The sequence below is a fragment of the Dermacentor albipictus genome, chromosome 2 (genome assembly GCF_038994185.2).
Source record: "Dermacentor albipictus isolate Rhodes 1998 colony chromosome 2, USDA_Dalb.pri_finalv2, whole genome shotgun sequence".
Taxonomy (NCBI): Eukaryota; Metazoa; Arthropoda; class Arachnida; order Ixodida; family Ixodidae; genus Dermacentor; species Dermacentor albipictus.
In genome coordinates, this window is record NC_091822.1 from 104,258,387 (window position 1) to 104,330,475 (window position 72,089).

The window sequence follows — 72,089 nt, forward strand, 5'->3', positions numbered from 1 at the left end:
CCATTCTGTTTAGATAGCTGCACAAAAGAGAATAAACATGGCATTGAGCGGCATGACGGGAAGGCCAGTGTGCGTGAGTGCTTCAGGTCTTGGGGCAAGCGTTGAGCGCGTGCGGAGCGCGAGGACACTAAGATCTTCTTTGACGCCACTGTCCTGAGGGCCTGGTGTTGCTCCGGCACTGGCCTCACTTCGTATGGGACTTCGCATTCTCCGGCAGCGACGCTGGAATCGCTTGAGAGCCACAACCAGAGCGGAGCTGCAGCAGAAAAGTCCTACGTAGGCATCTTTGAAAGAAAAGCGCAACTCTCTCTTCCCTAGTAGGTGCAAGTGATGGAAGCGCAGTGGATTCACCAGATGGCGTTATTGCATAGGCGAGGCAGTTTTACGTGACCTTGTATGCCGAACCGGTTGCCAGTCCAGCTGTCTTTCCATTCGTTTCACCAGCTAAGCCAACGGAAGTCTGTGACACAGCCATAGTCGAAAACGAGCTACTTTCGGCTTTGAAGTCTATGACGCGTAATCACACTCCAGGATCCGATGGCCTGACAGTTGAATATTATGTGCAGATTTGGACACTTTAGGGAAGCCGTTGACACCTTTGGTGAACAGTGAAGGGACTCTTTCAGTGCCTCAAAGAGAGGGGTTAATCACTCTCCTTGTAAGGAGGAGTCGAGAAGCACCGATGTAAGAGCATGGCAGTCAATCACGCTTCTGAACTGCGATTATCAGCTCATAGCAAAGTGTATGTGCATGCGACTCACTCCGGTAGTGTACACTGCTCTGGATCCATAGAAGGCATGTTGTGTCCAGGGACGCTCCACTAAGCTTCATGGTTAAGCCAAGAAACTTCCAGACATTCTGTGCTCCATCGATCAGGAGGCTTGCGATGCCGTTAGCCATAGGTACCTATTCCGGGTTTTGGAAGAGGCAGGTTTTAGTGTGGGTTGTCGGCAAATGGTCCAAGCTTTGTATTCTTGGCCGACTTCTGCTCTTCTCAAACAGGCTCGCGTTTCAGAGGCGTTCATTGAGGGCCGAGGTGTACGGCAGGGGGATCCTGCTCACTTCTGAACCGCTTCAGCAGAGATTGTCCTAGGACAGTCAAATTGGCAGGTTCCTGCTCCCACCAGGTGCCCCTCCATTTGCACTCTGCCTATGCGGATAATATGTCTGTTTTCATCACGGATGAAACATCAGCTTGCAGCGACTTGGATGTCAGGGAAAGTTATGTTACGTTCACACTGAGGAATCCGGCGTCTACAGCGAACACTGCTTGCGGACCGCGCTGCCGGAAAGACATACAGCGCCATCTGCCCCATAAAGTGCTAACCTCCAATCAAGCGCAGGATATCCCGGATGTTCGCGCGACTCGAAATTGCGCAGTTGTCTCCGTTCGCGTCGAGTTTGTGTGTTTATGTTGCGCGTCTCCACTATTGCTTGGAAAGACAATGATGAACCCCGAGCAAGAAGAGGCAGTACTGCTCGGCCTGTTGGCAAGCACCTTTCTGGCGATGCATGACGCGCAGAAGCATTCGCCGAAGAGACGGCGGCAGCGGCGTTGGTGGGTTCGCCCACCAATCTCGCGACCGATCTTGTGCCACAAGTCGTCCTTCAGCACGTTGTCTTTGTGCTTCAAGTGGCGCTTATCGCAGAGGACTGGGTGGTTGCGCACCAGTTCGATGAGCATTTCGGATGTGGATGTCGCGGCGGACTTTGATGACTGTGACGACTGCGACATGACGCGAGACTCGGCCGCCATCTTTGGAAGCTCTGTTTCGCGCTCCCCGATTGGTCAGCGCCGCGCGGCGGCGAGGCAATCCGGCGGCAGCTGCCGCAAAAATCGGCATGGGAGTGATCGGCACGAAAGCGGCTATTCCGGCGGATCTCGCTGCCGCCGAACTGAGTTCCGCCGAACTGGGCGCCGCTCCAGACGCCGAATGTCTCAGTGTGAACGGGGCATTAGTGTGGGGCGAGTGGTGCAAGATTGAATAGGTCGAAAAGTGCAAGCACATACTTTAACTGCCCTCCGTCCAGTCCGCAGCCCGTTCATGGTCTCCCCGTGAAAACGCGGTTGCGTATCCTAGGTTTCCGATTCCATCCAGATGGCCGGTCTCCTGAAGACTGGCAGCAAGCTAAGGTAAAATTTGAAACCAGGATTTAGGAACTCAGCGTGTTTCATGTCCATTGACAGTTCGAGCGACAATCCATCGCTCACTTACGTTTTGCTTCCTTACGTACGCGGCGTGTGTGTATCCTGTTCCAACTCGAACCAAGCTTACCGTGTAGAGGGTCCTGCTGCGTTTTCTCTAGAAAGCGACAACAGTTTGTGTAGCTCTGCAGGTGCTTAAGTTCGAGAAGGAAAAGGGAGGACTCAGAATTCCCCACCTCGGCCTCGCCGCTACTGCACTGCAGGTCAGGCGGACCCAGATCGCTCTTAACTTGCATATGGTCCGGACTCCAAGTTTTGATGCCTTTTTTTCTCTAGTACCCGACTCCGTTTGTTTTCGCAAAGAACATTTTCCCACTCTGTGTGTCGCTCAGTTTTGTCGTCCACCATTTGCGCGGTGGCTGCCAACTATATGGTATGACAAGATCGCCAGACAAGTGACATAGATGAGGTACTGGTTGAGCTAGATATAACGGAAGCGGGATTTCTTTTTTTAGTACTTAATCTCGATATGAAAACATACAGCGGCCCAGATAACATTCCAAATGCTTTTCTCGGAAGGTACGCTGAACTGGTTCCAAAATACTTACGGCTAAGTTTTACAATATTGTTCCAAATTTCTGAAGTTCCTCAAGAATGGAAAATTGCGAAAATTATTCCTATACATAGATCAGGTGATGCTACAAATCCTTCAAACTTCCATCCTAGCTCTCTCACTTGTACAGCGGAAGAACTTTTAGAGCATTTAATATTAAAACACCTCGTTACTTTTGTTAAAAATCATTATTTAATTAACCCCAACAAACAGGGGTTTAGGAGTGGCTTGTCTACAACTCAATTATTAGGGACTCTTCATGACCTAGCATTAACAGTCGATAAGCACGGCCAGATACACATGATTTTTCTAGACCTATGACAAGCCCTTGATTGGGTATCGCATCTAAAACTAATCCATAAGCTGCAAGGGATTCTGTGATACGGTATTCTTACAAAATGGTTAAAAGCAGATTTGTCCCGACGTCAACAATTCGTTCATTTCAAAGGGCAATCCTCAGACTAAGGTGAAGTCTTACCCGGTGCGCCTCAAGGCACAGTTCTAGCTTGCATTCTTTTCCTTTTTTTTATCAACGACGTAGCATATGGCATTGATGCAACGGTACACATGTTCGCAGATGACTGCATTATTTATAAAGAAATACAGACCAAGGATGATCGGGTAGTTTTGAATGACGCAATTAAAACGATAGCGAAACTGTGCCAGGGCTGGCAGATGACGCTAAATAAAGAAAAAATGGTCTGCATCACAGTCACGAGAAAGAAAGCACCACTAACATTTCCGTACCAACTTCAGCAAGGAGAACTACATAGGGTTGAAGACTACAAGCATTTAGGTATCGTTATTTCTTCCGATCTAAAATGGAACAAACACGTGTCATACATAGCAACAATATCGCTCTCAGAGCTTTTTTCCCTCAAATGGTCCCTCAGATACGCTTCACCAAATACTATACTCGCCTACACGTCACCCATTCGCTCTGTTATAGAATACGGTGGTATATGCTGGTTGCCACACACTAAATGTGCCATAGCGATGTTTGAGAGCGTACAAAGAAAAGCAGCCAGATTCAATTATATTAAATACCCTCATCATGATTACCCAGCTGAACTTCTGCGCTTAGCCGAACTCCCAACTATAAGCGATCCTGCTAGATCTCTAAGACTAAAATTCCTGTTCATTCTCAAGAGCAATGCCCTAAAAATGCACAAAAACAAGTTTTTAGTACATTCTAAGGCTAGAATATCAAGAACAAAGCACAATAAACAATTATCTGAGTATAGATTTCACAATGACACATTCAGGTGTACATACTTCCCCCAAGCTATCAGAGAATGGAATCTGTTATCACAAGAGGTTGTCGATTGTGCGACCCTTCTATTCATTTTTCTCCAAGCTGTCTCACCATATCTATGTTGCTACGTGATCAACTGTGGCTTTTACATTTTCTTCTATTGTCACCATGAATGTGCATTTTCGATATCGCTGCACGTGTGTATTAATAAGCTTGTTTTTCAACCAAACCCAAGTCCCCTTATACACGATTATCGTTGAACCCTGCGTGAATGATGTATTTTTCCCTTCTATGAATGTAACCTTTCCTGCCAAAATCTTCGTTAAAGCTAGCAGTATGTACCAAATAAATAAAAAATAAAAATTGCAGCAAGCAAACGTTTCTTGTTTCATCTCACTTTTGAGGGCGTCTTCTAAGGCACCCTGATCTCCCTTAGAAAAGATTGTCCCTTTGAGATATAATAAATTGTCCCTTTCCCGATTTTCTTTATTTTTTTCTTAAGTAGTTACCCAAAGCAATTATCTTTTCCATTGTCATCACCCATGAGATTCTGTCAGCCTCTCTGGACTCCCGCTTGGCGTTCTTTGTTGCCATATTGCTCACCTCACCGGTCGCATGCTACTTCCTGGAAAGCTTCCTAGTTCTTTTCCTCCTCTTTTATTCAGTGTTTTTCGTGCTCAAATATCTGAACACTTTCCCTGCCCATTTAACTTTGCCATATTCCGCATTCATTCTTCATTATCAACTATAATTTGAGCTTCCCTCACTTCAAAACTTGTCTTGCCCATATCACCCTGCACAGCTTCATTTATAGTTGTCCCGTGAGCGCATGATGCGAAGCCTCATGCTGTCCTTTGGTTGCCATTGGGCCCTGATTTTATCCCTGACGTCAAGCAAACAATTGTATTTCAAAATGTAAGTCTCGAACCATTACACCGCACTCGCTGGAGCAACTCGTACCAATTGTACCCCCGTATCACTCTGTGATTCATTGGGACCGCATTTCTCTTTCCCTTTGCTGTTATCGATTTTTCCTGTGTTTCCGTTTTGTGTTACACTCGTTTAGCCATTTACGAAGGCTTTTCTATTCTTCTGCACGAGGCACTTCATGGTCCTGTATTGACAAAGTTTGTACTCTGTTTTCACTGATTTCCATAACACCCTATTTTTTAACGCCAAATATTCTTGCCTTCCAGTAAAGAGATAATAGCGAGAAGTTTCATATCAGTTTGCTTGTTAGCTAGAAACACAATGCAGTCTGCATAAAAGAGACCATGCGCTTCCCAAATGTCCCGTCGACCGTCTCGGTCACGGAGATTGGGCTACGCGACGCTGCCCAGACGGTTTGATGTTTGGCATCCGCGTGCGCCTGCTAAGAATGCCCGTGAAAACGGCTGTAGCTTTAATCCACTTAGCCGCCAACGACCGATGGATGCTTTTGTGTGCGATCGCCATCGGGTCCCAATTACGGTGTTTGGATTTCAAGCGAACCGGCACACAGCTGCAAAGGAGACAGCTTTCTCAGTACTGGCAGGGTATCCCTCTGTCCGGCAGATATGCAGTCAATAAGCCGTGGTTTCATGGAAAGGTTCTCGCAGCTTGCATGGCGGCCGCTTGCAGGTGAAAAGAGTAGGACACCAGAGGCCGATGCTCGCAGCCCAACGTAGGGGAGAGGGAGGTGGCACGTGTCTTTGAGAAATCCTATCCCCTGGCGTGTTCTAAAGAGTGCCGCTGTTTCCACCCATGATGTGTGCGGCACGAAGCTGGTTGTGCTATTGGTTACAATAATGTGAACTCGCATGTGTGATTGGCTGGTTTGCGACCCCTTTTGTGCAAGTGAGGGCTTAAAAAAGTCATGTTCGGTTGTGTGGAGAAGGCGGAGCTTCGGGCTTGGACTCGGACAGACGCCTCGGCGTTTGAATGAAGCGTCACTTTATTGGACAGCGGCTCTTCCTTCGTGCTGCCACCGTGCACTCGAATCATCGAGGGGCGCCGACTTCGGACCTTCAACACCTTCTCTCTTTGACTAGCGTTGAAGCTACCAGAGGGCAAAGGGAAAGGAAATTAACTAATATCTTTACTACAAGGCACGTAGAGGAGAAGAAATGTCAAATATCAATTACCTGCCGTTATTAAGACGAATCTCGGTGCTGAGATTATTCAGCAAGGAAACAATGCGGTATGGTACTGCGCTCAGGTAGCAAGAAAAGCAGCAAATATTTGTTCATGCAGCCATCCTTGAAAATGTCGAAGTGAGAGAGAGAGAGGGAGACGTATCAAATTTAAAAAAAAGATAAATCTACCCGTAATAAAGGGCAAACCTAGGGGTTCTTCTGGCGAGGTTCCCAGGTTAGGCAAATTGTTTCACTCCTTGCTGCGAGAAATCAGCCTTGCTCGTCTACAGAGCTCAGTCACCTCTCTAAATGACCGGATCCTTCCAAGAACATCGTGAAGTTATATGCGACAGTTTGCTGCTCCATCTAATAAGAAGCAGAATGTCAAAGTGAGAATGTCACTTCTCGGTATATGCCATTGAGTTGGACGCTGTCTTCTGTACCCGCCGAGGACGCTTTCTGATTGAGGTAAGGATGACTCTACAGGGGCGCGGGTCGATAAATCCCAGAGTGCGATATTCTAAGTATCAGAAGCCACTTAATCCGATAATACTCTATTGAAGGCAGTGGAATTGACTGATATTTATGTGCCAGCAGCCCTTCTTTGCCGTGCTTGCAAATTACACGAACATGTAGCAGACAACCCTGCCTGCATACTTCAGCTTCATTAACATCACCAAATTTGTATTTAATTTTTGGGGTACCTTGACGTGCCTGGTTAGACTTACTCTATCAACAAGTTGATGTGAACGCCCCACGGAGCACATTTTGCTTATATTCCCTCATTAAAGAAGGTAAATTTCAGTGAAGGAATAAATGATTTCGTATTGTCTGATTCCACCTCTAACGTTCCCTGTCGTCTGCGCGCGAACCGAGTCAGCATTGTGCTCACTTTATACTTGCGGTGTGAACCTTCGCTTTAAAAGGCTTGTAGATTGCATGCATAGCAGATTTAGGTTTGTTACCAATACTCTTACCACTTTACTTCTTTTGCAAACGTAGGAATTTTATATTTTTATGTTTCTTTCCTGGCGACCAGTAATAGAGAGCGGATATAACAGATCTTCTTTTCGATGAAATACCGTGAGGTTGACGAGTACTGCAACTTTTGCACTGCCCTGGGTTTAGCGCGAAAGCACTGCATCGCGTACAGGCAGGATTTTTTTTAAAGTCTAGTGCATAAATGTGGCGTTGCTTTCCCTTGAGTAATGTGAAGTAGAATTGGGGCCTCTCCAACGCTTTTCTTAAAGTCTTGCCTTACTTGGTGTTAACATCTGCAACAGCCATTATTTCGTGCCATGTTACACCTCCAATAGGTTGCGTCTGTTCGTGGTGAAGTGTCATCAGCTCTAAAAATGTTTTAAAGGCACACTGCGGTCTATGATTAAAGCGTAGCAAACTCTGTTCGTGGTCTCTGCTGCTATGTTCTCCACGTTATTACGCAGTAAAACGTCAAACACTAACTAAGTACACTCATTGTAACAAATGCACTGTTCTAAGTACCTAGGGTCTTCTGATTCTTTAACAGTATTGTACGAGCGTCGACTGGACGGCAGGTCAACGCGTTTTAGCCGCGCGAAGCGACGAGATAGACCGGAGTAGCGCATGCGCATCAAGTTCACTGTTTCGTCTTCTAGGCTCTTTGCAGTAGCAAGTCACAGCTCCTACTGCGATTAACTCAGTCAAAGACCCCCGCCTCCTGTGCCCTTTATGCGCGTGCGCTACTCTTGAGTATCTCGTTGCACTGCATTGCTGACCGGCCAGACAGTCGACGCTCGCGCGGTACTGTTAAGGCATTGGTAGTCTGTACATCATTTTATTGTAAAACGAATAGCTTTCCAGAAGCGTCTAGCCATTCGATTACGTTGACAATATTTGTCGATAGCTCGTCTCAATGTTTTCTTAAATGAGAGCTCTCTTTGCCAACTGTCAAGCCCTTGTGTCATGTCGATCGGTTTTCTGCCTAGCAAAGTGTATCGGAACCGAAAACTGTCGAATTGAAGAAAGTGTCGATGTCATAGATGTCATAAAGCGCGCCCGCTACCAGAGGCAGTATATTTGTAAACTAGGCCCATCATAAAGACTACATACTAATAAGCTTGGCTGTTATCGAAGATGATGTAATGTGATGTTTGCCTATCGGAGATATATCGTTAGCAATGGTGCCTATATTCAGAGACAATCTTCACCTCAGTTCACAATCTGTGCCGTCATATTGGTAATAATGTACTCTGTAAAGCGAGGGGGCAATTTTTAAAGCAGTGCAATCCTGATCGCGGTATTGCTATCGAATACGTTTGCTCAGGTGTTTCATACAGAACTAGGCTTCAGCGGGTTTAGTGGCGAACTCTCAACGATAACATGCAGCCGGGAGTCTCCCACAACTCCACCACGGATACGAGAACCACAGAAAAAAATTGACAGGGGAATATGATGCACCAAATAATACAAAAGTGCTGATGCCGTAACTCCTCCAACGTAGAGACAAACATACATCGTTTCCTTTTTGATAATTCTCTATGGGCCCCTCTGTTCCCAATGATTCCTTGAATATTCGGTAGTTGACCTAGTTTGCTCGAATTTTAACGCTGCATCTCAAACGCGTACGATATGACCATGAGTGCTTGCTTCTTTTTTTGTTATTGTTGTTTTTACTTGAACATAATGTGAAGGAAATATTTAAGTTAAAGTTAAATCATTCAAGCTAAAAGGTAATGTCCGACAAGTGCATTGCCTTTACCGTAGTTTCTACGGAAAATTCATTTGGTCAATATACAAACCTAGTATACTTTAATATGTGATAATCTTATGGGGAAATCTGAACAGTATTCGCAAACGTTATGTAGCGTCAAAAACCACACCATCGTTTTTACATCCTGTTAATGGTTTCTCATTCAGATAATTTACTGTGAATAATTGAAATTATCATTCTACTTTGACTATATATGATTGCACAAGCCTAGTGCTGGTTCACCGCATATGTCACTATGTGCTTTATAAAAAAATTTCAGAAAACGACACAAATGTTTTTTTGTTGTTGTTGCAAACTGATGGAGTTCATGTTTGCGAACAAGGTGTTCCAGGGCAGCATCGAGGAGCTTTTATTGTTTCACTACAGCAGTTTTGTTGAAGTATCGGAGTAGTTAGAGCAAGTTATGTGGAACAATGCACACGGTGCAGATCAAAATTGTGCATGCAAGATGCTGTATTTAAAACTTTACTGTTTTCATTACCTAGGGTTGAGGATTGAGCGAGTTGGTATTGCATTATAAAACTTTTACAGGGCAACATAGAAAGGAAGAAACAAGCCGAGCCAGCCAGATAAAGGAACAGAGCGTTCCGCTCCTTTATCCGGCCGGCTCGGCTTGTTTCTTTCTTGCTATGTTGCGCTGTACAAGCTTTAGAATTTCGTAACCTAATTGTGTGTTTTTTTATTTTGTACTACATCAAATATAATCGCTGGTGCCGTCGTCTAAAATGACTTTTATCGCGTAAAGAGATCAGCCTAATAAATGTTGTTTGAAAATATAGACCAAAAAGCGCTAAGAATATTCGCAAGACGAAAACATTTTGCTCTCCGATCATATCATTTCGTTTTCAGACCTCAGCGAATTAGAGTGGCTCAACTTCCCTTGCATAAAGAGAAAAAACAGCGAATATGTCAATCATGAAGATGAAGTTGGCACTACTGTACTTGCTTCTGCTTCCCACCTTCTGCATTGCAAGCAGCTCATCATCAAGTGAGCTTATGTTCCTGAACTAAGCGAAACTCGCACATATATAGTTACCGTTCGTGTATCTGCTTCTGTGATATCACAATACCTAAAGGAGTCGCTAAATGTTCTCGCTGCTTTTGACTAAAAACTTTGATCCTGAGCGCGGATATCGTGAAAACAGGGTTGGTAGCAGAAATGCACAGCTACAGTAGTTGTCCTCATGCAGGCGTGTTCAGCTTTTGAGACTCAGACACATAACACCAGTGCATAGGAAACGCAAATGAATTTTTATGCAGTATTACCAGAGCAACTAAATTAAGAAGATTCGAAATAAATGCTGATATTTTATGCATCTAACAATGACGGTCGTCTGAGAAACGATGGCTGCGGTAAACATCCGGGCGTGCTGCATGAAATATCTCAGTGGAAGCTGCGCGCACGGCATTCTTGAGAAGCTGGTAAAATATATCTTGTGCATTTTTGTTGTCGCTGTTAGGATACGCCGCTAGTGGAACTGCTTAGATGAGGCCAAGCGGGGTTGCAATAATCATGAAAAGAAACAACCTTCACTTGGACAACTTGCTGCTAGTACCTTACAACAACGAGATAAGGCGACATCTTCTACAGCTTGGAAGTACAACATTAGCGTTGTCGTTGAAGACTCCTTCGAGAATTAGAACCTAAACTATTTCCGGGCATCATATTATCTTGAGCTAACTAAAATATATCCTCATGACACCTACCACATTACCGAAGCTCATGGGCAAAAAGGTAGTTTAACTGATTAGCAACTTTTTTTATTTGATGACATATGCGTGTTGTGAAAAAACAAATTGAGCGAACACACCATGTAGCTGTGGGGGCATGGCTACTCTTCAAGGAACGAGCCTTGTACATTGCTATTACGCAAATGCTTAATCTTCACCGACATTGGGGTGAAAGTTACAAAATATTAATGGTGCTCTCTGTCCAATACGCATGCCCCTTGAAACTCCTTTTCTTGAGCCCTATGGAACAGCCACTGCAACAGCGGACACCATTTAAGCGCACAGAGTTCCTGTTTACTCTATGGAGTTATTGAAGAATTACTCTAAAGCGAAGGTTTGTTTGCCTAAGTAATTGCCACTTGTTGCGGCACATGTGCAAACATTAAGCGAAGATGAGTATCGATATCATCATGCTTGATGCAGCTAGAGAGGGCGAAGGAAAAAAGGTCACTGCAGTTAAAGAGACGCACGTCTACATTGAACGAAAGGAAACTCCGGCAGCGCCGATATCGCCATGATTATCCACACACTAACGATTAGCGTTGAATCAATATAGCGACAAACTGTACCGCTAAGAGCGCAATGTGTACGCAGAGAGGCTACTCGTTCGCGCTTGGTACAACACGCTCGGCCACATTTATTGCCACCGCCGTAAGCACCACGCATGGCACTGTTTCAATTCCGGGGAACATCGCAGCAATTTCATGAATAATTTCCGTTATTGTAGGGTGGCGCACACCAAGCGACACAAACCTAGCAACCGAAGTTGGCGTCGAAGAGGTTCATATAAGAGGTGTAGACACTTATTGGCACCTACCTTGGGGCTCAAAGCAGATTTAAAGTCATTTGTAGCCGCGTGAGAATCGCATGAGAGCAGGCCACGGTTGTAAAATGCAGGCCACGTCTGCACCAGAACAGAGCATGATACGACCCTGGGACTGATCGGCGGCGTCTACAAAGGCAAACAATCAGAGTCATCACTGCCCGGTTACAATTATTCGTGGCCATGGCAGCTAGTTATCTTCTGCCGGCGCCGCAGATTAGTAACACCGGATGACTGAGCCCAAGCATTCGAGCGTCATTACAAGGACACGGCCAACTCAAGGCGAGCGCGATGGGGCGTTACACGTGCCTACAAAAGTCTTGTGGATATACAGCTTCAGAGCGTTTCTATGCTGACATGCCAGCCTTGTTGTTTCTCGCAGCCGGACAGTCACTTCTTCGACAACTTGACTGGCACGCTACTACGCTGCCACCATTCGCAACTGGAGGAGACGAAGCCTTTGGTAACGGAACAGCAAGTACCACCTGGTAGGCAAAACACGTACGATGACGTGGGGCCAGCAGTTAGCGACTACTACGCCACCTGGAGCTCTCGCTGTCCTTTAGACGCTGTATCAGGAATCCCCTACGCAGGTGAGAGACAGCCCTTTAAAAACGCAAGACACTTTGTCGAGACTATAGTGTAAAACGGCGGAAGCCTGACACCATGGCCAATGGCGATTCGTTGCGTCGGAAACACCACGGAGGCACACAACTTCTACAGGGGTATGTGAATGTTTGTTTGTTTATTAAATGCCTGCAACGTCGTTCTCGACGAAGTGTCTGTTAAAGTAGTTTGCGGCCGCCTAGAACAGTTGCAGCACCGTTTGCGGATCAGGAGGAGACGCTTCTTCCATGGCGGTGTCTGGGTGTACTTGGCCATCCGCATCATCCACTTCGCTCGATTGGCTCGTATTTGCTCGACTTGCCGCGGCAAGATGGTCACGGCGCTTCCGAGCTTCATTTACCTTCGTACCCGGAGATGCAGTGAGTCGCTTCAAACGCATTGGCTCTCTTGCGTTGGACCGTCGCGTCCTTGGACTCTGTGGTGTTGGACGCACCCTGGTGCATGTGACGCATACGCTCAGCCTCCCTTGAGCGTCGCTTGTGTTCAGCGGCTGCTGCACGCCGCGTGTTGGGAGACACTGATTCGGCGAAAAGAGGCATCTTTCCCACATGATACCGTAAACTGCCGCCACCGCCGCCAGACCACACCCAAGAGACGGTCGCCACGCGCGCCTCGCGACAGTGGCGTCAGGCCACACAGCACCCAATCGGGAGGCCACCTCAAACGCCTGAAGGCAGTGACGCCTGAAGACAGGGCCGCCACGCGTGCCGATGTGATGAATCATCCCGCGCGGCACCGAAACACCCCGACACCTGCGCTTGACGACAGTGACGTCACGTACGCGAGCCAATCAGGAGGCACACAGCTGTGCCCAGCTACAGTGACGTCATGGCACAGAGAATACCAAGGAGGAGGCCGGAAAGCTATGACAGTTTCTGCTAACGGCAGATGACATTTAGAATGAGCCATTAAAGGCTTCCACCTTAATACGAGCTGATGGGTTCGCACACAGCTTTGGGACCCGTAATCAGGCACCGGCCCCAGTCACCAGGCTACCTTCTGTCAATAAGCCTACTGTCCAACTCAAAGACGCATGCAAGGCTATTCTGAAGGTTATAGCTGGCGGACCAACAGCCCCCTTGGCTACAGCGCGTCAGTGGCTTAAGAAAATGAGGAGCTACGCGTTCATGAGAACAGCACATCCTAAATCGCTCGGCTTTATGGGCCGCATCAACTAAGTGCTCTTGCGAACCATCGGCACCGTGACTTGACGGTTACAAAAAATGCTGGCTTCCGCGGCTACTTCTCCTCGGGGACTTCCACATATTCATTCAAGAGCTCTATCTACAATAATATTGTACCCGTGATAACTTGGAGGCTAACAAAGAAGATCGACAACATGTTAAGAACCGAGCCGAATTGCGGAACCAAAAGAGCTAGGCGTAACGGGAAGAGACAGGAAGAGATTGGTGTGGATCAGAGAGCCCAAACGGGTATAGCCGATGTTCTGGTTCAAGTTATCAGGGAAAAAATACAGCTGGGCAGGCAAACATAATGCGTAGGGTTGATAACCGGCGTACCCTTACCGTTACCGAAGAGGTGCCAAGGGAAGGGAAGGGCAGTCGAGGACGGAAGAAAACTAGGGGGGGGGGGGTTGATGAAATTAGGAAATATACAAAGATCTAGCTCTATGGAAGGTATTATATGATATATATATATTAATAATATTAATAATATTAATATTAATTATATATTAATAAAAAATGCTACGTCTACTGCAAAGAAACTGATAACGTCTGTGAAATAGATTCCCCTAGCGCATTTGCATCTGGTATCCACGTATCTTCTTCAGATCCGCAACACGTTGCTGGTTTTCCTCCGGCACATGCCTCCGATAATGCTTCAGCTTCCAATGTGTCACACCCTCATAGTGCTCCGACTTAGGAATCACCGGCCGTTCAGACGAAGCACATCGGCGACTATTCATTCCTTCTTGCGAACATCAGAAGTATATTAAAGAAGCGTGATACCTTGTCATGTTTAATGGACACGTGCGTAGCCGATATCGTTGTTTTAACCGAGACTTGGTTGTCAAGTAAAGTCATGAATAGTGAACTCTTTTCTTGTGAGAAGAAATACACAGTGTACAGACACGACCGAAGGGACCGATCAGGGGGCGGTGTTTTGATTGCCCTTTCTGAAGACATAAATTCGTACGTTGTCCCGATCCAATCAGAGCTTGAATTCCTGTGCACATGCATTACCTTAAACCATCAAGATGTCATTGTTTGTGCATGTTATCGGCCTCCGCTTTCTGTCACCACGTTCTGTGATGAACTCCATGATAGTCTGCACAAAGTTGTGTCTAGATACCCGAAAGCGCCAATATTTCTTATGGGTGACTTCAATTTTCCAGGTATCCAGTGGACCGATTCTAACCCCATTGTAACTACTAATTCATCCGAGTGTAAAGCATTCATTGACCTCTGCTCGACATTTAATCTTTCCCAGCTTGTACAAGAACCAACTCGCGTTACCCCTTCGTGTGCAAATGTACTCGACCTTGTACTAACCAACTATCCCGATTCGGTCTCTTCCCTAACGCTACTGCCAGGTCTAAGTGATCACCTTACAATCCATTTTACTAAGCCATCGCGCTCGCACCGCACATCGAAACATTCGAAAATAATCCGCGATTACGGGAGAGCAGATTTTCAAGCCATTAATACTGCTTTGGAAAAATTCGTTGACGAGTTCTCGCCACAGTTCTGGGAACGCACAGTGCAAGAGAACTGGCGGTTATTTCAAATGCAAGTCAAAGCACTTGTCGATAAATATATTCCGCTACGAAGAATATCTAGCAAGAGGCGTTCGCCGTGGTTCAACTTATCGCTAAAACGCTTACTAAACAGGAAAAAGCGCATGTTCCGCCGCTGCAAGAAAGCTATGACTGACAGATCAAGGTTGGCTTATCAATCTACCGCTGCGGAATATAAACGTGCTCTCATCGGTGCTAAACACAATTATTTTCATTCAACCCTTCCCTCTTTACTTACTTCAAATCCACGCAAATTTTGGAATGTTATCGGCATGCGCGAATCCGAAGAAGTTCGCTTGAGGAACGATCGAGGATTCTTTGTATCAAATAAACAGTGCTGTATCTTACTCAATGACACATTTTCATCATCTTTTTCACATGTTGCACCAATAACCGTTCCTATTATTTCTGCACCTGACTTCTTTCAAATGGACCCAATCCTTATCGACTGGGTAGGCATTTCTAAACTCATTCAAGTTGCTAAACTCTCATCGTCAGCTGGCACCGATGGTATTAACTACAAGTTTCTGAAAAATACCCAGACTTATTCTTCCATTATACTGTCGTATGTTTTTGCTCAGTCATTGCAGAGCGCCACGTTGCCGGACGACTGGAAGGTGGTAAAGGTGGTTCCGGTGCATAAATCGGGTGATGTTCATAGCCCGCACAACTACAGGCCTATCTCATTAACATCAATTCCATGCAAACTTCTTGAACATATAATATATTCTAACCTAATGTCGCATCTAGAATCAAACTGTTTCTTCACACCTAATCAGCATGGTTTTCGCAAACACCACTCCTGTGAAATTCAACTGGTCGCATTTACTAATGACTTGTTTTCCATTTTGGACTGTTCATCACTTGTGGATTGCATTTTTTTAGATTTCGCGAAAGCATTTGATACGGTATCTCATCAACTACTACTTCTCAAGCTTAGTAAACTAAACCTAGATACTAATCTGATGAAGTGGATCGAGTGTTTTTTGCAGGACCGTACCCAGTACGTTTCAATTAATGACTGTGACTCACCTGCATGCCCCGTAACATCCGGAGTTCCCCAAGGCTCCGTACTAGGTCCTCTGCTTTTTCTCATTTATATTAACGACCTTCCTAATTCCATTGACTCACAAATTAGACTCTATGCTGATGATTGCGTAATATATAGACAAATATCTAAACCTTCTGATGCAGCCATTCTTCAATCTGATCTGGATAAAATCTCCACTTGGTGTCACACCTGGTCTATGAAACTAAATATTGGTAAGTGCAAAGCAATGAGAATAACGCGCACGCCTAACCAGTCTTCATGCACATACTTCCTTAATAACTCTTCTTTAACTACAGTCTCTGATTATAAGTATCTTGGCGTATACATTACTGCCAACCTATCATGGAAAAAGCACGTTGAACATATCACTAATAATGCTAACCGCACATTTGGTTTCCTTCGCCGTAATTTTTCCCTGGCTCCTGTGTCCCTAAAACTACTTCTATATAATACTCTCGTGCGCCCGAAACTAGAATATGCTGCTTCCGTTTGGGATCCTCACACTAAATCACTCGTACAAGCCCTCGAATCCATCCAAAATCGTTCTGCTCGTTTTATACTCTCTAACTATTCTCGTTCAGCCAGTGTAACACTAATGAAGAAAACATTAGATCTTCCTGACCTTTCCTTACGCCGTCGTATTTCTCGATTATGCCTCTTTCACAAAATATATTTCACCTCTGACACTCTTAAGCAATCACTCTTTACTACTCCTCCTTACTTTTCATCCCGCATGGACCACCGGTTCAAAGTTGGCGTGCCAAGCTGCAGGACTAATCTTTATTTTGATTCGTTTGTTCCGAAGACAAGCGCGGACTGGAACCACCTTCCTGCCTCCGTCGTATCCATCGCAGTACCCGAAGTCTTCAAGTCTGCTGTATACGATCACCTTCATTAAGCTTCCTACTAAAAATGTATTCGTGTATAGCCATTTGCATTTTTGTATACCCACTCCTCTCTGTAACGCCGAACGGCCCTGAGAGTAAATAAATGAAATGAAATGAAATGAAATGAAATAGAGATTGTAGGCGAAGGCCTTCGTCCGGCAGTGAACATGTAAATAGGCTTATTATGATTATGAAAACATACCCAGTCTCTTATTCCAGAGGGCCCCTGTCGGCGTATGTATGTGCATGTGTGAAAACATTTAATGTAATGAGGTCTGGAGGCTCGACTTCTTAAGCCAAGGCGGACCGCTCCCACGTTGGCACTTTCAGGCCAAGCCTTTCAGCGACATCATGGGCCCTCTGGGCGGCCCTTAGTTGGTCGTGAAACAATGGGCTTTGAATCCTTTTCTTGCACTGTGTCCATTCGTCAACGAAGTTGGGGAGTCGCGGGTCACCCCGCCAGCATATTTCTGATTACAACGATGCCGTTACAATCGTTGCAGTCCCATTTTAATCTAACTCTCTGGATATATTTTATTAATGTGGTACGGTGCGGGATATGTACCACTTTGCATTAAGCGCAGGGAGACTGCCTTAGCCCTGGTCAATTTTGTATATGGTAATGGGAACTGCCTGCGTGCTAAATAGTAATCCTTGGTAATGGAATTGTATGCTATTAAATGATCTCTAGATTCCCTGACTTGATGGTGAACGGCTCAGTTTTGACTGTCACGGTAAGCAAATCCTCGTGCCAAATCATGAGCAACCTCATTGAGGTTTACATGAGTGTCGTCAACTTTCGCTATATGTGCAGGGAACCATAGGATTTAAGTTCTCATAATCCCAATGTTTTCAAAAAGCTCAGCTGCAACTCTACCTACATAGCCTTTATCAAAACACTTTATATCGGATTTGCAATCACTGTAAATGAAGAACCACTTATTACTCCTCATGGCTAGAGCAATTGCCGCTTGTTCCGCCACCATGGGCTCCGTGGTAAAAATAGCGATAGCGTCTTGCAACTTCCCTTGATAATTTGATACAATGGCCGTATGTATGTGCTCCTTTACCATTCACCCAGGCAGCATCATCTATAGCCGCCAGTTGTGCTGCTCTATTTCCTGCAAGAGTGATTTAGCTCTTGCATTTGTCCTTTTGACACTATATTCTGAATGCATGTTTCTGTGGAGATGGTTGGTTCTGATCTTGTCCTTCAGTCCTTAATTTTACTTCAGCCTCTATTGGGCTTCTTGATGTATTCACTTCTGCACCTATTGCGTGTAATATGTTCATGTGAGCTCGTGATTTTGTCAACCTTTCGTGTTGCGCTTGCTGCTGGGTCTCCACAATTTCTTCCATTGTGTTATGCACACCTAGACTCATGAGTTAGTCGGTTGCAGCGTTACCGGGTATCCCTAGCGCTGCTTCAACAAGCTTCCTGAGCATAACATTAGGTTGGTAAGTTCTGCCGAAAAAGTTCATTGAAGAACAGCCCTTAGGTACACTGTGCGACATGCGCAGTGGCTCTAATTGGTCGAAGGGGTTAAGTTTAACCCTTGCACAACCTTTGTGTAAACCCCATTGACTACCCAGTGACCCAGGCTTGTGGGAAAAATGCTTGGAAGCACAGATACGTAAACACAGTCAGCCCCAGGAAATGAGTGACGTAATCTAAAAATGCTCATCACATAAAAGAACACATTAAGCTGTTTTCGAAGCAATTCCGAATGGGGCTCACGTCGTATATCTTCAGACAAGCTAGACTGAATATATATTAACACAGGCGTCACACGAGGACTTTGTGCAGGCGCTCTCAGTTGGCGCAGTGTCTCCACACGAAAGCTTGAAACAGGGTACCGGTTGTATACATGAATCGTACATGATGCATCTCTAATTTGGCCGTCTGGCGTGTAAGTTCTGCATTACTTCAAGCAAAAGCCTTCTCTCGATGAATGTCTCCGTCGATTGAAATTTCTTTTGAAGCAAGTTTACTGGTCTTTCACACCTAATTTATTTAACGTGCCCTTTAGTGAACTGTATGTGAAAACAGCAGATTGCGACGCTTAACGAAAAATACTTTCCGGAACTCGTATTTCCTACTATTCAAAAACTATCCCAAATTATTTTCTATTCAAAGTGCTCCGTTGTAAGCATGGCCCTTGAAAGACATCTGATGCATTGGTCCCCGATACTCCCGTTGTTCATTATATGCCAAACGTGACAACCGCGATGAATCAAGCCATGATGTACACTTTATCAAAAGCACGCCATTTGACATGAAAAAAGCGCAGTACACTCAAGGTTTGTCAGTCACCTTCTCACAATAATTAAAATAAAAATCCTGAGCCAAAACCGCTCTGTGAAGGTGAATGATCAGCGAAGCTGTGTAGCACACGACCCTGAGGTGACACAGAATTTTGAACAAATATACTGTCACATGATAATGAGGGTCCAGGACACACCAACAAAACTGTGAATGGCGAAACTAACTTTATTGGGTGAACCTGTGCCCACAAAAATAGGCTCCACTCTAAGCTCAACGAAAGCGGCGAAAAGTCAGCGATCGTGAAAAATCTTAAAGGGGAGCTGAAAAGTTTTCCAGAAAAAATTAGTGAACTTCTGTATATAATGGTTTTCAACCCTGCGAATTCGAATATCGTATCGAAATTGAGCGAAAGAAGGCGCAAATATATTTTATTTCGACGAAAAGTGCAGCAGAGGACACGCCCAGCTCGCGTGTCTCGTTTCCGCCTGTGATTGGTCGGTGCGCCTCGTGACGTCAACACTAGTAACCGACCGCTGCCGCTACACATGAAGCGCGGTGCCAGGTAGTTTGGTGCTGTTTTTCTGAGACGGTAATGGAAAATATAGAGAGACTGCATTTTTCTGAGGAGTGCGGCGTTACTCCCTACATGTACGAGCCGATTGCAAAGAGCCGGCCTCTCGAAGAAGCAAATGATGCTGGTGCGAGCAGTGCTTTCGCGCGAACGAAAGCAAAGTCTTGGGATCTCCTCGTGTCGGAAATGCTCTTTGGTGAGTGTGTTTTTTGCAAAGCGATCTAGTGATCTCACCGATCTTTCGCCGATCTAGTGAGCTCGTTTCCGGTCAAACAACTGTAGTGTTGTGTTCCTGCATGCCTCCTCGGGGAACGTAAGCGGGGATGCGATCGTCGGCATGTGTGCGCTGTCCAAAGCTGTCGGCAATCTACAAAGACGGTTTAAACGCGTGAAAAGCTTCCCGGTTCATGCAGTACGTGTAGTGACCTTCATCTGTTGACTACCACTCACGTTGACTACCACTCACGTTGACTACCATGCACGTTGACTACCACTCTACATACACGCAGACGCACCAACAAAGGAATGCAGGGTCGATCGAAGCAGATTACGATGGCACGCATGCAGAAACAAGCGCGGTCAGGCACGGTCGCGGACGCTGCGAAGGAACGAAATACTAGAGTTGACGCCACAACACCGCGGTTTCCGGTCTCCGCTCCGCTCTCTCACTCAACGGGGGGCGGAGCTACAGCGCAATTTCAACCGACGATTACGTCGCTCCTAATTGAAAAAAACCCAAATTTTACCTACATGGTTTATAAGGTTCCCGCATCCGTATATGAGCGTCTTATTGAATTCGACAGACTCTTCAGCTTCCCTTTAAGAGCGGGTCAAGCGCGTCGGCTGTTACACATCAGTCATCGAATGTTCCAGAGAAATCGCAGTGAACAGGTTGTCTTCCGCAAAGTTCTACACGATTCGCGTCGCGCGTAAAAGCAATCAGAATATACAATGCTCGGTGATAGCGGATGAAACCATCGATAACATTCCATAAACTCCTTATACATGCAGGTGCGTCCTGCGCTGTGCGATAACATTTGTTGGGCGGTGAAACGTGGTCACCCGATAAGGATAAGCAAGTGCACGTGTCGATACGGGCTCATTTACCGTGTTTTTATACATTCTCGTGGACGACGGGATGGCTGCCTCAAGGAGCCAAAGGAAGCTTGACACGCGTGAGGTTTAGACGGGAGTGCCACCATGGTAGAACAGAAGGAAAGTACATACGCAAGTGCTTTGAACGGCGACAAGAAGAGGCCACTCCGAACGTAGACATGGCCGACGCTGGTCAAAGTGTAGTATCTGTTCTTATCTGCCTATTATGTCATACCAGTTTTATTTGTATTCAAGGTATCAACTTATTTTATCAAGTTGGCAGAGTGCTTGTAGCCTTATTTGCTGAGGGCTTGTAGACTCTGCCTTACGGTGGCATAAGACATTGCATTTTCGCTTGCTTACAGGGATATTCTTGCTTACATGGCTTATCCTTTGTTAAAAGTTACGCTGTTCTATTCGTTGTATGGGAGATTCCAATGAATGAAGGCGCTTCGCTTCAATTTACTGCGTGCTTATTGCCTCTGCATTACGAGGAGGCTGAACTATTGTTGCTTGCTTGAAGGGGGTGGTGGGGGTGAGTCATTGTTGGTGATGATAACTTTTGTTAACGCACATGAAAAGTACATGGAAACCTAGCCATATACAGCATCGCCGTGAAAGAAATGAAGCCTAAGACAGTACTACATATTAAAAAATCCTTGTTTAAATATGCACGCTTGTTTGCTGACCCAACGAGATGTTCCTGTCATGCCTGATTTCATTTTTTTTTCATTCATTTGGTGACGTTTGCAAACAGCCATGCGGCCTTTGATCTGTTGCCCTTTCTGTTGACTGATCTTGTATTACTGTTTGACTGGCTAATAACATATCATACCATAGAAAATGTCAACCGATGCAGCTAGCAAAGGGTAGTTTGCGTTGTGCTTCATATCCGTAAGTCATAATCCCACTTGTCTAGGATAGTTTAGTCGCCTGTGGCGAACAGCGCCAGCATCCACAGATTCGACCATCGGGTACCGCTAGAGCCCACATTTGTGCCAAATAGTGCATACACCTAGTCTAAGTGGTGCAAATCCATAGCCATATTGCGGCGTCGATCTGCGTTTTATTTTGTCACATATGGTGATCACATCCGATGGTCATTCGTTCTTACAAGTGTGACTGCGACTGTGCGTCAGGTGTGTTTTATTGGTGATGTTATAATTTTCCAATTTGTTTCCCTACGTGATCTGTCACCGTTTTGTCTAATACTCCTTTATCTATGCTTGTGCTTTTAATATAGGCCCACCGCACAAGAACTGCACAGATGCGTTGGGCGTTCCCCGACCCAACGGGGCGCCTTGCTTGGTACGTACGTCTGTTTATCGTTCTTAGCTCCTAATTTTCGATGACCTGTATTTGACACTGTAAAACTCCGCATGTTATATGATCCCAACACTACCCCCAGCGTTGTTGGGCATTAGAGAATGAAGCGTGGTTTGTTGAATAATAAGAAAGGCTATTAATAAAATTGGCCTTGCGGGTACGTAGGCATTGCGATTGTGCAGGCACAAATACAAGAGGAGGACACCGGTGCAAAGATGGACACGCACCAACGTAGAACGAAGTACTATTAGGCACAAATGACAACGCTATACGGTGTGTTTCTTTACACCATGCAGGACATTTAAAATCGCCTGCAGCAGATACCGTAATTTTAGTTCTTATGATGGATGAAACGAAGCATGTACAATACTTGTAATGAAGAAATCAAAATGCATAATCGAATATTTAACAAAAAATTCTCTCATAAAATGAATAAATAACTGAACGAACAACGAGTAATTCGTAACAACGTTAGTTGATAACGCGACAACTAAAGCTGCCGGAGATCAGCAGAAATCTCGCCCGGCAGCAGCGATTACGCGTCTCTAAACACTGGCCTGATGAGGTGTTCCGCCACTGGTGTTTAGGTAACGGACATGAATGGCGCACGACGTGAGCCACATTGAAAACCGTAAGCACTTCTGGCGCGGCCGGTGCCACCGCCACAGCGGAAGCCACAAAAACGGCGTGTTTCCAGCATTTAGCAGCATGTGCGCCTGTTGTGTCACCCGAAGATATCGTAAACGCTTATTCTTGGAACATATTTCAAAGAGCTGCGAAACAATGATGTGCTTTGCTATCGCTTTCACATTATTCACTTTTTATCTAGAGTGTCTAATTTTTCGTATTCTCTACATATCAGATATAAAGTAGCCTGCACTGCCTTTCTATTTATCTTTTAACATGATTCTCCTAGAGTTTTCTTCTTTCTTTATGGGGAACCAGCGCTGGCCAGGAGGCGCTACGACATTTCTCATGCGTTACTAAAATATGCTGAAACCGTCCGATAGGGAGGCTACGAAGATGGCACGACATATTTAGCGATAAGAAACGTGCGCCTGTATCAATGTTTGTCTAGCCCGATGCGGCCAGCCAAGTTCTGTCCATGGCCATGCGCGCTGCGTAGAGCGCATGCGCTGCTACGTCCTAGCACGTCGGTTCCCTGCCGTTTGAGGAGCCGTGAAAAGTGTGACTCAAGACAATCGGTGAATTTGCTGACACGAAATCACTGCGTGTGCTACTGGAAACTGCGTCTACCGCTCGCTAGGCTGTGTGTTACGGCGCTGCTGTCGGCACGCGAAGCTTCAGCGCTGGTTGCCCATAGAACTGCCATGTTCGCATGTTCGGCATTCCTTCCAATCTAGTAACTCTCCATGCCTCATGTGGCTTTGTTTTTTTTTTATTCCAGACACAATTAGGTACCAATGAAACCCATGGAAAGTTCCGCTGTTTGGTCGGTCGACGTACAGGTGGTATCTGCGACCGCCGTGTTTGGAGAAATTGCGCCACATACTGAGCACCATATAGCCCATTATTTTTAACGAGATCTGTGGCATTAGCTATAGTAGCTCAATAAACGCATTTTAGAAACGTGTTGTGGTTTAAATATCAGTATTTATTTATGGTACTTAGACTTTAACATGAGCTCAAATGCTTGGGATTTTACACCTCCTAGTCATTTCAAAGCTTATCTCCCCTATATTTGCTTTATTGTTTGGAACTGAAAGCCACAATTGTCGTTTAAAAGCTGGCGATGATCATGGGGACCAGAAGGGGACCATGTATTCAACCTAGATTTTGGCATCATGAGCCAAAGGCATGCCACCATAACAAAGGCATGCCACCAATACCAGATTTTCAGTGGAGGCAATTACATTATAATATAAAAAAATTCAGCACAATATGACAAAATGCCAGAGACATTCGAGTGGATCATGGCTGATCCATGAATACGCGGGAATCAGTGAGCTTTAAGTTGGAAATTCTAACGATGGCGAAAGCAGTACCCTATCCTCAATATATCCCTGGTTGCTAAGTTCTGACGAGCGAAAATCGGTATGCAAAACCAATGCCATGCTGGGACACAAACTATGCAAATCATATTTGATTTTGGAAGGTAATAGCGAGGGCACATGACACGAACACAACCTCATTTCCTGTAGCTCTCGGTGGTCGGCGGTGGAAGGACGAAGGCGATGTATATTCATCAGAACTGTGGCTGTTTCGACGGGTTGGCCGGCCCTGGCAATTTGTGGCAGAAAAACAAAGCAAAATGTATGGACGGACCGAAAAAACGAGATAGCCCTAACGTGGCGTGTGTTTTCGCAAGTTCACTCTTGCTTTTTCGCGCTACGATTTATCACAATGTATCATGCCTGTCGAGGGAAAAATGTAAGATATGAAAGCGCAGCTATATGGGAGATTAGTTTAGAGACAATTAACTCATCATAACCGTCCGCTACAGTAGCACATTTATTTTGGGGGACTGTACAAGAGTGGTGACATCCGCAGTGGCACATAGGCCGTGTGGCATTTTGTTTAGCGAGCGCTTACCCTGTTTCAAAAACTCAGTTCCCCAAGTTTCGTACTAGGAGATGCAGCAGTCAGCACATAGCTAACGTCAGAACCTATCTATATAGGACGAGTTTTTTTGCAGCCTATTCGTGCGACAGTCGGCCACGCCGCTACTTACAACCCCATGTGTTGGATTCATGCAGGGACTACCGTAGACGGGAGAAAATAGGTGTACTTGTGGTTCGCATTCGCTTGTTGTGACGTTTACATAGACATCTTCCTGCTAGACCTAATAAAATACTTGTATTCTGCTTACTCTGCTAAGAGTGAGCCACAAATGTCATTCTTCCAGCGTCAGCGCGCCGTCTGTGGCTGCACCACAACAAGCGCAAGAGGACAGGCTTCATGCAACAGACCTGCGAAGTGTATTACATGCACACACGAGAAGCTTGTGTTTGGGCGCTGGGTATTCACCTCACCAGTTTTCCGCGTAAGGCGTGAAACAACAAATGGTATTCGCTTCGCGCAGAAATAATTTCCTGCCCTCTGGATTTGCTCGCACTGCGATATACCACAGTGCACAGCCACGGCATAGAACCTGGCCCAATGCCAAAATTGAGTTAATCTGTATGCAAGTGATTTGTGGTAGGATAGACGGATATAGGTGGGTTAAGGTGTTGACTTACTTTAAAGTGATCACTTATACCAGTCCAAATGCTTTGGAATTCAAATCTCGTAAGGATAGTTAGGTGAATGTTAATCTGTTTCTCTTCGTACCAGCTTGGTTAATTTTCAGGACGAAATGCCCACGGAGGTCTCTACGTGCTTAAACATGCGTGTTGAACACAAAAAAAAAGGTTATCAGAAACCGATTGAGGGGCGCGTGCCGACTTCCCTAATTCAGCAGCGATTCTCTTGTTATGGAAACTGCAAAATAATTGCAAAGGAAGTCGATGTTTTTCGCGCCCCGTGTGCTTTTCGTGCCTGTAAATCCACCGGATCTACGGACTCGTGACTGTGAAAAGAAAGCGCAGAATGTGACTAGCGTGCACAGAAATAGCTCTGCGCACGTGGCAATACCACCCGCAAATTGCCTTCTTTTTCTAACTTTTTTTTAGTGCGCAGAATGTGGGGGTACTTGAACTCATACTTATTTACACGGAAAGGAATCTCAGGCTTTCCGAAAAGGTCTGCTGCCGCCTTCAGCGATCTCATAAGTAGAAAAGTAAATTATTGCCTGTACTCTTTTTCCGGCGACGGAACATGAATAGATAAACAAAGTGTTTTTAATTGCTGCACGATAAATTTAACATGCAAAGCTTCTATCACACGCATTCTCCACTGGTCGGCTAATTGGCTCTGCTGATGACTACTGTTGGTTGTCATTGTGAATAGAGCTTATACTGATCATGTGGCTCATACTTTCTCGGTGTGAAACACGAAAACTGAGAGAACGACCGTAAATACATAAGGGCTAGACTTCTCACTGTAGCGTAAGCTATGACCATACCACGATTAAGATGGTAAAGCGAAGCAAAAATGAGGCAGAACGTATACATGATGTGATAGTGCGTGGCACAAACATGCTACGAGCCCTTCAGAAAACCATGTACAGCGTGTTAGATGCCATCTTGTCGCTTTGGTTGCTGACTTAGGCCATAGAATACGTGTGTAAACACGCAGAACGCGCAGAAAAAAGGTTGGCCAACTATAGAACGTCGCAACTGTCACGAAGCAGACGGCGCTGCGGGATCCTGTCGCTAAGTTTTCTTTGTGGAATAACTATGTCGTCCCCAATGTGATTGCGTTAAAGAAGACACATTTACCAGCCAGCACACATGACATGATGGCTTTCAGGACATGTCATCGCAAGCAGCTCACAACTGCAAACGCGCTGTGGCGTGTGCCATTCCCGCAGTCCCCATGCAATATTCACCCTGTCAGCATCACTATAATAACAACAACAACATACCCACCAACTCCAAGTGCCGCAAATGAAGGTGTATAGAGGTAAAGATACCTGGGAACGGTACAATGATGAATACCAAGGCCCGGAAAAGAAAAAGAAAGAATGTTTTGCAGAAAACTGAGACATCCACACGAATCAAAATCTCATCGTGTGCTGATTCAATAAGCGATTCAGGTGAACGTTCATAACACAGCTTGACCACTGCAATTCTGATACCGCCAGCTGAACAGCTATTGTAACAGCGAAGCCATCAGTGCGATAACACGCAAAAGCACATGTGCCTGCTTTCATGGTAATCCGAAAGCAAAAAAAAAAAATCAGACAACATTATTTGGAAATAACCATCTGCGATAATGTGATTAACATTATGGTTAGAACACGATGGATGCCAACTTGTGTGTAGCTCAAAGTCTACTACCAAGTGACATTGCGAATTATGACAGAAACAAAAAAAGGTTTCCGCGGATACAGCACAATTGTGGTGGTGGGGGATCTGCTTTGCTAGAGAAAATCGTCTGAACCGTCCAGAAAACCGAACGCAAGGTCACCTTCTTGACCGTCACGATGGACGTGCCGCGAGCAAAGGACGCCCAATCGATTCTTTGTGTGTTTGTTGCAGCAAACCATTTCACCGATGATTACGTTACTCCCGAATGGAAAATTTGAGAAAAGCTGCATACGTGTTTTTATTTCGCGATATGTTTGCATACACACATATCGCCAACTGACGATCTGTCTCCTGCGGCACTCAGCAAGAGCAGCAAAGTGTGGCGTGACTACCTCGCTAATGGGGAGATGCAGTGCGTGGGCGACGCGTGGACGCGATACTCAGCAGCCGCCGAAGAAAAACCTTCGCTCATGCAGGGTTTTGTGTTCATATATGGTATCGCTGGCGCCATCGGTGAACAGACGATGCGCGCTGCTCTGGCGCTATCTCCTAGGCATCATCTCTGCAGAGCCCGTCTTGCCCGACACTACGCTCTTCTTCTGACGCTTTCGCCAAGCCCTGCTTCTCCGCTTTCTTCCTCGCACTTTCTTCGCTATCGCCGTGTTTCCAGCCGCCATGGGCTCCGCGCTGGCTGCTTCATCGTACGCTGTGCGCGGTCGCACTCTTACGAGAAACGCCGACGCTTACGCTCGCCTCAGCAATGCGCGCCTACGAGCTTCGCTATGAGAAGAGAGGGATGCGCTGGTCGGAACGTGACTGCCTTGCGAGCTGCTAACAGGCGAAGAAAGAAAGAGAATAAACATTTTTATTGGGTTAATGCAGCTTTCGAGAGGCATCCTCATTCCAGGATGCCTTGAGTTCGGACCGCGTCCTGGGCCCTTGCAATCAGACGTTGCCGATCTCTAGGTTGGAGCTGGCCAAGGCTCTCTCCCAAAGCTCGTTGGTGTGGTAAAGGTTGGCAGGATTTAATGGTGCCGCTCTGCAACCCCCTAATATGTGCCTGAGGGACCCGGGCTCTGCTCAGAAGCGGCATTGCGGAGAGAATTGTGTAGGGGCTTTGAGGTGGTTTGGAGTTGGGTGGCGTAATGTTTTATCCTGTAGAGCTCGGAGGAATCACTCCTCTATAGGTAGTGACTTGTGTGAGGGTGCATGTGTTCTGCGGATTAGCTTGCAGTGTTCTGTGTTGTCTTGGTACGACACTAGATCGAGGGTGCATGCACTAGGGTTCAGATCCCTCGGCGTCGGCTCGGTGGGTCAAATCTCGAGCCACGTGGTTGGCGACATCATTGCCAGGAATGCCGTGATGACCTGGTGCCAAGATGATCACGACTGATCTCGTTGGTGGCTTTTGAATGATGATCTGGGGCGTAGCGGTATGAATTCCGCCGCTAGCAAAGTTGCGTCACGCCTGTCGGGAATCAGTCACTATGAGTTCAACCTCTATTTGGGAGAGCCCGAGGGCTGTGGCCGCTTCATCGGCTTGGAGGCGATTGTTTCGCGTGAGCTAAATGCTGATCCTATGTTCTTTGTTGACGACTGCGGTGGCTGTCGTGGCTGTGCGTCTGGGATAACACCCCGTGTCCGTGTAGGCTGTAGACGGTAAAGTCCCGTGTCGCTTGTGTATGGCCAGGGTCCGGGCCACCCTTCGCTCTGCGTGGTGCACTCGGTGCATGTTGCGAGGTAGAGGACGTGCGGGGATGTTGCTCCGGATGACATGGGGTAAGCTTACAGTCTGAGGCTGCAAATGGCTTAGAGAGGCAGAGAGCCCCAAGCGTAAGAGGATCGAGCTCCCTTCTTCCGTAACCGCCAGCCTTGTTCGCTGACTGGTTAAATGTGCCTCGCTGAGCTCTTCGGCCGTGTTGTGCACACCTAGTCGTAGTAGGCGTTCTGTGGACGTACTGATCGGCAGGCCTATGGCGTACTTACATGACTTTCTGATCATTAGGTTGATTTTTTTAGTTACGTCACGTTGAGTAGTGCATATGGAATAGCGTAAGTTATTCAAGACACGACGAAGGCTTGCACAAACCGAAGCATGTCCGCCTACTCATGCCTCTTGTCTTTGTTGTTATTTGCCGGATCATGTGGGTAACTTGAGATTTTCTGTTCTTAAGCTTGTGAATTTATATTGTGTTGTCGCGATCCGACTCGAAAACCATTCCCAATATCTTTACGCTCTGAGACGCAACGATGGTGTATCCCTCCAGTTGTATGATGATTGTGAGCTAGTCGAATGCTTGCTTCTTTCGTGGTGAGACCACGAGCAGCTCCAACTTTTGGGGGGCGCAGCTGAGGCCGCATAAATTAGCATAGTCACTCAGCACGTCTGCCGCTTCCTGCACGCGGCTCTCCATTGCCCCAGTGGACCCTGTGGACGACCAGATAGTAATGTCGTCCACATATAGGCCATGCCGGATCCCCGGGATGTTATCGAGGAGCGGCGGAAGGCCTATTAGGGCGATATTGAAAAGGAGAGGGGATAACACTACACCCTGTGGTGTGCCACGCCCGCCCAGTAGGAAGAGGTTTGTGACTTGGTCCCCGACTTTTAGGATGGCTTTTCTATCTGAAATGAAATCTCTGATATAGGAATACGTCCTGGCCCCCAGCCCAGCGTGTTTAGCCTCTGTAAGATTGCTCTGTAAGATTGCTGTAAGCCTCTGTAAGTGTGAGTGCTTGACGTTATCGAACGCCCCTTTAAGATCTAAGGCGAGGATAGCCATGGGGGAGTTGCGTGTCACAGTACACGCATGGTGATGGATGAACCAGGCTGGCGCTAATTTTAAATTTTACAGCACAATTTTTATTCCACGTTTAGTAATAACACAGATCATTTAGGTCTTTATTCAGGTGCACACGCGGGATTTCGGGTTGGTGCTTGTTGTTGCGTTTGGCGCAAGCATATGGCTAGGAGCAGGCGCCACATTTGCGCAATCACGAGCAATATACGCGCATCATTTCTCCAGAAGCTGACGCCGAGCACGGGTAGCGCGAGGATCTCGTTGGACTGACACCACGACTTCCTGGGAGCTGAATTACGAATACTACATATGCAGTGAGGTTAGCTGTATGAACAAGTCAATAGGTCATCTTGTAGATTGTTCTTGCAATCTTGCAACGTTGTTTTTTTTTTGTTACCAACGAAGTGGTGGCTGCAGATTCTTGATTTTTCGCTTAGTTACCACGGTCCTCCGTCAGGGCTACGCAACACAATTACAGAAGAACAAGATTGTCGCACTTTCTCATGCGAGCCGCTAGCTGTGTTGTGGGGAATGCAAGTAATCCGATTACCCAGCAGGTTGAACGGCCCGTATACAGCGCTCTCACCTTTCTCCTTCATACGATTACGATGAAAATCGGCAAAATTGAACGCTGTTATTCCGTCCTACACGTTCATGGCAACTTACAATACAACAGTAGCGTCGATTGCGGCGTTTCTTTGTAGCGCGCGGAGCTATCGCTATTGCCGTCGTTTGCGCCATCAGTCTGGCGAATGAGCCAGCAAGCGCTTTATGGCAGTTCGGAGGCGCGTCCGACTAGCGTAGAAATTCATAGCTCTCTGTCTGGGTGTTAAATGCGCAAAACGCTCGCCATATGGACCAAAATCTAGTTAAATCCTTGTTTCGCCGTCGCTAGCTGCATAGGCAACTTAGCAAGGGAGTCGGGCTTCGCACTACTCAATTACTGCCTCTTCGCACCGGCAGGTGGCGCTACGCATCTTGCAAAACTGCAGAGTCTGACGTCCATAGGACTCCCGATCGATGACACCATGGCTTATGCTCGACGCTGCCATTATCAATCTGTTGTTGTGTGTTTTCTCAGCGCCGAAAAGATGTTAAAATATTTATTGATCTTCTGTTTTGCTTTTCGTTCTCAAATAAATTGAAAGGCTTTAGTTGTTAGAAACACGATATCTGATTATGTATTGGGGGACTTCAAAATAACTTGGACTACCTGGGGTTCTGTAGCGTGCACGCAATGCACAGAGCACTGGAGTTTTCGCAATTTCCTTTCCTCCTTCACTTTCACTACAGTCTGACAATATACACGTACGATGTAGTTGCAAGTAATGGAGGCCGCAAGTACAATATAGAAAAATAATAAATTTGCGTAAACAATTATTCTCTTTTTTTTATTGAATGCCCTTCGACCTTACGTTATTGTGTATCACAATTCTGTTTCTGCAAGCTTTATTTGGTAGAAAACCTATCTGAGGGCAACTAGTGACATATTTATGGAATACGTTTGGGTTGGTGAGACAGATAGCACATTTTATAAACCTCTCATGTGAGGCAAGTTTATGAACTAGAAAGAAATCAAATAAACGCTTCCCGCTAGCAACACCAACGGGGACATCCCCACAACATATATTTACTTCTGTGGGAATACTTCAACCCAATTAGGCTGTTGAAGCAGGCGGGTCCCACATTGCAGTGCGATATGCGCCGCCTTCCCACAATTCACTACTTGGCTTCCGGGTGATGTTTTGCTGGCCGTGCGTGAACTTCTTTGAGACACCGACATGCTGCTTGACATTTTAAACGTTTGTTGAACTATAATCTCAAAATATCAAAGTGCGCAAAATGTCATCGTTTCCAAGATAAGGTTCACATGGAATGTGAATGCCTTCATTTAAACAAAATGCCACGTTCAGCTTGTGGGGGTTCCACTCTGCGTGCGGCTAGGGCTGAAGGCGAGCTCCGGATCTAGCCCCACGCAGTCGCTCCGTGGTACTCCCAACCCGTAGCGCGGGAATCGCGGCTACGCCGGGTTCGGACGAATAAGGCAAACAGCGGTGTCAACGGTAACAACGTTTATTGCTAAAAGCAATATCAAACACTCGCAGAGGGACGTCCTCTCAGTAAAAGTAGGAAAAGGCTTGCCTCGTTGTCTGGGTGGGTCAGACAAACGAGGTCACTCACGGGATCCGGCAGGTGCAGTCCAGGTAGTCCAAGGCGTCGGCGTCCCAAGAGAGCGAGTCTCCCCCGGTAGCGCGCTTTTATACCCTTTTACCTTTTTGCGAGGCGAAGTCCTCCTCGCCCGCCGGAAACGTTTCCCTTTTCCGTGAGCCGCGTAGGAGAAGGGGAGTACGCGCGTCCTCAGGGCGACGAAGAGAGAGAGGGCGCGTAGTGCCTCTCTCCCCTTGTCAACTGCCGCGCGACCCGTCGCCGCGTGCGAGCGGGTTGTCCGTGACGGCGCCTCGTCGCCACGTGCGAACCGCGTGGACAGCGTCCGTGATGGCGGACCGCGTCCGTGACGGCGCCTCGTCGCCACGTGCGAACCGCGTGGACAGCGTCCGTGATGGCGGACCGCGTCCGTGACGGCGCCTCGTCGCCACGTGCGAACCGCGTGGACAGCGTCCGTGATGGCGGACCGCGTCCGTGACGGCGCCTCGTCGCCACGTGCGAACCGCGTGGACAGCGTCCGTGATGGCGGACCGCGTCCGTGACGGCGCCTCGTCGCCACGTGCGAACCGCGTGGACAGCGTCCGTGATGGCGGACCGCGTCCGTGACGGCGCCTCGTCGCCACGTGCGAACCGCGTGGACAGCGTCCGTGATGGCGGACCGCGTCCGTGACGGCGCCTCGTCGCCACGTGCGAACGGGTCGCCGCGGGTACGCGGGAGGAAATGGAGGCGAGTGCTCCCCACATCCTCCTCCCCTTAAGAAGGCCCTCGGACGCAAAGAGTGTGACGCCGCTTTATTGGTCGAGGATTGCCCAGAACCCGGTCTCCATCTCCGGAAGCTCCTCCGCCGCCTCCTCGTTGTTGCTGTCGGCCACCGCCGCAGCATCCTTGCTCGCTGTGCAAGCCGTCGTCGTCGCGGATGGCTGCTCCGCTGCCGGTGGTTCCGCCGCTGGCTGCTCCGCTGCTGGTGGCTCCGCTGCTGGCTGATTTGCCGTCCCAGCAGCGGTGCCTGGGTGCCCGGTCGCGACGTGGAGCAGCCACTCCGCGAACTCGTTCTCGCGGGCCGCTCGGGCCAGCATGGCCTGGACCGCTCCTTTCGATGGTCGTGGCTGCGGCGGTGGCGTTCTGTTTGGTCTCGTCCGGAGCCGGTGCAGGGCCCCTCGGTCGTGGCTCTTATGGAGGCGGACCGCGCCACAGCCGCACAGCCTTGTACCCGCCGGCAGGGGCAGGCAGGCGCCCTCCGCCCTCCGGTCGGCATCACGTAGGGTCCGGCCCTGGAAGAGCCGGAACAGCCGTTCCGGAGGCGTTCCGGTTCGGGCCCTCTCCTGCCGGCGCCAGGGTCGGTCTGATACATAAGCGGCTGGCGGGTCAACGCCATCCTGTGACGTCCAGGTAGCCACGTCCCGGGTGCGGCGGCTTGGCTGTCTGGGGTTCGTTGCGTCGGGTTCCCTTGGTGGCCCTGATTGGGCCTCGGACGGAGAGGTGAGGCGGCGAGGTGATGGGTCCCCGAGGAAACGGTGACGTCGTCCGCGATGGGCTGGCCCTGCGGGCGTCCGGGGTGAGGCTTGGCGACGCCCCTGGTGGGTCGAGGGCCCTCGACGGGACACCTCAAATGGTGGGCGTCCCGCCGCCGAGTCGTCTCGGCGGTGCTTAGAGTTGGCGTCGTGGTCCATCTGCGGGGTGAAAGTCGGCACAGATAAGGTAAACACTCGCATTGCGCGTAACGCCTTGTACTCCGCCCGAAACATCAAACGGGCCCGGCAGTGCCGGAGGGTTTCCTCTTGCTACGCAAGTTGTAGCGCGGCGGCGGGCTCGTCGTTCGGTTCTGGCTGCTCTCTCTCACCGACCGTCGTTGAAGGAGGGTCTGGTTTTCATCCCACTGCTCATCACGCGGCACGTAGCGTTTCAGGTCGCATACATGTACCGGCCCGCCGATCGGCTTTCCTTTCATGTTCTGGAGCCGGTAAACCAGCGAGGAAACCTTTTCTCGAACTTGATACGGCCCGGCCCACTTCGGCGCCAGCGAGGCAGCGAACTGTTTACTAGAATCGCTGAGAACGTGCTGGCGTCGAAGCACCAGATCGCCCACTTCGTAGCGGACGTTCCGATGCGAGCGGTCGTACTGCGCCTTCTGTTGCGCCCTAGCAGTGCGAAGATTACGGCGTGCTTTGCGTAAAGCTTCCGTCATCTTGTCACGTAGGTGCGTCGCGTATTCAGCTCGTGCTGCCGGCGCGACCGACATTCCGCTGCGATCCGCGAGAACTCTTTCCATCGGATTCGGCAGCTCTCTCCCCAGGTTGAGAGAAGAAGGCGCATACCCAGTCGAACGGTTCACTGTCGATCGCAATGCAAACCCGATCTCTGGAAGGTAGGTATCCCAGTCTTTATGTCTTTCAGAGAACGCGACAAGCATGTGCTTAATGTTACGATTGACCCGTTCAGTGGGGTTCGACTGAGCATGGTAAGTTGTCGTTTTCTTGTGCTTAATGCCAAGTGCAGCGCACGAGTCGACGAAAACCTTCGCAGTGAAGTAGGACGCATTGTCCGTTATCAACTGCTCCGGATAGCCAAATCTGGTGAAAACCTCGATCAACTTATCCATGATCACTCGTGCCGTCAGTTTTCGCAAGGGAAAAAGTTCGACCCATTTACTGAAGTGATCTGTGACTACAAGCAAGAATTTGTTCCTGCTCGGTGTGGTGGGATACGGTCCCATGACGTCACACGCCGCGATTTGCCAGGGAGTCTGGCTGTCGATAGGCTGCATGAGGCCGGGCGGTTGTCCACCTCGGGGCTTCACGCTTTGGCACACATGACATGAGCGGGCGTAGCGCATCACGTCCCGTTTCATGCCTGGCCAGGTAGCGAGGCGACACAACTTAATGTAAGTCTTGGGGCCGCTCGCGTGCCCAGCGATACATGAGTCGTGAAAGTAGCGTAGCAGTGCTCCTCGCAGCACGCGCGGTATCACCACCTTAAACGCCTCACTTGTGTCGTCCTCGGTGGGGATATACCTCAGCAGGAGGCCGTCGGAATTCAGCAGATAAGAATCCAGCGCACTCACAGCATTACCAACTGATCCCGAGCGCTTAGCACCGACAGCAATACCAGCTGCCTCCATGTGCGCGGCGGCCGCGCCACCCTGCTCCCGGAGCTCGTCGAGCACTTTTCGACAAAACGGGTCCTTCTGCTGAGCGTCGAACAGCTCCTCTCTGCTAAAGACGACTCCTGCGGAACCGACAACATCTACGTGGTTCACGCTCTCGCCCAGGATCGACGGTTGTTCCGCGTCCCTTACTTGGGCCTCTCCATCGCCTCGTACTGGCGCTCGCGAAAGTGCGTCAGCTGCGGCATTGCTTTTTCCTTTGCGGTAGCGCACGGTGAAGTCGTACCGCTGCAGCAGCAGTGCCCAACGCGCCAGGCGGCCACTCGGCTCGCTCAGGCGCCTCAACCAAGTGAGAGCCATGTGGTCAGTCTCAATCTTGAATGCCACTCCATCGACGTAATAGTCGAACTTTCGCAGAGCGAAAACTATCGCGAGGCACTCCTTCTCTGTCACCGAGTAGTTCCTTTCGGCCGGCGTCAACGAACGACTCGCGAACGCAACCGGTCGGAGAGTGCCTCCGTGCTCCTGAAGCAAAATTGCACCTAAGCCTAGGTCGCTTGCGTCTGTTTGAATCACAAACTCCCTATTCAAATCGGGCAGCTGCAATTCGGCCGTGTCAGCGAGCACCTTCGTGAGGCCGCGCAGTGCCGCCTCCTGCTCTTGACCCCAAGTCCACCGTTCGTCTTTCCTCAAGAGCTTGGTCAAAGGCGCTTGCACTGCCGCGCAGTCTGGAATGAATTGGCGATAAAAGTTCACCAATCCCAGAAAGCGCCTTAGTTCGCCGATATCTTTCGGCGACGGGTACCTCAGTATAGCCTCGAGCTTATCCTTACTCAGCAGGATGCGGCCGTTATCCAGCGTGAATCCCAACAGCGCTATTCTGCTCGCAGCTATCTGAGCTTTGTTCGGGTTCAGCGTGATACCCGCGGACCTCAGCCTGTCTAGGACGTCTCTCAAGTGGCGCAAGTGCTCCTCGAATGTTTTCGAATAAACCACTATGTCATCCAGATATGCGAGGGCATGTTGCCACTTCGCGTCTCCTAGCACTCGGTCCATCAACCTTTGATAAGTAGCGGGAGCTCCGACCAAACCAAAAGACATTCTCTTAAATTGAAAGAGCCCCCGGTGACAAGTGAAAGCCGTTTTCTCTTTGTCACGCTCGTCCATTTCGACCTGAAAGTATCCACGACTAGCATCGAGCGTCGTAAAGTACTTCGCCCCGCCTAGGTTAGACACTAAAGAGGAAATGGAGGGTAGAGGGTACGCATCCTTCTTAGTAACCTCATTCAGCCTGCGGTAGTCTACACAAAGGCGATAGGTATCGTCCTTCTTCGGGACTAGAACTACCGGGAAGCCCCATGGGCTGTTCGACCTTTCCACCACGCCTGTGTCGATAAGTTCGTCTAAGGCGCTATCCAGTGCTTTCCGCTTAGTCAAGCTAATCGGCCGAGGATTACATTTCCATGGCGCAGCGTCACCCGTGTATATCCTGTGCCTGACTAGCGTAGTGCGGCCCGGACGGTCAGTGAAAATCGCGTCGTATTCGTACAACAGCGACGACAGTCGTGCCCGTTCTCTCTCCGGCATATTGACATCTGACAAAAGCGGGTGCGTTACTCCTCGCAGAACAGTGGCGCACTGTTGTGCCACCGTGTCTCTCTCCTCGCCCGCGCCGATTACGGTTCGCTCGCTTGGCTGTGGCCGGGTGTGGCCCACTCGCGCTGCGCCCGGAGACTGTCGTGTCTCCGCTGCCACGGGCGCTTTTGCGAAAAGCTTTAAAGCACCCGTTCTGTTCTCTCGGTAACCTCCGTTGCCGATGTCTATTACGATGCCCGACTTGACGAGAAAGTCTCGACCCAAAATAACAGGCACTGATAAACCCGGGAGGTGTACGAGGCGTTGTCGCCTGACGCGTTTCTCCCAACGGATCACTAACCTAGCTGCACCGCTGGATTGTGCTGTGCCGGAAGCAAGTCGGAAGGTGGTGCCATTATCTCTCAAGCGGATGTTGTTCTCGCGGAGATGATGCAACACCTCGTCACCAAATAATGAAGCGCTTGCTCCGGTATCCAATAATGCAGCGAATTTCTTTCGGGCTATCGTTAGCTCGATGAACGGCGCCTGCGAGTCCGCAACACCTCCTACGCGACAAGCCGAAGGCGCAAGTAATTCGATGCCACCGGCTATGTTCGACATCGCCGCACGGGACCCAAGGTGGATCACCGGCGGCCTCGCCCGTTTCCCGAGCCACGCGCTCGGCCTCGGCCCGGCGTGCGGCCGCAGTCTCGGGCGATGTGCCCTGGTCGGCCGCATTGGTAGCAGCGGCCGTTGAAGCCTCGGTGGCCTGGGCGGCCGTCGCTCCACTCCGGCCCGCCGTAGCTTCCTTGAACTGCGGTCGGCGTGTGCCGCTCCTCCAGTCTCGCATCGGCCTCTCGTTCCTGTCGCGGCGCGCTGAGTGCGGCATTAGTCGGTGCTGTTCTCAGCGCGTAGGCGTACGGGTCCAAAGCGCGGTCTGATAACTCCCAACTACGCTGGACCTGCTGCTCCGCGAACGATGCCGACGCGTCGACTCTAGACGAGTTGCAAGTGATCGCGCCGCCGTTCCACGCGCAGCGAGGCTCGAGTGACAGCGCCGCGGGTGGAGGCGGGCGGTATGCTCGCGCTGCGAGAATGTCTCCCTGGATGCGCTTCGCCTCGGCGGCGAGTTCGTCTAGGTCTCTAAACCTACGCCCTCTGAAATAGGCCGCGAAAGTGGGGTGCGCCTGCCGTGTGACGCGCTCAACTTTCTCTTCATCGGTAGCGAGAGGGTTCGCGAGACGATAAAGTTCGTCCATCGCTCGAACATATTCCAGCAGGGACTCGTCCGGATGCTGGGTACGAAGCTCCAGCTCTCTCCTCAAACGCCACTCGTAATTGGCCGGAAGAAATTCTTCGCGGAAGTTCCCGCGGAACTCTTCTACTGTGCGGCATCGGTGGCCGGTCAGTCGGAACCATCGAGCCGCCTGGTCGGTCAGTGAAACCGGGATCACGCGCGCGACAAGTTCGGCGTCTGAAAGCCCGGTTGCCTGCTGGTAATACAGTAGACGGTCGAGGTACTCACTCGCACTCGTGCGATCGTGGTACCCACTGTAGGTAGGCATGTCTACCTTAATCCGTGGTCTCTCGCTCTGCGACGAGGCCTGCATTGTGCCTTGCAGGGCGCCGGCTAAGCTCTGCATGATTTGCAACGCATTTTGCAGCATTGCCTCGCTAGACGGCAAACTCTCGCCCAAAGGGCCGGATGCCTCCGCCGTCGGGGTTGAGTTATCTAGTGGCATGTGTGCCTCTGTGTTCGCGTCGCGATGCGGCGAGGGGCCCGACGGGGTACGCCTCGTATTGGGGTTACCCTCTGCCCACGTGGCATTCGCGCTAGCCTGACTGTTCCGCGTGAAACACTCAAAACCAAAGCTGCTGGTATGTTCAGCAGCTGCCGCCGCGTTAGCAATAGGCTGCTGACTTTGCGTCGCTACATTCGACAACATGAACAAATCTGAGAGGTCAGACAAGCCAGCCGCCATTGTTCGCCGAAACGTGGGTAGTCCTAGCGCGAACACACACCAGAAGACGCGCCGTGTTGCCGAATTCGATCCACGTTGGTAGCGCCAAATGTGGGGGTTCCACTCTGCGTGCGGCTAGGGCTGAAGGCGAGCTCCGGATCTAGCCCCACGCAGTCGCTCCGTGGTACTCCCAACCCGTAGCGCGGGAATCGCGGCTACGCCGGGTTCGGACGAATAAGGCAAACAGCGGTGTCAACGGTAACAACGTTTATTGCTAAAAGCAATATCAAACACTCGCAGAGGGACGTCCTCTCAGTAAAAGTAGGAAAAGGCTTGCCTCGTTGTCTGGGTGGGTCAGACAAACGAGGTCACTCACGGGATCCGGCAGGTGCAGTCCAGGTAGTCCAAGGCGTCGGCGTCCCAAGAGAGCGAGTCTCCCCCGGTAGCGCGCTTTTATACCCTTTTACCTTTTTGCGAGGCGAAGTCCTCCTCGCCCGCCGGAAACGTTTCCCTTTTCCGTGAGCCGCGTAGGAGAAGGGGAGTACGCGCGTCCTCAGGGCGACGAAGAGAGAGAGGGCGCGTAGTGCCTCTCTCCCCTTGTCAACTGCCGCGCGACCCGTCGCCGCGTGCGAGCGGGTTGTCCGTGACGGCGCCTCGTCGCCACGTGCGAACCGCGTGGACAGCGTCCGTGATGGCGGACCGCGTCCGTGACGGCGCCTCGTCGCCACGTGCGAACCGCGTGGACAGCGTCCGTGATGGCGGACCGCGTCCGTGACGGCGCCTCGTCGCCACGTGCGAACCGCGTGGACAGCGTCCGTGATGGCGGACCGCGTCCGTGACGGCGCCTCGTCGCCACGTGCGAACCGCGTGGACAGCGTCCGTGATGGCGGACCGCGTCCGTGACGGCGCCTCGTCGCCACGTGCGAACCGCGTGGACAGCGTCCGTGATGGCGGACCGCGTCCGTGACGGCGCCTCGTCGCCACGTGCGAACCGCGTGGACAGCGTCCGTGATGGCGGACCGCGTCCGTGACGGCGCCTCGTCGCCACGTGCGAACCGCGTGGACAGCGTCCGTGATGGCGGACCGCGTCCGTGACGGCGCCTCGTCGCCACGTGCGAACCGCGTGGACAGCGTCCGTGATGGCGGACCGCGTCCGTGACGGCGCCTCGTCGCCACGTGCGAACCGCGTGGACAGCGTCCGTGATGGCGGACCGCGTCCGTGACGGCGCCTCGTCGCCACGTGCGAACCGCGTGGACAGCGTCCGTGATGGCGGACCGCGTCCGTGACGGCGCCTCGTCGCCACGTGCGAACCGCGTGGACAGCGTCCGTGATGGCGGACCGCGTCCGTGACGGCGCCTCGTCGCCACGTGCGAACCGCGTGGACAGCGTCCGTGATGGCGGACCGCGTCCGTGACGGCGCCTCGTCGCCACGTGCGAACGGGTCGCCGCGGGTACGCGGGAGGAAATGGAGGCGAGTGCTCCCCACAAGCTTCAACAAGTGCGGTCGTGAATTTAGTCGGGCGTCTTCACCAGGCCTTGTCGATGCCTCTGACATTAAGAGACTGCCCTTGGGAAGAACAATGTTCTCGGTGTAGAAGCGATATTTTATGCTCTAGATCGCGAGGTTCGTGCATCAACACTGTGTGACGCGGGTGCTATATAATGGAAGTTTGGACTCAGGATACGATGTTTCACGAAGCAGTAATGAGGATTTAACTTGGAAGAAATATACATACAAGCACGACTTACCACAGGCATGTCGTTGCGTCGTAGATAAGGGAGGCGAGCACGGTAACAGCACATGCCAGATTAACTTTAGATGGTAATTTATAGTCTTGTCGATTCAAGCGAGGGGGCGCCAGGTGCCAGCATGAGGAATGCAGTCATAGTGGAAATATTTGGTATAAAAGGTAACAAGCTTTGCACCTATAGACAAGTACTCATCCCACCTATCCGTCAATCATAAATGATTTCGCGATACTAAGGGCTGTTAGGTCTCTACAACATAATGCAGTTGTCATATCATGACCAGACAAGTACATAAATATTATTCTGCTGCGGAATGTAGAGATGAAGTCGGCAGAATGGCATGCTAAGAACAGGCAAGTGCATGTGAAAGCCGAAATCTAAAACCACTGGGTGCGCTTCACATATTGGCAGTGTAATTCTTATGAAATGGATTTATATTCTGGCATTCTACGAGCCGGAACCCAGATATGATTATGAGAAATGCCGTAGTAGGGCACACACCATTAATTTTGAACACCCTGGATTCTTTAAGGTGCCTCCAATGCACAGTATATAGGCGTTTTTGTAGTTTGCCCCATCAAAATTTTGCCGCAGCACCGTGAATTATTCTGACGTCCTCGAGCTTAGCAGCGCAATGCCATGTCCACTACGCCCCCATGTCGAGTGATTGGTATTGCGGATGTCATTACAGTGCTCACGGTTGATATTCACCGGATCATCATTGCTTGGCCTGCCTATTCTGTTCATTTTCCAGTGTTCTATATGAATTACGTCACATATTGTTTCAAATATTCCTCTGAGTAAAGATATAGAGATGCAACGTGCTCCTTGGAATTTAAATGAAGGGACGTTTTAGTGAAGCAACTATTCAAAGGTAATCAAGCTAATACCAATGCGTGTGCTGGTACGTCTTCTCCGCTGCAAAGGGCAATCAATGACAACGTTTATGTTTATGCCATGGAGGGGCGACAACGCTATCCTCGTGTAGTACTTCTTTTTATGAGCTATATCCTTCGCCAGCTCTGTTGAAAGGCCAACACACATTTAGGTAGAGGAACACTACGAGTTGTTGATGCAGCGAAATTGTCAGGACGTAAGGAGCCTTCAATGCTTGTCAAGGCAAACATTGCCAGGAATGTTCTGTGAATAGATAAGTAAAACAGATGTCCAAATACATACAAGATCGCTATATGTCATCAAAACAGACGTTAACAGGAAGATAGAGTCTGGAAGTAACCAACGGCAGCTGAATAACGACTATTGCTAAAGTTGACCTACTAACTTGGGTTCGACATAGCGCAGTTTAAGCGAAAAACATACATACTGATCGAACTGATGTACGCTTCGCAACTTAAAATGATACGACCTGCGATTCAGCAGCTGCAGAAATAAGTGATTTAACACAAACGGTGACGGGTACAATTTTCTAATCTAATCTCAAGAAATGCTTATGTTTTACCATTAGAAAGATAAAAACTTAATGCCCATGCCAGCTTTACTTCTATGCACTGCAGCGTTGAGAAGCTATGCCAAAATACTATCTGGTAAAGACTGGCAGGTATTCTGGTAATCGGTAATCTGGTTATGAGGGAATCGGATCGTACGAGACTACCCGGTGGCAACGTGAGGCAAGAATGTTCGCAGCTTCTTAGATCTCTGCATCTACTTCTGTTGGTTTGTCCGAAATATGGCGGAAGTTGTGTAGCCTTTTACTCAGCTTTTCCAAAAAGACGCCAATTTCATTTGGGGCACTCACCAAGGTACTGACAACGCTCACTACGTAACGAAGCATCAAGTTGGAATGTTTTTCGAGCAGATATGGGGACTTACCTGCCCCCTCCTAAACATTCTCACTCACTTTGGTCCGCCAGGTCCAACGGAAGTCCGTTCCGATGCCAGTGGCCATGGTACTAGCGCAATCCTGGCCCAGAACCAGCAAGCGCGAGAAGGTGCTATAGGCTATGCCAGCCGCCTTACTTTCCATTGGTGAGCTCAATTATAGCATTACTGTACTCGAGTGTCTGGCTCTCCTTTGGAATGTGGCATAATCACACCTCTATTTGTGCGGCTGCCAATTTAGTCATCACTGATCACCACGGTCGGTGTTGGCTTTCGTGCCCAAAAATTCCTTCTAGGCTCCTTGATCTGTGTGTTTTGCAGCTTCAAGAATTCAACTACTCAGTGTTATACAAGGCAGGCCGGTTACATCAGAATGGGGACTGATTCTTATGCCGTCCTGTTGGCCCACCTGACGATTGTGCGACCACCAAGCCTATCACCATTCTCTCTGACACCTTTCGCGACAGGGAAGCGAAGCAACGCCGAGATGCTTCTTTAAAATGCCTGCTTCAACGGCTGACTTCGACGACGCCCAATCCTTGCCTCGCCATGTTTGATCATCAAGACGGCATATTGTTCACCTTTATAACATGCACCATGACGGCCCCGATCGACAATTCGTTGTTCCTGTGTATCCACGTATCCACGTTAGACTGATTTCACCCCGCTTCGTTATGCGCCTACTGCCGGTCACCATGGCGTGTCATGGATTTCTGACCGCATTTGCAGGCACGTCTTTTGACCTCGTTTTTACCGTGACGTCTGCATTATAGCGCTGTCTGTGACCTTTTCCAAAGGCTAAAAATTCAAACCACACTAACTGTTGGCCGTCCTCATGCGCTTAACATGCCATCATAGCTATTCTTCCGAGTATATGCTTATTTCCTTGGACCTTCCTCTGCGCCTACTTAGAGAAATAACTGGATTTTTGCAGCAACAGACTACGTCACCACATTTGAACCCACACCAGCTTTTGTGACAAGCTGTGCCACCGATGTCGCCGACATTCTCCTTGATAACGTCATCCTTCACAACGGTACCACTCGACAGACTGTCATCTTCCGAGGCCGCTGCATTCTTTCTAACGCTGTCAGTGACATTCAACACTCGTGCGCGGATAAACAAAGCCTTGCTATTGTTTGCCATTCAATAAAAAAAATCTGATTTGGCGTCTCAACCAAACCCGCACTGAAGTGATTTCCTTGTAGGTCTCCTCTGACCATTGTAACCATAACGCTGATTTACCATCATTATCATGCCATACTTATTCTGGCCAATACAACCTAGGATTTTCTTTATTGTTCCTCTTGTTTGGCTACAATTTCAGCCTACTGCACGCCACCATTGTGCTGCTAGTTTGAATTTCATGTTGCAGCACGCCCGTCAAGACATACTCAAGGCACAACAAGCTTACCGTATAGCCTCACTCCGATTTACAGACGCGCAGAAAAATCAGCGGTTCGTATACGACGCCCACCATTATGACCCCCACTACACACTTGGCGCCCTGGTTCTCATTTGGTCACAGTCGCAGCGTGTTCGCCTATCTCAGAAGTAACTTTCGCGGTATTCTGGCCATTACCGCGTTTCGCGTCAAGAACGCGACGTTACGTACAGTATCCCCCTCTTTATCCCCGCCGCGGCTGAGCCTTGCTGCGGCATTTTGCACGTCGCGCGTCTCAAACAGTCTAATGTGACCGACTTTTGACCTTCACTTGGTCAGTGCTTCAGCTGCCGGGGGTCAGGGCTGATGAAGACGTAACAGATTACTGCTAAGAAGAGGGCGCTCTTGGATTTCGCGGCCTAACTACCATTTTGTCAGCCACTTCACTCTTTGTACAAAATATATTTTATGCTTCCCTTCTTTGTGTATATATATATATATATATATATATATATATATATATATATATATATATATATATATATATATATATATATATATATATATATATATATATATATATATATATATATATATATATACACGCACACTAGGAAGAGAGGACATGGAATGTTTGTAGCAGGCTGGCAACCACCATCTGTGGGAGCACAACGCCTGCCTACACATCACAAAGGAGAAGGAACATAACAATGCAAGATAGGCAGCAGCGAACAAAACAGAAAAGTATGAATCAAATGTGAGATATTAAAGCATAAACTAAACAAGAATAAAAGACGGAGCACGACCGGTCCCTGCAGGTCACGGTACTAAAGGAAATAACGGTATTAGGAAAAACTTCAGAAATGGCCGCTTTATTTTCGAAGGCAGCCTGTAGGTAGCAAGTCTATTGTATTTTGAACAATTCATGATTCGATATCTACACTGCCAATGTCTAACACGTTATTACGCTCATAAAACTTCAGCTGTCGCTACAAAATAATTGCGGCCTACGCCTGTGTTAGAAAAATGTCTCTTCTTCTCTAGAACAACCACTTGCGATGGTCAACTAATGCCTGATATTTCTTCACTCGTTTGCCCTGGCCATAGTCATAAAATTATGAAGTGAAAACTAGCGTGAACTAGATTATTATTTAGAATAGCCAGGACATGCACAACTCCAGCATCGGAGAATGTCGTGAAGTAGTGACAGAAACAGCCTTCATTCTTTTTTTTTCATTTTTTGACGTCACACAGCGCGCAGTCTCCGACCTTCAGAGATACACGTCAGCTTGTAAAGGCTAAACGTTGGGCCAGCTCTATCTGAGCAGACTAGATAGGGTCATAATTTCCAATCCAGCTATAGAGATGCGTGTCGCTTTTTTTCTTCCGGTGCTGTTATTTATCGGGCTGGCAAGTACCTTGTGAGTATAAGCTTTCATGCCTCTTAGTCATTTCCGCAACTATCTTGTGTATAAATCATATGATATTATTATGCTTTTATAAAGTCGTATGAATAATTTCACCAGTTTTTATTTGAAATGCTCCTGATTCGGCTAGTTGGTGGGTCATCCTTAATTATGCTCACTGAGATGAGCGTCACACGGACAAGAGACCAGGACACTAGCCCCTTATTTCGTCCACGTGAAGCCTCACACTGCAAGAATTTTTGTTCGAACTAGCGTTGTTAACCAAAGTAGGACTGGCATATTTCTCAAACTAAGGACATTATAATTCAGTCTGAAATCTGTAGCCACAGACATGGGAAAGCTGTCCACCTTTAGATTATATTGACATCCAATTTGTCTAGAAAATGCTGCGGCTCTGCCACCATTAAAATTGGAGGTGCATCCATTCTTTAGGCATTACTGACGACTTTGCGGTGATTAGCAATGTATCTGGCAATGAGTGAGTACTTGGTAATATGCTTTTCATAATGATGAATAATAAAATCGTTACATGAGCAGCGAAATCTTGTCAATGTGCCAGGTTGGTGTCAAATAGGCTTACTGACGAGCAGCACATTCCTATTAACCCACATCCTGTGAGCCAAGTTGACGGCAACAAGACTCATTGTAGAGCAGCATATGGCCAGGCGCCAATAGCCAGTGACCAATTTTTGGCGCGAAATAGTTTCATTGAAAATGTTTATTCTTGGCAACTCAGCTCCTTATTAAAAAGTTATAAAGTTAACTCTAACTGAAAGTTGGCGTCTCTAAATGCAATTCACCATACTAACGCAAAGATGTTTTAGCGTCATCAGATGAGGAATGTGTAGTCTACCGTGTATTGTATATTCACTGCAGCCGAGAAAGTTCTTTGGAGATACTGAACGAGCCGTATTGAGTAAAAAAATATCACCGCCCCTTCCAGTCCGTGAATAGGTTCGAACAGCGCAGCTGCGTTAGTTACACCGAGTGTTACACCATGCAAGTCAAACTTCACAAGCAGTCCGCATTGTGAATTTTTTGTTTCACCATTCTTTCACCTCATTTTCGCTTTTGCGCGCTTCACATAGTAAGCATGCTTTAAGAGTGCTTCTTTTTTTGTGGTTCTCCCAGTGGTTTCTTGTGGTTGTTTTTTTTTTTTTGCACATGGCGTATCCGTCTGTTTTTCCGTGCTTTTTTTCGCGTGCAAGCTGCTCCGGCCATATTTTGCACGCCCATTTCTCGCGCGATAGCAATGAGAACGCATCCAAAGCTCCGTATAGTGGGCACAAAGCCCACTGGAGATGCGGGCACTGCAGTTGTTTCGACGATTGGCTCGATTCGTTTGACGAGTGACGTAGCTGCCGCCAGCCACGTGCTCTTATATCTCGTTTCAATCACTGGGCACTGTTTATTGGCCGCAAATAATCAGCACAGCACTTGTTTCTTTCGCGGCTGGGTGGAATCAATCGTCGATAACTTCGGTGACGATCTGGCTGGATCGTGAAAAATGCACCGTTTGGAAACAGTACAAGATTCGCGTATGAAAAACCATTCTCACAGGGGGAAAGAGTCACTTCAACGCCTGTCCCGCTATGGAGCTCTTTTTTCCCTCTCCCTCTAAGTCATGTGGCCTCTTTTCAGCGATGTCCGACAATGACGGAACACGGTCCGCATAAACAGATTCGCTGGAAAATGGAGAATTGTAAAAGAAAAAAATAACCAGGTTCTTTTTAGCCTTACATTGAGAACTTCCGAGTTAAGTAGTCTCACTTAACATTAACCCTTATCGCTCCGGGACTATGTGTCAAGATACTTGAAACATTCTAGTAGAATCTCGGGCTCCCATTTCATTCTGGCTCATTTTGCAAGACTGGTGTCATCACTCTTTCCCCATTTTTTACGGGTGTTTATAAATATGAAATGAATATGAAACCATTCGAAAGCCAGAGTTGCGCCTCCGCTATGCCGAACAAAACAGTGCTTCGCGATCATGACGTCGTCGTTACTCCTGTATAGACCTCAGACTCTGCCCAGGCGGCGCTGCGGAAAAACCGCTCACCAGCGCCCCCCATCGCAGACCTGGCGCGAACTGAGTAGCGCAAAAAGAGCTGTCCACAAGTGAAGGTGCATATACCACAATGGACTCTCCGCTTTCGGTTGTGTTGAGGCACGGTTTCCTAAAAATCGAGGAGCTGGAAAGCTTCTTCCGCCCATCCACGCTTCAGAAAGGGAGGAAGCTCAGCAGGGCGAAGTACGTGTACAAAATAAATGAAGTCTCAGCTAGGTGTTATTTCCGCGTGTTCCAGCTCACAAGTACAGAGAGCATCAGGTTTTTTCATTGGCATATCAGTATAAAAATCTAAGCGTTTGAAATTGTTTCATATTAAAAATGTCCTGAACACAAGACTTAGGTAGCTCCTATATTTTTATGCATGTTATTATAGCAATGTTCTTTCTCACAATTATTTACAGAGAGTAAAATCCTTCCATAATCTTTTTCAGGAGAGCAAACAAAACGTTTTCCAAGGCAGGAAACAGCGTGCGATCATAACGAAAGTAAGGTTCCTACAGTGCCTACGCGCCGCGTCTTTCTTTCTCGCAGGAGCTACACCATCGCTCAGTACCTTTGAACTTTTCGCGGAAGCTTCGAGCAACAAGCGCGCACAAATAAATGTAAATAAACGCGACATATTTTTTTACACACGTGCGTTACTTCGCAATTACTCATCCAGTGCTCCTACAGCAACTTTATTGCTGACATTTGGAAAACGCAGACGACCAGGCTCAGCACATTGCCAAACGTGCTTGTTGTATCGGGGCAGGACATACAAAATACCGAAAGTACAAATGAGCTCGCGATACAACGGTGCTATAGAACAGGATTTTGAATTCATAAACGAACCAAAATGTTTGGGTAAACTGACCTGCCAAATCTATCCATTCCACTTGTTGAGTCAAGCGGAGGCGGACGTCTGTTAACAGGTGGAAATATCAATCGCACATACGCAGGATGGTTCACAACGTTGTCTTTTCAATTGCCAACGAAGTGGCGGCTGCAGATTCTTGAGTTTTCGCTTGGTTACCACGGTCCTCCGTCAGGGCTACGCAACACAATTACAGCAGAACAAAATTGTCGCACTTTCTCATGCGAGCCGCTGTGTTGTGGGGAATGCAACTAATTCGATTACTCAACAGGTTGAACGGCCCGTATCCAGCGCTCTCGCCTTTCCCCTTCATACAATCGCGAAAGAAATCGTTAAAACTGAACGTTGTTATTCAGTCCTTCACGTTCATGGCAATTTACAACACAACAGTAGCGTCGATTACGGCGTCTCTTCGTAGTGCGCCGAGCTATCACGGTTGCCGTCGTTTCCGCCATCAGTCTGAAGAGAGAGCCAGCAAGCACTTTATGGCAGTTCGGCGGCGCTTCCGACTAGCGTAGAAATTCATATCTTTCAGTCTGGGTGTTAAATGCCCAAAACACTCGCAATATGGACCAAAATCTAGTTAAATAATTGTTTCGCAGTCGCTAGCTACATAGGCAACTTAGCAAGGCAGTCGGGCTTCGCACTACTAAATTACTGCCTCTTCGCACCAGCAGGTGGCGCTGAAAAACCACAACCGAAAACAAATTTTGGGTTTTGTGTTTCTGCCATCTAGTGAGAGACTGCTAAACTATGGTCCTATGCGGCTTAAAAAAGAAGTGCGAAGCAAGAATTGAACCGCAGCCACCTTGACGCGGGACAATAGGTGTTCGTGATTCTACCACTCCGCCATGGCTTCCGAGGCTTCGCCACGCGGTACGCTTATGTTTTTATAGATACCACGTGAATTTTCACCACAGTGTTTTAAAAATTGCTTTTGGGGACAGTGTTACTTCATGTGTGGAGAGTCGAGATAGGCATCAATCGAAAGCTGAGTCCCCGGACTACATACGCTGCCCTGGGTATTACAATAGACGCCGTAGTTTTTTCACAGGCATAGTTCTTGCCTCGAAAATCAAGTACAAATTTTCGTCGTTTTCATAGGCTTCCATTGCTAAATCTTGAACCACTGTGGGAACAAAATTCTCACGTGCCATAGCGTGATCACTCCATTTGGGTCGTGTGGATTGTCTTCCAGAACCCGTCGGTCACCTGCGTTTTTACATAATCGACCTGCAGCTTTAGTAATTGGCGAAATATCATCTCGTTCCATTGAAAACGTGCTAGTTTCGTGCCGGGCCCGCTTGGGGCGCTTTGGTACGTGTCCAGAAAAGCTGGATATTAGCAGGCTGCGCATCAACTGCACTGGATACGTGCCGTTTTTCAACGAATACCCTTCATCCCAATGCTGTAATGACCTGCGCCATGAGTGCGGCTGGGCATGTGTCGCTCCTCCATGAACACGTTACCAAATTGGGTCATTGATTATCTGACACTGGATTTGCGGTAAGTTACGGAGACGTTGCACTGGCTTCTTGGCAGCAACCCTAAATAGCGCAGCATTTCCAAAAGTAAACTCGAGAGTCGCTTTGCTGCCGCATGACGCGTCTTAGATCGCAGCACTTAGGCGCCCGTTTCTGCAGTGAGCGTCGGCGTTGGCATCCCTCGTAACCGAGCGGAGGCGGAGGGGATGAAGAACGGCGAGAGTGAAGAGAGCGCAAAGAGGAACGCGAAGGAGGTGCTTATGGCGAAAGTGTGAGAAGAAAAATGTAGTGTTGCGCAAGATGAGCTCTGCGGCTATTATGGCTACGAGATGCTGTCAGAGTAGCGCGCGTCATCTCCTCATCAATACCCGCCGTGGTTGCTCACTGGCTATGGTGTAAGGCTCCTGAGCACGAGGTCGCGGGATCAAATCCCGGCCACGGCGGCCGCATTTCGATGGGGGCGAAACGAGAAAACACCGGTGTACGTAGATTTAGGTGCACGTTAAAGAACCTTAGGTGGTCGAAATTTCCCGAGTCCTCCACTACGGCGTGTCTCATGATAAGAAAGTGGTTTTGGCACGTAAAGTTCCATAGTTTAATTTTTTTCTCTTCATCGATGACGCCACCGACACCAAATAGCGAAACAAAGAGATTCATGAGCAGAACTCTGTGTGCGGCGGCTGCTGTGAATCCGGCTCATGCGTCACCCACGCCCTGCCTGTCGCGATATGCTGATTGTCGAGGCAGTCGCACCACACTTCGCTCGGTTTCCAACCTGTCGCACGACACAAATTGTACTTGCCAGCCAATCCATCGCCAAATAAAAACACGCATAGAGCTGCGCTCGGATTTCGCATTATGGAGTATCGTAATCGTCGGAGATCTTTTTTGTTGCAGCGTTCGTACGCACCGCCGCACCATGTATTTCGGGTGCCACCACCGGTTTCACGGTGGTGGTGCTAGATGGCGCTGAGTGTTCTCCGGGAAGTAATAAAAACTCCCGCTACAGTACCCGTCTCATACATAAATCGTATCGACGGTGGACTACGTTGTGTCGCTATATCTACGCAATAGAAACGCATTACCGTCGGCAGTCGTCGTGACATCTGTTCTGGCTACAATTTGGCATTTTATTACTTATAGTCTGAGAAGACAAGGTAAAATGCCTGCTCTGTGATTGTTACGTTTGTTGTCATTTGTTTGGGGGCTACCATTCTCAATATTCCGATGAATACTTTATTCGGAAACGTAATACCCCCTATGAGCAACAATACAGCAATATAACCTGTGTATATGGCATGGGTAAGCACGTTGCATAAGTATACCTAAGTATATGCAGATCATGACAAAACAAACTGCGGCGGTAAAGATGCGTCTGTGGTGCCCCTATAATTAATAGCAAAATAAAGATGATTGGATGGAGTTTGGAGCTGAGCCTATATCATCCGCGTTACGCCTACGGCACTCTACCACTGAGCCACCGCGGAGACAGTTTTCACCTCTGCGTTCTTCGGCGTCACTCATATGCCGCTGAAGTGTCATTTTTAAAGCGGAAGCATTACTGGCCGCGAACTTGCGATTTCGCCGTGGCGGTGCTCCGAGGAGGCACAAGACGTCAAACGCGCGCCTCGCTGCGGATATTTCTTTCTCTCTCTCTCTCTCTCCCTAGTCACTACTGCGCATGCACCACTAGTAGCACGGAGCCACCGGCAGCACCGAGCCATAGCGCCGCGCCTTTCACGCCGCCGTTTGGTATGACGTCACACGTGTTCCTCGTCGTCGCGCTCGCCTCCGCTCGCTCGCCATCTACGTCGCATGACTGATAACATATCGGAGGATTGAAAAGGAGAGCTCGCGTGCGCCGCAACCACAGTTGAGGCGGCAGTATGCATGGCGAAAATCCTGATAAGCAGGAGGAGGCCTGGGCCGCTATTTTGTAGCGATGCCTTATGCCTTACGCTATGTTATTCTTATCATCCACCACACACGGCCACCTGATCCCGTTAATAATATGGGCAGACCGTCGCTCTGACCACTGGCCAAGCGCGAAAAGCCTGAAAAAGCATAGAATCGGAAAAGGCATCGCTACAAAATACCGGCCCTGGAATCGACATCGGAACGAGATGAAGAGGGAACGAATCAGCCAGGAAAGAGACGAACAGCGTGCCGAACGGCGCCGACTGGCAGCATAGCTAGACAACCAGAATAACCTGCACTTGCAATCAAAATAACCCAAGGCTAACCATGCTATTCCTTAGCTTTCACTGGGTATATCCTGGCATATACGAGCTAAGCCACCACCAATTTTTTTTCTATCATCGTTTCGGTTGCGTCTTGTTCTTTATTATGTAAAATATCACTGAAATTGATAGTTTATTTAGACAATGCTAATATGGCTTCATTGTCTGTTGGCGTCATGGAATTATAAGTAACAAGAAAAATGACCCCTTTGTTTACACTTATTATTCTCGCTGTCAGTTTAGAAATAAAATTCAATGACGCAATAATAAAAAAGCGTAATGCAGATTTGCTACAATTTCTTGTTTCGTGTTATGTTACAGGAATTCCAATCTTGCCAAAGAAAACGCAGAACATATGGCGAGGGCGCTTCAGTATAAGGCGACCGGACATGTTACATACAATAAACAATCCAACACACGGCTGGACATTCAGAGCCGGAAGGGAGAGATAGCAAAAGAAGAGAAGAAAAATAAATGTGGGCGACAAAGGAAACGTAAACAGCGAAAAAATGGCAGTATGAGACCACTCGGCATTGAAGTCACCTGTGTTGGGAGCACTATCGTCACCAATGCTACCTATGGAATAAACAAACCTAAACACCAATCCGAGTACATCGGGAACTGGACCCAACATGCTCAATGTCTTATGCCAGTAAGTAGCGTGCATTTTATGTCCGTCTATGTGGTTTGATCTGCGAAAAACATCACTTTTGCCATAGTGGCACAGAGTGAAGCTGGCATGCTAGAATATTACATGAAGGCTCGTACCTTTAGTGGCAGTACGATTTGCAGTAAACATAAGCAGTCTAAGAAGCACCCTTTGTGCGGCGCGTGCAGAAGCACATAAACTTAGAGAACTCGATGACTACGAGCAACATCGGTTAGACCTACACACCTCTCAGCATGACGCCTGTACGCCTCCTGCCTTAAGAATCAGCCTGCGCCGCACATATAGCAGCACATTTTTCTTGCGCTTGCAACAACGAGTGGTATTGCTACGTATGCGGGCCTGTCTTGCCTCAGCCTGATTAGCGTTTCTCTCGGGCTCCTCGGCTGGCGTTCTGACAAAAGGCTGGGGTATGTATGAGTAACGTGAGAAATGCGGTGCTTTCAGGTAGAAACCACTCATTGGTAGGTACTACTAAAGCTACGACGTGTTGGAAAATGACGCTTCAAGCCGACGGGTCTGCAAGCCTGCGTTAGAACTCGTTCAAGCAAGCCAACATGTTTATTCCGAGGTCCAGAGGACAGCTTCTCCCATGGACCCGTGTGAGCGTTTGCAATCAAACACGAACACGAGCATGCCAAGACAGCTTTTGCCACCAGGCCTTCACATTTATCCAAAGGGAAATTGTTGAGTCAATGTAACGGTCTCTAGGAAAAGTATTATGACTGAAAAAATCAGTAATAATGCTTGAGCATTTGAGTTAAGCCACTAACTCAAATAATCTATCTGTCGGCCTCTCTATACGTCCGTAACGCGTGACAAAATGTGCCCCATAAAGAAAAACAGTATAAATTTGAAAGAAAACATTCGCAAGGAATACCTATGACAGAACTCCACTGGGATTATTTAAGCATGCGTAAGCGTTGGGCCACATGTTCATCACCACGCCACCCGATGTCATTATACATCTTATCACACTTATGAAAACCCTTATCAATTCTTAACGCTTGTTATCAAACTTATCGCACTCGCGCCAATCTTTGTCAACACTTATCCTACATTACCAACCTTATCGAAATCGATCCGATCCTTATTTATCCTTATCTGTCTTGATCAACTTTATCGGACATGATCTGACCCTACCTTGATTCGAGGGTTACCAAATCTTATCGGTGCTTGTCAGCCTTATCGGACTTGATCCGACCCTTAACGGTCCTTATCAACCTTATCAGAACTGCTGCCGCCACTCTAACCCCTTATCGCTTTTTAGACTATCCATCCCTGTCGAGTCATCACCAGTGATGAGATCCATATAAGCCCTCATCACTCCTTATCGTTCTCATCAAATGACCATTACTTATCTCTCTGTGTTGCCCGACGCGAAGCGCATGAGTTCAATGGCATTTCGGTGGGTGAAGGAACGTCCCAAAGAAAACCGCTTCCCGCGACCGTAAAAACGCGTCAGGCACATGGCGTGTCCGGTGTTAAATTTTGGCAAAACTGGAATTTTGCTGTTGTCTAGATGGTCAAAGTCGGCCCTACATGCGGCCCTAGAGATGGTTTGTATTCCAACGTCACCAAATCTTTCAACAAAACCTTTACAGAAACCATTCTCATTTCACATTTTTTTTTTTGTACTGCCGGCACAACAAATTCATATGCCTTACTTATATTCACCTTCTGTAAGCGTGGATGTTTAGCCCAGTGGGTTAAACAGTCAGTATGACAAATTTTTTGGTCAGTCGCCTAAGAATGCTTAAGCATCCGTAATCCAGAGAAAAGGCGGGGAATGCGGGTGATGGAAATTCAAGACGATGAGCAAAACGTGAACAAGGTGAATGCAGGGGCCAACGTTTCGACAAGTGGGCTTGTCTTCTTCAAGGCGACATATGCTTTCCTCGCCACAGTATATATAGGTGGGGTTCTTCTAAAGGGGAGAGGGTGTGAGGCGGGAGGACGCGGAAACGAGGGAAATTGTGTTAGCGTGTCGAATTGAGAGTAAAGGAATGCTGTGTACAACGTCAAAGCCATCATACCCCCCCCCCCCCCCGGTTTGTCAGCACACGCCCGTTAGACACGTTGACACACGTGTCAACACACACGCGCCGGCCACTCGGGCAAGCGGCCAAAAATGTCGAAAGCGGGTTTAGAGACTGTCTTTTTTTGTTGTTGGCACAACTTTCATGTCCCCACAGTCTTTTGTAAGGAACCCTGTGCATCATGTGTTGTGAATACCCCGAAATATGTGGTATCTCTCTGGAAGCCGGTGTCCACGATTTGCTAAGAATGTATTTGTTGTGAAAGGCTATGGCGCATCTTGGCCTGCCATGGTTCCTAGGGTGGGCGCGTGTGTCTGTGTAGTACAGTGCAAGGGCGTGACCTCTATAAGCGGGGGGGGGAGGGAGTGAATCACCCTTTTCCTCTCCTCTAATTAGAAAGGGCGTGGCCATGACTTTGAGAGAAGGCGTGATGCAATTGTGTGAACTTGACTGGATCGTCGCCAATATCGGCCGTTCCCCGAACCAGGCAATTAGGGAAAGCAGAAGTTCCTTAAACGCAAGCTTTAGTCCCAGCTATGCAATCTAGAAGCTGAGCGCGTAATCTGCTGAGAAGCGTCGAAGGGCTAGTGCCGTCCAGTCTGAACTCCGAGTGGCTATTTGATGAGAGACGACATACCAAGGTCTACAAGGAAGCTCACGGTAGTTCCCCTCAAGTTAGCTGAACCTGTTCGAGGGAAGTCGTCAGATATAGACTCCCGAGAAACCCAGCACAGGAATCGCATCCACCGCAAAGAGATCGGCTCGCCAGCGTTCTTCAGGAAAGCTCTGCCGTCGACTCCACGGTTTAGGGACTTGCTGCTTCTGGCCGCTCATTCCTATGCCACCGTAGGTTTTCTTTTAGACTCTGTATTAGTGAACCAGTGTTAAGTGTATTCTTGTATAGTGCTAGAGTTTATATCTGCTTTTGTAGTCATCATTGATCTGTATTAGGTCCATGTGTGTTACTGCCCCTATGTCATGTGTTTTTTTTGTAATTTCTGTGTCTTCGTCAGTCGATAGACATCTTTTTTTTCTCCCGACTCTGACCCCTTCGCTGTGTTCGCTTGAGTACGGAGTGACCAACTGGCTTGTATAGCCCGTTGACGACTTCGCGCTGACGGCGAGCGGGTGACGAGCCGTCACAGTGATCACGAGGCATGCCATAGCGAAAGTCGATGGTATAATTTTGACCACCTGGGGTTCTTTAACGTGCACCCAATGCACAGCACGCGGGCGTTTCTAGATTTCACAAATTAAATAATGGGGTCTTACGTGCCCAAACGACGATATGTTTATGACGCACGCCGTACTGGGGGACTCCGGAAATTTAGACCACCTGGGGTTCTTTAACGTGCCCCGAAATCTAAGTGCATGGGTGTTTTCACATTTCGCCTCCATCGAAGTGCAGCCGCCGTGGCCGGATTAGACCCGCGACCGCGTGTTTAGCAGCCCAAAACTACAGCCGCTAAGCAACCAGGCTGGGTGTTTCTAGATATCGCCCCCGACGTTTGCTGTCGATCCCGCACTCTCGATATTAATAGAGCAACACCCCAATCATGTACACCCCCTGAGCAGTTTCTATAACGTGACACAAATCTACTGTCTTTTGCTATCTTTCAAAGTTGTGGCGCACCACGTAAAGAAGAATGCCAAGAAACCACGCGTGTTAAGTCTCAAAAGGCCATTAAAAAAACTAACATTGCAGCATTTTGAGCTCATAATGCTCTGTTTATGTGAAGCTTTCCCAAAATGTATCTATATATTGCCACGCTAATTTATTTACTTCTACGCTTGTACACAAAAACATTTTATTGATGCGATACATCTCGGCGGTCCGCGAAAATGCGGCGCATGCTTATCATGGCAGCATATGAAGGACCTTAAAATATGGAATAGATTAGCGCTTGCTGTCCTAATGACGTGTGTCAGTTTCTTCTGAAATGTTGAAATCTCTAAACAATGGCGCTGTAAACGCACTAAACGGGGAACATGGTCATACTTGCGGTACTTGCGCTCTCGTACCTAAGTGTCGGGCGCGTGCTATTGAGGGCGTAAGCCTCCATCTCAGATCGAGACCAGCTCAGTTCTTACTGCTCTTATGTGGATGACCAGCGCGAGAAGCAGAAGACACCATTATACATGCATTTGATGTATTACCATGAACAAATGGCTGACCTTGCACAGTGCCGGAACTATGTTTTTAGAGCGCAGCTCTTTGGCGTCCGTTCCTGGGTTTCGCGTCGTCGTCGGCGTTGTCGTCGGCCTCGTAACCAGCTCCGCCCCCCTTTCATCCCCCCAGCGCTAGCAGCGACCGACTGATACCGCTGGATGCCGCTGACGCCGCTAGAGAGTCAAGATAACGTGACTGCATAGAACACCGTCGCCGCCATGCAGAAAGAGGAGGAAAGGGTCCACCCCCACCCGCCTGTTCTTGTGTGGCGGATAGGGTGCTCTTCAGTTGCCGACGCGCCGGTTATTTCACGTAGGCCCCGGCACGTCGACGAATACGTGACCACCTTCCCACGGCTAGACCTGGTTCTTAGCGCTGCGGAAGCGAGGGTATCATATTGTTTGTGTCGGCATCGGCGGCGTTGTCCCTGAAACCAACTCCGCAGCTGGGGTTGACTCACTATCGGCGTCAGCGGCATCAGTCAGTCGCTGCTATCTCTTCCCTCCTCCCTTCATCGTGTTGTCCGCTTGCTGCGCGCGCTTCTGCCCCCATCGTTTGCCGCTGGGTGTACACGCCGCCCCCCTCCCCCCTCTTCCTGCGAGTCTCCGGTTGTCAAAGCGCCGGCTCGAACTTAATTACTTTCTTCGCTCCTCCTCCAATGCAACCCCTGTGCGGTGGCAATCAGAGAGCCAGATCGGTGGCGGCGGATCTGTATATGTGCACCGCCCGAGCCGAAATTGCCGCTGCCGTTCGCCCTGTGCGGTGGCAATCAGAGAGCCAGATCGGTGGCACGGCTGGGACAACCTCGCGAGGCACTTGTATAGATCTCGTCTTTGAGAATCAAGCATTGGTGTACCAAGTCGAACATATATCAGTCTATTTCTCCGACCACAAAGCTTCCTTCATGACTGTCAAGAACTGTTAGTGGAGTCTTTGTTAAAGGAATACGTGTGAAAAATAAAAAAAATTCTGTGATAGCGCATACATGTGTTGCTCGATTTCTTTGCCTCAATCTATCGAAAAGGTGAAACAGCTTATTTGCTGCGCTCAAATTTCGCATTAGGAAGTAACGTAATCGTCGGTAATTTTTTTTATTTCCCAGTTGTTTCATATGAAGATGTAAGCGCGAGTGGGGAAACGCAACGAATAATTAGCATAACAATTTTACTTACCATTGTCGATGGCTCATTCAATCGTTGTCTCGAGCTAGTATGTACTGTGGTGTAAACAGTGCTAGAACATCGTCATGCAGAAAGACGTTTTCATAAGGAAAATATTTTTTTCAGTGTGTAAGTGAATCTGATTTCTCGTGGTATCTTACACCCCTGACTATGTACATGTTTGCATCAAAGCATATTAGCATGCAGTCGGACAACAAAACCTTTAGTACTGATAACAGTGCGTGCACGCACTGTGACCGCAAAGCACGTCGTCAACGCCATCGCCTTCTATTAGCCGTATTGCCTCACGACATGTGATTATTCCACCCTAGCCTCTTTCAGAAAGATCGACTAGATTCTTGGGAATTCACACACTAGTTAAAGCGGAATGAATGAGAAAGATGTGTTCGGAACACACACAGCGCGGCGTGGTGAAATAGGCGTTGTGAAGTCGAACAGGAGCGTGGCGTCGAGCACAGGCCTTACGTTGAGCCGGTAAGCAATGCGGAATGGCGTAAAGCGTTTTGTTGTTACTATGACAGTATTGTTCGCATTATAGACGTGTGCGAAAGAGTCTTGTTCGAGGTTTCGTGCTGGACGGGCACGGAATCTTCTACCCAGTCTGTAATGCTCCTTGTAGTGAGTACACAAAGCCCAATAACATTGTGTGCTGTTGTTGACCACCTGTGCGACAAAGTATTTGCGCGTCAAGACTCGATCCGTCACTTAAGGCAACGATTATCGTTAACCCAACTGCAACAGGACCGAGCGAGCTCACCGTCTTCATGTGCGAAAGTGAACGAATGAAACATGGCTTTCTAGAGGTGGGACATGGGAAGACCTCCTTTGTTCAACTACTCTGCAGCAGTAGAAGATTGTTTTGTTGTATAATGCGATAAACTATTATTCTAGCCTTCGAGGTATACTTTTTGAATGTTTGTATTCAATTTGCCCACCTTTGTGCTCCCACTTCTTTTTAAAGAACGGATTGCTATTCTCGAGAAACCAACTGCTCACGTAAGGATCTCTCGTTCTTTTTATTACGCATGGTTCTTTATTTCTTTGACAATTTCTTGCCCTATTTTTCAAACAAAACAGTGCAACCCAAAATGTCCGGACCCATGCACAAGCCTACGAGGAGGAAACTGCACTTGCCTGAGTCGAAAGGATTACCCGTCAGTTGGCGTGTGCGCCATGAAAGGTGTTGATCCAGGTAATGGAGACTACAACACTCCGAAGAAATAAAAAATAGAGTGAAAGTAAAACCGCTAATAGATATATATCTCCTTTATTTTCTATTCTTGTGGAAAAATAAAACGACGGTGACTCCAAGGAAGGTTTGGCGCTTTGTACAATAATTGAACAATCTTCTCATCAGCTCTCCATTATCACCAGGAGAATCCGATATTCATGTATGGTGGGGAGATCAATGCGATCAATTGTATGCCATGAGCGCAAGTGTAAGTATGACATCAGATATTGTTGGTCGGCCTATTTCTCAAAAAAAGAAACGTAACTAACGCACGCTGCTGCAACGACCATTCCTACGTCACAACCATACTGAAGCGCCAGAAAGTGGCACACACTGACCTTCAGTCAGCGATCTACGTGAATGGTTTGCGTGTAGTTTGAGCGCATTGAGCGATAACTATTTTGGAAAGGGTGCTACCAATCCTAGTAAAAAAATCACCAAAAACTGTTATAGTTTCATAAGTGAACAAAACTAACCTGTGGCGCTATAACGTAAAGCTATTCCGAACTTTCACATTCCAACTCAGCGATCCGTCATCCACGATTGGTCAAAAAATTGTCGAGCCACCCCAACTTCGCTTGGCTGTCAGGCGACGTCACGAAAACTCTGTTTGCTCCCCATATAATATGACGTGTACACACTGATTATGCGAGATTAGACCAAACAAAGGAAAAATAAACATTTCTGATTTCACGCCTTTTCGTCTTTAGCCCTCTCCTATGAGTCAATTCTTCGGGCTCTTCCTTGTTTACCTCTCTGTCACGCGATGTCACAAAACCGCCAAAATTTCTTGTCAAAAAGACGTATACGTCTTATAGGGGCATTTTTAATGGAAAGAATGTGTTTTCCTAATAGCCGAGGCTGCAACGTTTCCAGAGGAATAGAAGATGGCTGCCCGCTGATCGCTCAGGCACTGGCTACTCACAGCTGCTCAAGTGCATTCATTTGATTGCGTATAATAAAGATTTTTGCGTGCATTGCGACGTCATCAAGCCTTTAGGCACGTATACAACACCACTCTGCCAAGTCTTCTTCGATGAGGATCTATTTTGGTGGCATTCTTAACCTTGCGTTGCACGCCGCTACAATTTTCGACGAGCGACCGCCAGCTAAGTTAGGTGAAGTGGTCCAACCGCAGACGCCGGCACCACACTCCTCATTCGGTTATGTATTATTACTACGCTGGCTCGGCCCCATCGAAATCCCCTTCACTGGAGTGTGCTCCTTAACTCTTGTCAGCCAATTAAATTATAAAAACCGTTAAATATAGGCAATGTTACTCGCTTTCAAAGGAAACAAAAGTGACAAACAAGGTGAGCGTTTGATTGACATATGCAGACAACGCTGCAGGTCACCGCTCAATTCTTGCGTCGGCGATAATGTAATTAGGACCAGAGGACACTGAAATAAAAACGCGTAGGGTCAGTTTCACGTTATATTCCAACGCAGCCCAATATTCGGGGTCATGTGATTTCAGACTCAACCCCCCCTCCCCCAGAGATTGGTCAACATCTTACCACATATTTTCATAGTGTGTGCTGACAAGCCAAGTGCTCATCCATTGCCTGTCAGGTCTGTCAAGTCTGTCGTTTTTGCTGAATTTGATGTCGAAACGTGTTGTGGCTATGCCAGCATTCGTAATAATATTTCCAATCGTTATACAATGTCTCCAATAAAATTTCAGGTAATATGTTCACGAAACTGCGAGCACTGCCACAGAAACGATGTTGGTCCTTGTGCGAAAGAAAATGAGAACAGTAGGGATAGTCTTTCCGCCATTTTGGGGATGTTGTAGCTCGCTGTGGAAAGCTTCTCAATAGATTATCATTTTTATCTCTAGCCATGGCCTCTTTGATGGAGGCGCCCCGGTAATAAGCAAGACAGAACTAGGCAACAGACCACCTTCTGGTCAGCTTCACTTTGTCAAAAGACGGGGATGTGGCTTCATCCATCTTGATGCCCTAGCTCATTTTTTGACGATAGCCACGATGACAACCAGCCAGTGTTTTTTTTTCGTTAATAAGTGCACACCAGTGCAAGGCGCTCCTAAACTTAGCCGACGATCCATCCATGCACCTCCCCCCCCCCCCCCTCCTCCCGATCGTAGTTGGTGCTAACCTCCGCTCCACCGCTCTCCGTCACCGCAACACTTTCAGAAAAATTGAACAACGCAGCTCCTGGAAGAGCTGAAGAAACTGTCTCTTTCTGTGCAGTTCCAGCGTCGTTCTATTGTAATTATACCGGTGTGTTGTTATGTCTGAGAACGTGACGAGTGGTTATGGGTGCATGCGTGCGTTGCACTGGTCTGACGGTGACTTGAATGTATGCTTGAGTCGAGGAGCCTCCCAGTCTTTTAAGTGTGACGGGAAGCCTACTCGTGTTCCTACAGAATGCAACTAATTTCTCTGAAATGATTTTTTTCATTTCGCAGTTCGCAGTTAACGGAGTTGCTCAATTGGGTTCGGCGTAAGGTGTGTTAAGGTAGCATCGTTTTTTTTTTTTCTGCAGGCTCTCTCTAACACACTATGCCTGTCAAAGTAAAGAGGGACGAATTGACCAAACTGTACATACATAAGTGCCCCTTGCCATTGGCCGGCCGGCTTTGTTAATAATAGATTCAGTACCAGGATTGGTGCATGCTATGACGATACTTGCGCCCATGTGTAGTGACAGCATGACAATGGTCGAAATACGGACTGAGCAGGTCGAAGGTAAGCATACACGCGTGCAGCAACTCGTTTATAAACATGAGCCGTATTCTTGGTTAATGACTTTTGAAAATACAGTAGACTGCCGTTAATTGACCATGGTGGTCCCAATGAAATCATTTGAATCATCGGTCGGGTCCGCCTATAAGAACAGAAAAAACGCCAAAACCTAGCGCTGATCATACGCATGTCCCCGAATCAAACGCGTGCCCACATTCCAAGCGTATACATGAGAAAACTAACATAGAAATTACATTAAAGCAATTCAACAACATTGACATCAAATGTTTTCCCATTTTTAAACAAGAAAATGGGCAACAGCCTAATAGGTGTTGGACAATGTCGGCAGGCTTCTAAAGTCACTTTTGCTGCACACTGCTGCATCGCTGCTTTGCGGAAAAGCATACAAACGGCGCAGGGGGGAAGGGATAAAATTTTATTATAGAACTAGCACTTTATGATGGCCGGGCCTAAACCATCTATAAGAGGACGTCCAGGCCCTCGGGTACGACGGACAAAGTGCTCGGCGGTGCCTGTTTATCGTCAAATACATTTAATTTCTTTTTCTGCAGACGTAATCACGCTTCATTCACATGAGTATGTCGAAATGGAGTATCTCTGCAAAGATCATCCTGTGTTGGAAACGCACGACACTTCTAAATTTTCTTGTTATATAGGCATGTTTATAATTTTGTGAGCCAGTGTCGAAGCTGGCTCACCAAAGAAGACAATTTCAAAGACATTTGGCCTGCTAGTGTCGACGCTCGCTTTCGCCTGTGCAATTGACTGTTGCAATAGGGCGTGATGCAAGACGTACCATGACCAACTCACAGAAATCTGCTGCAGTCACCCATATAGTTAGATTGATGTGCACGCTAGAGAACTCCAAGTGGCCAAAATATTTCGGAGTCGCCTGCTATGGCGTGTCGCATAATCATATTGTTTTAGGCCCGTACACCCAGAATTTGTTATTGCGATAGCAATTACATGACACTGGAGGCGGTGACATGGGCATTGCCTCTCTGTTGCAATGAACGCCAACACCTCATCTGAACAATGCAGAGCGTAATTGCTGAGTTTAGGTAACACAAGCTAGATCCGCGTTTTGTCGACGCAGCACAGTATCCCACAGGGGAAAGATTCTCCCTAAGAGTGGTGAACGTAGATGGAAAAATCATTACCACATCTTCTTTAAGAGTCAAGTCGTCCCATGTGGCGGAGGAGACTGCTATCGCTTTAGCTATTACTGGTCGTATAAAGCCAGCCTTTATAAACTCGCACTCATGCTCGGCCGTCCGCTCTTTCGCGTCCGGATTGGTAGCGGAAACAATTAAGATCCTTCGGGATCAGGACTTCCGCATCAGAAGTAAAGAGCAGGAATATCACCACATTTCCTGGTTCCATGCCCACTTAAGCGATCTCATTGGACCGAATGGGATTAACCCGAATGAGGCTGCCCATGGGTTTGCACATGACCTCATGAACCACCCAACCAATCCTGGGGCCTCAGAAATTTCCATAGATCTAGGAAAAGACCAGATCTGTACATATCATGAGATTGCCACTCTATATAAGCTTAGCCTAGAACCTTCCACCTGCCACACCCCAAGCTTGAAAAGGTCCATGCTTCAACGTTTAGAATGCTACAAACTAGATCTTACCCTACTCCTCGCTTGATGCACTTGCTCGACCAGGAAAACTCGCAGGAATGCCGCAATTGCGGATACGAATGTCGTAATTTCGAATACATGTACTGGCTGTGCTCCATCTTAGAGGCCTCTTCACTACAAACCAAGGACTCCTAGGAATCCGCCCTCAAATGTGCATAACATCTACAACAACTCGAGCCCTTCCAGAAGGCCATTGATGCTGCGGTGGGTCTCGGCCTTGCAGTCCCGTCATGGGTGGAGCCCATGACGGAAGAGCCTACGTTCCCCCGAGCGTGAGCTCTTCATGACCCTAATAAATTCATTGTCATGTCATGTGAGGCAGCATGCGCGCGTTGCAAAGAGAGAAGATCGAGCGCACGCGGAAAAGGGGCGCTAAGTGAGCCGACCAAACACTTGGCCATAGAGAAAGAAATTCAACAAGAGGGGACACTCTTCAAAAACTGGCAACAGGAAACACGTCACGCCTAGTTTCAACAACATCCGTTAGTTGACGCGAGCATCAGAAAAAAAGAATGTGAAATAAACTTCCAGACAACGTTTTATTTTTTTTATTCCTTCCCACTAAAAGTGAAAAAGTTTTGCGTGTAAATGAACCTACACTTTGCAACTTTTTGTTGCGTTGCCTAGCAACAAGCTACGGCACGCCAGACGCGCGTGCATACGTCATGCGCCAGACAAGCCGCAGGAGTGAGCGAGGCCGGTCGTACGTGCGAAGCTCGCGTGCTCAGCGACCCGTCTGTTTTGGATATAGCCCATTTTTTTGGGCTCGCGGCCTTCTCTATGCTTCTCTTGCGTATCGTCTGCATTTCGGCACGGCACCACTGCACTACTGGACTACGGCAAGGTGAGAAATTGTGTTTGACAGTGTGCGGCGCATGTTAAGCACATTTAGGCTTAGTTCGAATGGCGCAGTTAGCGAAAAACAGCTCCGCCGTCCTGGCGCAGGTAATTTGACTTAATGCCTCATCTTGGGAGATGTTTTCGACGCTTTCTATGAGCCCCAACATTACTGTAAATTATTTCGGTAGTTTTTGGACACGCTTGCCGCGCCCGGCTTATTGACGCAGTAAGCGAAAACCGGCTCGGCCGTGTGACGCATTTGCGCGTTTGCATGCGTGTACTACGTCGTAGCGCCTAAGACAGACAAGTTTTCGCGCATTGTGTGGCCCCCAACATTATTCTAACTAACGTCGTTATATTTGGGGTAGTTTAGAAGCACGGTTGACACGCCCGGCTCATTGACGCAGTTAGCGAAAAGCAGCTCGGCTGTGTTTCGCGTGTACTGACTCTTACTGGTAAAAGTTCGTGACGCATTCTCTGACCCGACAAAAAGTATTGTAATTTATTTGGTAACTTTTTGGGATATCTTGAGGCTTGCTCGCCGCGCCTGGGGTTGTGAAGCTGTTAGCAAAAAAGCAAGCCGGCCATAGTTAGTTTTGCGTGTACTGAATTTTAGTGGGACAAGTTTGTGACGCATTTTATAGCGCTGCAACAACATATACCTTATTTCGGTACTCACGCTTCTCGAAAACGCGACGAGCGATTGCCGAGAGTGATAACACGGGAGTGTTGCATGCGCCGGCAGGACGCGTAAAAGATAACACGGAGGAGCTCAAGAACATCACATTTATGTATTCTGAGCGACTGAAAACAGGCTTTGCACCCACGAGTCTGACTTGAGCGCGATTAGAAGGCATTATGCGAGCGTGTAACATGGTCTGCCTGAGCCTGTGTTGTAGCCACCTTTGTGTACTTGGCGTACCATCGTGTCGACTGAGGCCAAGTTGTTTTCGAAACGCGCAGTCACCCGTGTATTTGTGCACTTAAAGTGCAGGAAATAATGCCCGGGAAAGGAGGGGTGCTTGAAAATCGGATGTTAAGATTTTATGGCATTGTTTGGGAGGAGTCTTTGCTGCAAAATGTACGTTAAAGTGAATTTGTCTGTAATGCCGCTCATTCACCACTTACGCACGTTTCGCCTCTACACGCAATACTCCTGTTAGGTCAATATACCGAAATGGTACATGCTTGTAATTTACTTTCTTTCAGCTGATGGCATACGGTGGAGCATTGTATGGCAACGACTGCTGCTTACCTGGTGCCACAACTTTGGATGAATGCAGAAGCCCGGAACGAGCATTTATATAGAGCAAAATAAACATTTCATCATTTCAGAAGACGCCTTTCGTTTTCTTCATGAAATTGGACCTGACAGATTCGGCGCAGTCTTGTAAAGGTCAATCGCTATAATTTTTACTTAATAATGAAACGATTCCACGCCAAGGCCACGCGAGGTTCAGCAGAAGCAAAAAAAAAGCGAATGCCGCGTCGAGCAGAGGGGCAGGCGCGGCGTGTACCAACTGGTGTTCAAAACGCGCGCGCTCAAAACCGAAACAGGAAGGAGTCAACAACATCCGCTTGGTGTGCTACAGTCAATTCGGCCGCTGGGCTCTATGAGAGTGTCCGCTCTTGTTGAAATTTCTTTCTCTATGACTTGGCGCTCAGCATCGACCATGTTCATTTCTATGAATGATGATAGGGATGACGCGTGATTTAGCAACCTCTAAGGAAGCACAGGGAACGATTGGCAGAGGAGAGGCATTGGGAAATGAAAATGAATAGCCTCGCAATGTCGCCGGCGCCGGCCTGACCCTCCTCACCTTTGTGAGAGGGGTCAGGCATCGGCTGACACTTCGGCGCTGGCGCTGAAGGCAGAAACGAAACCTTTGCTCGCATGACACACAATGTTTAGCGCTCGCCTGCAAGGCTTCCCACGTTTCCCTTCTGAAATCTCTCACAGAATGGACACGTAGAATGGAGCGCAGAATGGACACGCACGTTTAAGAGAAAAACCAGAAGCACGGGGCAGGAAGAGGGGGTGGAAGCAGTGGCCCTACGCCTAGTCTGTTCTTCGTATGCGCTGAACTGGAGCTCCGAACCAGAGCTACAGGCGCGAACGGAAAGCTCGCGTGTGCGTGTGTGCGTGCGTGCGTGTGTGTGTGTGTGTGTGTGTGTGTGCGTGTATGTGTCCGTGAATGTGTGCGCGTGTGCGTGCGTGCGTGTGTGTGTGTGTGTGTGTGGGTGGGTGGGTGGGTGGGTGGGTGGGTGTTTGTGTGCGTGTGTTTGTGTGTGTGTGTGTGTGTGTGTGTGGGGGGGGGGGGGGGGCGTACGCGCGTGTTTGAAAAGGAATGGGGGAAGTTTAGCGTAGGGCAAACGTTGTGCTGCCCATAATGCGGTGGTCGAGCATTTCCGTAATGAGTCGTTCTTCTAGATACAGTACTTCGGAGTATAGCGTGCACTGCTTGGAAAAACTTTCAGAGTTGCTGCCGTAGCAATAATTTAAGTGATGCTGTTTTTCAATATTGACCATATAGTCAAAAATAATCAGGAGGCATAACATTTTTTTATTCAGCCTCACTTAGATTCAGACTCCCCAAAATTCTGCTCTACCAGGAAAATTTGCGTGTCCGTCTGATTTTGAGTGACTCGACTGATGGAGTTTGCCGACCTGTGTCGTATCCACTCCGCATTTCCCATATCTCTCAGCGCTTTCGTTCATCAGGTCGCACTGAAAAGCAATCCAAGTGAAGATAAGGCACCCCCTACAGAATTCTGATCTCGAGACGGCATCAAACCAGATGGCCGCTGTGACCGGTTTCCATATCAAAATATTTCCTGGGTCGCTTGGGATTATAGCGAGTGGGCTCGTTCCCGCACCGACTTCCCCAATAACGCATACAATTTGGTTTTGCTAAGCTGCCAGAAACACGAGCAGCTCCAAAGTACACGAATCACTTGCGTAGACATCGCTAGCAAGGTAGATATTACCTACAATAACATCACGCACGAGTGAGTTTCAGGAGCCAGAATGCTTTCCAATCTTTTAGAGCTGCTAGCCTTCATTGCACAGTTTTTTTTCACGCTTTCCCAGGCACGGGCACAATAGGTGCTTTTTGTTGGTTAAGCCAGATTTTTTAAGGAACTGCTGCACTGAATATCTTATTTAATACATAAACAGAAAGCAGAATGAGTGTTCTTTTCCCGTATAAATGTTTTATTAACGAGATATCAAATATATAAATTACCACAATCAAGATTGTTAGTTAAATTGAACAAAGTGTGCAAATACACGCTTCTATTTCCTAAGAATATGAATTTAACAAGAATGATGAAATCTACACAATGTATTGCCCTTTAATAGGCAGTATTTCCGGAAAAATTCAAAATTGTTTATTCAACAGCCATTTCACTACAAAATTTAACATCAATCGCTACAGTTTGCCGTGCCTGGCTGCGCCCGCCGATGTTTCGGGCTTGCTTGCGTTGTTGTCCCTCTCAGAGTCAAAGTCCAACGAAAAGGCAGCATCTTCCGAGTCGCTCCTGCTTGATCCATCGATAAAATTAGACGTAGACGCACCGGAATCGTGACATCTGCGATCTTTTGAAGCATGCGCGCCACTCCCGAAGGCAGCCATTTTTTACTTCTACTTTGACGATCGCGAAACTTCGGAGTGGGTTCCGAAATTAATGAGTTGGTTAGAAAAATCGAACCAGTTAGAAACCAAAATTGTAGTTCTCGTGCTTCAGTTCGTTTGGCGAAGAGTGTCCGCAAGTGCCGCCGGAAGCCTCGAAAGCGGCGTTTCAAACCATCGATAATGGGCTAACAATGCCCTATGCGCGCGTTACAAAAGAACCAGTTGAAAGAGCCTTATTATAACACATAAAGTAGCCCTGCTTGGGTTCTTCACCTCGTCAATATCTGCGCGATAAAATAACAAGTATATGGCTCACGGTATGAGGATCACTGAATGCACCGACCTTAATTAGTCCAATTTCCATCCAGACGTCTCTTGAGCAAAGAGGGAAGCCTGAAGACGCCTATTATTTTCCACATCAGGATATCTTACGCTGCGAAGAAGCGGACAAGAATAAAATAACGTAATACTAACACGGACTAAAAGATATCTCGGTTCAATGATCTACGTTCGGAAAACTGAAAAGTTTCTATGCTTTCCATCGTAAGTTATGCCAAAATCAAGGCAGTAAGTAATAATTACCTTCAGTGCATTTGAAAGATCTTGGCGCTGCTACTTACCCTTATCATTGAGAACCCTCTGCAAAACATGAAAAAGGAGGCAATGCTCCCGCTGAGATCTTGCATGGTCTGCCTTTTACCGCTGCCTCCTCTAGCGCTGTCCCCTTAAAACCTCGCAATGCTTAAATGTAGAGCCATCGTTGGAACTTTTTCGCCACCGCGCGGGCTCTCCTCCTCTATGCCTTACGCGCACTCTCCGCCGCCCGCGTCCGCTTTTTGATTGGACTACCGCTGTCACGTGACAGCGTGCACGTTTCCATGTTGTTTTTTTCATCCGAGAAGAAAGCGCACGCTTTCAGATGTTTCCAGCGCCATTTTCCATGCAATTAATGAATACGCACCGTAATGTGCGTAGTACGTCGTTTTTATGGTGCGATAGCTTCCATCGTGAGCACGTCGTTATCAACAGGGCGCTTCCGTAGCACTGATTCTACTGTTCATCATGAGTGGCGCTTACGGTTGCTGTGATCGCTTCAGTGAAGGGAAAAAAGCTGTTTACGCTGCCGTCCCGCAAATATCATGTGGAGTGATGGTGTGGACTCACCGGATCGGATCGGTTGCGCAAACTCTACACATCGGCGCAAGTGTCATCCACGTTACTCCGAGGCGAGGGTGAACGCTGTGTGACAGACTGCACTAAGTCTTCTCCAGGTGACAGCGGTGCCAAACCCAGAGAAATTGACAAATAAGCTAGCTCAACAACTAAATTTGAGCGACTGTAATGCGCTAGCATGATGAGTATTTTTAACACAGTAGTTAATACATTGAATGATATTATCTATGTAAACGAACTATTTACCAAATTACTAGCACCAGGTATGCGAGCAGAACATACAAAGAAACGTAACACAAAGCGGCATTTTCTATCACAACAAGAACTTGAAATCAGAAGCTAAGCATCTAATCAAAGTTGATACCGATTCGGGCCGATACTCTTCTTGATCGTAAATGTTCTTTAAGTGCATAATCATTTCAGCGAAATGCGATCTTGAGGAAATTGCTCTTTCTGCATTTCGGTCTTGTATACGAGCTCTCCATGGCATATGCAAGCTCATCAGTGAAAACATATCGCATGGTACATCATCGCATGGAACAACAAGACATCGGATACTGGGAGAATTCAGATCAAAATATTTTTGCAAATTTTTATGGAAGATATTCCAGAACAGATTGACATCTCTGCAATCATTAAAGAAGTGTTCAATAGTTCAAGGTACGCCACAAAGACGACAGTTAATTCATGAAACGAAAACGTCCTTCTCCCGAAACCATGTTCTAGCACGCAAGGTTTCAATGTGCGATTTGAAATAAAAAAAAAATTTTGTAGAAGGGGGAACTGGCATATTGCGCACTCTCGCAATTACATCATTTCCTTGCAATCTGATGTACACTAATCGATAAAACGCCGGCGGGAACAACATCGACATTAAATCTTTGTAAAGATCTTTTGGTAACACAGAGAATAAATAATATTTAGAGAATCGAACAGTCAGAAAAGCAATAGAAAAATAAACCTCACACATGAACTCCCACAAACAAGGTCTAGAAAGAAAATTTGCAGACACCACCAATTCAGGCACACCATGAACCAAGTTAGTCTGCAAGAAGGCTTGTAATACCGGATGAGTTAGTCTGCAAGAGGCTTGTAATACCGCCTGAAACTAACTGTTGTACATACAAATGCACCAACCATAAGCTTGCAGCACTCATTGGTCGAAAATTTCTCTCGCGTTTCATAGGTTCAAAACTGGAAGACATTATAAATGTTTAAAAAAATCCGGTGAAAACGTTGAACGTAATGACTTGCGCTGTGAAGAACCTGAAAGACGAAGAAAGCTTTGGTTGCTAAAATCACGTTGCAGGCTTCTGTTCTTCCAAACAGTGAAAGACGGGTGCGGGACAAAAGTATTTGTGCAGCGCTAGAACGTTGGAACGCGCCGTCTCCAATAGGGTGCACATAACTTGTAAGCATGTAGCGAAGTCCAAGGTATTTATAGAAACACAAGATCATTCAATGACAGCATAATGCGATAGTTTAATGGTCCAAGGTCGAAACCGCAGCCCTGAGCTCTAACAGCTTCTCATTGGCGCACCAGAGACAGTACCAAACTCTTCTCTGATAGAAAGAGTTTTGTCGATGCTTGGTTTGTCTTTGTATAAAATGTGATGTCATCAGTGTATGCTAACACGTTTACCTCATTATCAAGAATTTTAAAACCACGAACTTTGCTGTAGCTAAAAAGGCTCAAACAAAGTTGTTCTAAACAAACGGCGAAGAAGACTGGGGACATAGGACATGCTTGTGTCACGGAAGAGGGGATGCGAACGGGATTTGAGAGGCTACCATGAACTACATAACGAGCTGTACAATGACTATAACAAATTCCAACGCCATTAAGCACTCTGTGAAAGAGATAGGCTTTTTCCAAGAGAGAAAATAAAAAGGACTGCCGGACGCGATCAAATACATTAGCGAGGTCAACCTGAAGCACAGCAAGTTGCTCATAAGATGTACAACAGTACTCAAGAACCGTACAAGGGACGTGTACGTTAGTCTGTATCGAATGGCCTTTGACACCACACGTTTGATGAGGACCAATAAGAAACGAAGCGGTTAACTGCAAGTTGTTTCACAAAATTTTAGCGAAAATTCTGTCGTAAACGTTTGACAATGTAATCGGTCTATAAGCCTCCACAGAAAGCAATTTTCCTCTGGGAGTACTTTTAGGTATTGATATTGTCTGCCATGATGAGTATTGAACAAGCCATCCCTTACATTTCCCTGGCGCCAGGATAGGCGCATCTTGACAGCCAAAATAAAACCCTTATGTGAACATTTATCATGCTATCAAGAGAGACCAACGAATTTATCACTTTTCCTTACACTGGCTCCATAATTGGCCCATTCATGATTGCAGCCGTATCTAGGATCGGCCCATTTTACTTGACGAGAAACCAACGGGCGCCAAGCTTGCGACGAGAGGCGAAGCAAGCTTCGCCTAAAAATGAATTTCACGACTTACACTGCCCACACACTGGACTTACGGACATAAGGCTGCCGTTGTCATTGCAAAATAACGTGTACAGTCATTACATTTCATTAGTACAAACCAATGGGGTAGAAATTTGGAGGTCAACAAAGATGTTTGATCAAAAGCTAACGACCGCGCTGTGAGCGATGGAAAGCAAGATGGCGGGTGTAACGGGTGTATAGAGAAAGAGAACGCTATCGACCACAGCGAAAATATTAGCGGACGATATTTTTGTTCAGCTTTGTCGGAATAAGTGGAGTTTACCAGACCGTATAATGTACTTTACAGACAGCGGTTGTTGTATTAATATAACAATAGGAGCCAAGCTAGGGCAACCGCAGAAGAATGCATACGATTCAGCGCTGTGATGAAATTAGGAAATGCGGATACGAGATTAAGTCGGGTGAATCGGTACAAGAGCAATAGGAGATCAAAGTGCCAGTCTTTCGCCCAGAAAAAAACATAGGTTTGGCTGCATATGATGTTACCTACTCAATCCCCGCCTCTGTCGCCGAAGTCCCCCCCCCCCCCGGACACGTGGTTTCCATTCACCACTACTATAAATGTTATAAAATGCTAATACAATGCAAGCAAACGCTGGAAAGGCATGTGAGGATTTCCAGTGACATTGACAAGCGCGCCTGATGTGAATGTTCTCATTTAAAGGGCCTTGTGCTGTCTAAATCTTCAGTCTTCTGCCCTACATCAACTATATTGCCGTTACAACCGCCATCTTCCATTCCATCGCTCGTTGC

At 47.8% G+C, this 72,089-nt stretch overlaps 1 protein-coding gene across 1 annotated transcript; it reads right to left on the reverse strand.

Annotated features, from left to right (window-relative positions):
- Positions 1-32,645: 32,645 nt before the first annotated feature.
- Positions 32,646-38,905, reverse strand: LOC135921085 (uncharacterized). The gene is made up of 2 exons (XM_065455407.2): positions 38,870-38,905; positions 32,646-33,524 (listed from the first exon to the last, which is right to left on the reverse strand). Exon 2 carries the CDS (start codon positions 33,522-33,524, stop codon positions 32,646-32,648), a length of 879 nt encoding a protein of 292 aa, XP_065311479.1. The 5' UTR covers positions 38,870-38,905.
- Positions 38,906-72,089: the final 33,184 nt, after the last annotated feature.

Coding starts and splice junctions, on each gene's coding strand:
- LOC135921085 (XM_065455407.2), bottom strand. CDS start 33,524: ATGGACCACGACGCCAACTCTAAGCACCGCCGAGACGACTCGGCGGCG.